The 71,835-nt window shown below is 47.6% G+C and overlaps 1 protein-coding gene across 1 annotated transcript; it reads left to right on the forward strand.

Annotated features, from left to right (window-relative positions):
- The first annotated feature begins 7,674 nt into the window (after positions 1-7,674).
- On the forward strand, positions 7,675-42,492 carry ZC4H2 (zinc finger C4H2-type containing). The gene is made up of 5 exons (XM_030209487.1): positions 7,675-7,854; positions 17,428-17,599; positions 28,441-28,613; positions 36,592-36,754; positions 41,229-42,492. Exons 1-5 carry the CDS (start codon positions 7,802-7,804, stop codon positions 41,340-41,342), a joined length of 675 nt encoding a protein of 224 aa, XP_030065347.1. The 5' UTR covers positions 7,675-7,801; the 3' UTR covers positions 41,343-42,492.
- Positions 42,493-71,835: the final 29,343 nt, after the last annotated feature.

Genomic DNA, 71,835 nt, shown 5'->3' on the forward strand with positions numbered 1-71,835 from the left:
GCTATCTCTCACTGTTACCAATAACCTACCCTTCAATTATGGGCTGCTCATGTCTTTGTCAGTGGGCAAACTTACAAAATCAGCAAGGGATCAAATACTTATTTCCCCCACTGTATATAGGTTCCATGGTGCATATGTTACTTGTATAAAATAGGTACATCATATGGAAATATGTCTTCCCTCCCTAGATGTCCTGTTATAAATGTAAGCACTGTTTCAAAGGCTGGAAGTTAACAGCTCTGTATTGTATATTGCTGCATGAACCTTTCAAGTCCAACACAGAAAATCTAGGTGTCATGGAGGGGCATTTTCGAAAGAAACGTCCGATTTGGACATCTTTGCAAAACGTCCAAATCCAGGAGTGGGGAAAACTGTATTTTTGAAAAAAAGATGGACGTCCATCTTTTGTTTCGAAAATAGAGACGTCCAAATCCTTAAATTTGGACGTCCCTAGACATGGACTTTTCTGACTTTCGGCGATTTTTGAAACCAAAGACATCCATGTCAAAAACGTCCAAATGCAAGCCACCACCTTCCCGTCTCTGGAAAAAGTTTGTTTGTAAATTAATATCTATCAAATATCTGAATGTCTCTCCTTTCCTCCAGGGTATCCATGTTCAGGTCCTCAGGTCTCTCCTCATACGTCCTGCGATGCAAACTTCGTACCATCACTTTTCTGTGAACCGCTTCAAGTCTTTTTACGTCCTAAGCCGTGCTGGAAAATGGTCAGCGGTACTTATAGTGCATGGGTTTCCCGCATGCTCCGACACTTTTTAGCATGATTTGAAAATCGCCGAATTTCAGTTTGTTCCATTAATGATCACACGCTAATTCCCGAATACACAGCCATTACTGCCAGAGCCCTTACCGCCTCCTATTTAGTAGTTGGTAAGGGCTCATGTGCTACTCGTGCGGTAATCGGGCAGCACGCGACAACGTGACCGCACTGCATGATTACTGCCGGTATTGCCTACTCCCCACCCCCAGTGCTAGAAAATAAAAATGATTTTCTAGCACGGGAAATGGCACGCGGCAAAATCAAAACAACTGTAGGGTGACTGTGTGCGGCCAACTATAGGAGCTGGCTTTGTGGGTGCTGTGGGTGCATGAGCACCCCCAGTATTGTGAGAATACCTTGTATGTATCCAGGGAGGGGTTATTTCCATTGGGCTTAGCACCCCCAATAAATCTGAAAAGTTGACTCCAGCGGTCATGCTGTTTTGCCATGTGTTACCCATGCGGTGGCCCTACTGCACCTTGGTAAAAGGGGCTTCCTAGTTTGGAACTGTGAAGGTGCACAGAGACAGAAATGACATAGACAGAGACACAAATGTCATGGACAGAGACACAAATGCCATTGACAGAGACAAAAGTGTCATAGACACAGACAAAAATGAAATAGACAGAGACAGAAATGTCACAGACAGAGACAAAAATGCCATTGACAGAGACAAAAGTGTCTTCCAGCAAAATGATCTAAATAGTAACATAGTAACATAGTAACATAGTAGATGACGGCAGAAAAAGACCTGCACGGTCCATCCAGTCTGCCCAACAAGACAAACATATGTGTAAACCTTACCTTGATTTGTACCTGCCTTATTCAGGGCACAGACCGTACAAGTCTGCCAAGCAGTATTTCCCGCCTCCCAACCACCAGTCCCGCCTCCCATCACTGGCTCTGGCACAGACCGTATAAGTCTGCCCTCCACTATCCTCGCCTCCCAACCACCAACCTCTCTTCCCCCACCTGCTCCGCCACCCAATTTCAGCTAAGCTTCTGAGGATCCATTCCTTCTGCACCGGATTCCTTTACGTTTATCCCACGCATGTTTGAATTCCGTTACCGTTTTTATCTCCACCACCTCCCGCGGGAGGGCATTCCAAGCATCCACCACCCTCTCCGTGAAAAAATACTTCCTGACATCTTTCCTGAGGCTGCCCCCCTTCAACCTCATTTCATGTCCTCTCGTTCTACCGCCTTCCCATCTCCGGAAAAGATTTGTTTGCGGATTAATACCTTTCAAATATTTGAAGGTCTGTATCATATCACCCCTGTTCCTCCTTTCCTCCAGGGTATACATGTTCAGGTCAGCAAGTCTCTCCTCATATGTCTTGGAATGCAAATCCCGTACCATTCTCGTAGCTTTTCTTTGCACCGCTTCCATTTTTTTTAACATCCTTCGCAAGGTACGGCCTCCAAAACTGAACACAATACTCCAGGTGGGGCCTGACCAACGACTTGTACAGGGGCATCAACACTTCCTTTCTTCTGCTGGTCACACCTCTCTCTATACAGCCTAGCAACCTTCTCGCTACGGCCACCGCCTTGTCACACTGTTTCGTCGCCTTCAGATCCTCGGATACTATCACCCCAAGATCCCTCTCCCCCTCAGTACCTATCAGACTCTCACCGCCTAACACATAAGTCTCTCTTGGGTTTCTACTCCCTAAGTGCATCACTTTGCATTTCTTCGCATAGAAATAGAAAAAGACTACACACCTAGACCTGCATGTTTCATTGGAACTTGGACTCTACATTGCACTTAACTGTGTCTGATATAAATCACTTCCCAACAAAAAAGCCATTTTCTATTTTTTTTTTCAGTGAACAACAGTGACTCTCTCTTGTACATAAATACATAGTCGGTAGGTACACCATACAATTAGCAGTTAGAAGATGACGCTGCCTTTCGGAACTGATGTCTTGTAGCCCCTGACTTTGCCTATAGAATTCCAAAGCAGACTTGCTGTTATAATAATAATCGAATTATTAATTGTATGAAAACCATTAACGATCCTTTCAACCGTGTGGCTGCTTCACCTTTACTACATTGACCTGATTAAGCTGCAGATCTCTTACTCGTCCCTTCCATCCGCACTCAGGTCTCACGGTTCCCATAGCAACAAGAGCTGTGTTGGGCCTGCAGAAGGTTCAGGTTTATTTTATTTGATTAACCGCTTAGAGAAATCCATCAAAGCGGTGCACAATACACAGTATAAGACACGGGACACGTATGTTTGAAACGAACTCCAATTTTATACAAGAAAGATGCCATTGAGCTGCCAAGTCTCCAAGCTCCAGCACATAAGCCTGCGTATGCCGAGCAGGCCAACCATATAATCTAACGCAGAATCCATTAAAGATCAACGTCAAAGCCTTCTTGAAAAAAAAAAAAAGTGTCTTCAGTAACTTCTTAAAACAGGGCAGGGAGGTTTCCATAGTAAAAACAAAACAAAACTGGAAGCTGGTTCCAGAGCGTAGCGCCTACCACACTAAACATGAAGTTTTGAAAAGTGACCAGCAAAACTTGGCGAAAAGATGGGACCAGCAACTGACATTGCTGAGTAGACCAAATAGTCCGCGAGGGAGTACAGGGAATCCAAAACTGAGACAGGAATGAAGGAGAACCGATCTGCAGAACTTTGTACACCAAAACCAAAATCTTAAATGTTATGTGAAGCGTAAACCAGTAACCAATGCTCGGCCCGGAATAGGGGTTCGCGTGGTCATATTTCCTTGCCCCAGAGAGGTTTCAAGGTGGTATTCTCCACTACTTGAAGCCGCTTAAGCTCCATTTGGCAGAGACCCCCTAAACAGAGAGTTACAGTAATCTGAGTGAGTACTAAGGCAAGTATAATAATTTGGAGGTCCCCTTTTTCCAATAAGCACTGAATTAAATGCATCTATCATAATTAAAAAAAACCCCATTTACTCACTACCGCTGATACACGAGAAGCTCACAGTCCTTCTAGTCCACAGATATATCTCTCAGTGACGGCGGTGTATAAATACTTAAATAAAAAATAAATAAATACATAAAAAAATTATGAAATATTTCTTCAAAGATGAACATAGGGAGCTTATAAATGAGGTACAATGGAGAGCAACTGGTCTCCAGTCTACCCAGGCTGTCTTCCTGTCAGGTTCCCCACCAGTAAGTATGTAAATCTTAGGGATGTGAGCATAAGAATAGCCATACTGGGACGGACCAATGGTCCATCTAGCCCAGTATCCTGTTTCCATCAGTGGCCAATCCAGGTCACAAGAACCTGGCAGAATCCCAAAGAGTAGCAACATTCCATGTAGAACCCCCAAACAATAGCAAGATTCCGCAATCCCCAAGAATAACAAGATTCCATGCAGAATCTCAAAGAATAGCAACTTTCCAGAATCCCAAACAGTAGCCCTCCCTCCCCAACCTGCCCACCCTTCCTCCAACTTAAAAAAACAATTCTCTGGCATCTAGTGGGCCCCTCCCTCCCTCCGCCATCAACTTAAAAATTAAATTCCCTGGTGTCTAGTGGCAGCCCCTCCCCCAGGCCCCACCAAGTCATACCTTAAGGAAAGGCAGAAGCAATGCTCACTCACTCCTGACACCAGTGCCACCATCTTGAAAAATGGCAGTGCCCGGCCCTGCATGGTGCATCCTAGGTTGTGCTGAGCAGGGTCAGTCTGCCATATAAGTAGGGTTACCATATTTGGTCCCCCTAAAAAGAGGACACATCCCCCAACCATGGCACACCCCACCCCCTGGCATGTATCGCCCCACCCCTTTCACCCCACCCACCCACACCCTCCCTAAGGGTGTCCTATCCTATCCCCTCCCCTTACTCTACTGCCCTGGTGGTCTAGTGACCTCTTTGGGGCAGGAAAGACCTTTTCTGCCCGCAGCACTGCCCTGCATTCTCTCTCTTCCCCTTGTAATGCTGACGGTCCCTCCGGGTGCTGATTCAAAATGGCCGCCGAGAGTTGAAGGGGCCTCGCGAGACTTCTGCATTTTGAATTGGCACCGGGAGGGACCGACAGAATGCAGGGCAGTGCTACGGGCAGGAAAGAGGGGCCTCTTTCCTGCCCCAAAGTAGGTCACTAGACCACCAAGGCAGTAGAGTAAGGTAAGTAACATAGTAACATAGTAGATGACGGCAGAAAAAGACCTGCACGGTCCATCCAGTCTGCCCAACAAGATAAACTCATATGTATACCTTACCTTGATTTGTACCTGCCTTTTTCAGGGCACAGACCGTACAAGTCTGCCCAGCAGTATTTCCCGCCTCCCTACTGCCTCCCATCACCGGCTCTGGCACAGACCATATAAGTCTGCCCTCCACTATCCTCGCCTCCCAACCACCAACCTCTCTTCCCCCACCTGCTCCGCCACCCAATTTTGGCTAAGCTTCTGAGGATCCATTCCTACTGCACAGGATTCCTTTATGCATATCCCACGCATGTTTGAATTCCGTTACCGTTTTAGGCTCACCCACCAGCCTGCCCGTTTGTCCTGAAATCCGAACAAACGGGCAGACTGGCAAAACCCGCCCATGTCCTCAAAAACAGGACATGTCCGGGTAAAACCAGACATATGGTAACCCTACATATAAGGGAGATAGGACCCATGCAGACTGCTGATGACTGTTTTATTTTTTAAATGTCACCCTTCCTGTCAGTGCCTGAGCCAATTGCCACTCAGGTACTGACAGGAGGAGTGACATTTCGAAATTACTTATGGATTACTGCTGCATTTTTAACCTGGCAATAATTTGCATGCTTAGTGTATAAAGCATGCCATGATATTTTGGGGTTGGAAATTTGGCAGTGCAACTGGTATGTTGAGCAGGCTCTTCCCATGTCTCTTTCCCCTTTGGCCCCCGTGAGTTTTCTTTCTGGTGTTGAGTTTTATTATTTTTGTGAAATCGTCAATAGATGAAAACCTGGATATATATTTCCTATTTCTAAGGCACTTTTTTTGGCCTGGAGGGGCTTGTGTGCTTCCTTGATTTATGTGCTGGAATTAGAGCTAACAGCCCACAGGAAGAACCTGAAATCTGCATTTGAAAAGGGCCTTGCTGTTTGCCCCTTCAGCTTTTGTAAAAGTAGTTAGGCTTTTTTTTTTTTTTTGCCACAAAGTACTCATTTTCACAGCTGGTGTTTCCTTGCCACCCACCTTGAGGAAACCTCCCTGTATGGCACTTGTGTTTGATTTACAATGCCTCTGGTGCAGCTTTCTACTGACCAGGAAATGTGGCCTGGGTTCTGTTTCTTTAATGCTCACCTTGTTGCCCTGTGTTTCCTGCAGTCTGGAGTTTCTTACTCAAGTGCAAGGGTGAAATAATGCAAAACAGACAGGAGTCATTGAAGCCCTGTACCCTTCTTGTGAGATCAAACAAGAGGCACAGACAATGTGAAATACAGCTGCAGTCTGCCCTATGGGTGCTTCCTAAAGACTACTTACTTAACATAGTAGATGATGGCAGAAAAAGACCTGCACGGTCCATCCAGTCTGCCCAACAAGATAAACTCATATGTGCTACTTTTTGTGTATACCTGACCTTGATTTGCATCTGCCATTTTCAGGGCACAGACCTTAGAAGTCTGCCCAGCACTAGCCCCGCCTCCCACCACCGGCTCTGCCACCCAATCTCCGCTAAGCTTCTGAGGATCCCTTCCTTCTGAACAGGATTCCTTTATGTTTATCCCACGCATTTTTTAATTCCATTACCGTTTTCATCTCCACCACCTCCCGCTTATCCAGGTTAGGGTTACCAAATGTCCTCTTTAATGACAGTGGGCAAAATTCCCCAGGCCTGGGCCTCCAAGGGGGGACCAGCACTGGGATCTCTCTCTCCTGCTCCTGACCAGACCTGGGTGATTGCGTCCTGACAGAAGCAGGAGAGAGAAAACTCCGGCACCGGGCCCCAGGCCCCCCCCCTTGCTTTGCCTGCCTAGCAGCTGCTGGGCCCTCAGGCTGTGCATACTCAGTTTTGAGACTGAGCATGTACGACCTGAGGAAAGCAGCCGCAGGGGCAGACAATGTTGAGCACTGGAAGGAGCCACGCTGCCTGCAGCTGGCGGGGCCAGCCAAGGTACTTTGGGCAGGCAGGTGGGTGGGTGACGGCGGTGGCAATGACGATGATTCGGAGGGGGGGCGGCGGCGGGGGCTCACTCTCTTGGTGGCTGTGCCTTTTTCACCAACACACCTATCCAAATAATGAAACCATCTCTGGTGTATTAGTCAGTCTGGACGCACGGGGGTGCTAAAGAGAGAGAAAGGCATTGCTGATCCCTTTCTCTGTTTCCCTGCTGGTTGAATCTGTCAAAAGAGTTTTATTCACGCAGCACAACTTTAAGCACCTGTAAAGTATCTCAGAAGCCAACTTTAAAGTTGCAGGGCTAGGTCTGCCTAAGATTGCTGCAGCAATGACCCGGGGAATGACAGAAATTAAAGAACCAGTACTGAACAAGTCGTCCGGAGTCACCAAAAGCTGGTCCCAATGACATCAAGGAACAAGAGGAAAGAAACACTGGGGCAGAAAACAAAAGGAAAGCACATATGGCTTCCCCTCTCTCTGCTGCTGTTAACAGGACATCGATCAATGCACAGCCAGCAGCACCCTCCCCCCCCCCCAGGGCTGTAACCTGCTCTGCCGCCCGCTCCCCTTGATTCTCAGCACTAATTGAGCAAATCAAACACGACACGGTCCCTTCCCCGTCTCGGACATAAATGAGCTGTGGCCAATTGATTCCCCCCTGCGTAACAAAGGCAGCAGCCGGCTGGCGGCGCACAGGAAGGGGCGGGTCCCGCGGCATTCTGGGAATCGTAGTTTTCCCTGGCCGCGGACGGCTATAAGAAGCAAGGCGGTTTAAAGACAGCTCCGTACTACAAGTCCCAGCAGCCCACTGCCGCCCTCCCCCTCCCCCAGCCGCTACCAGCTTTGCTATACTACATTGTATCCCTCGCATTGTTTTGCTGGTGTTGTTGTGGCCACATTTCACGGGACGTTTGATTTCGGAGTGAAAAGCATGGCTGATGAGCAGGAGATCATGTGCAAATTGGAAAGCATCAAAGAGATCAGGTAATTCCGCATAACTTAGCTCCTCGCTCTCTTCTGGGTTTGGTGGGGGAGCTGCAGCTGTGCACAGGAAAATGCTTGGTACCAACAGATCGCCTAGTTCCCGGGCGCTGATTATATGGGCTCGTTGAAAGAGTAAATTAACCTCCGCGGGGGCGTGTGTTTGGGTTCAGCCCCCCTCCCTCCTCTCTTTTTTTTTCATCCCTTCGGTGCCGAGGAGCTTCTGTAACGTTGAATGCACGGACGGGCTGCATCCGAGCGCAGCGATCTATTGATGCAGAAAGACATCGTTCACTCTTGCGTGTGCTCAGGAATTTCGACGATAGTTTTTTCTGCAAAGTGACTAGTTAGGGGCTACTACATGCAGATCTTCTGTCTGCTTTTTCTCTCGATGGATTGTGGGGCTCCTGGAAGGAGGTTTATGTCTGGATGTTGCACTGCAGTGTTAATTGAAACGGGGCCTTTCGTGCACTTGTTACCTTCGGCAGATGTGGGCTGGCAACCCTGTTGCTGATGCAGATTTTCCCCCAGCAGCTGCCTGGACTCTGCAATACACACAATAACATTTAACAGGAATACCTTTATCTTAAGTAAGCCAAGATAGGTCGCTTTTTCTTCTGTAAACCCAGTGGTCTCCTCCCCTAACAAAATATAAGTAAGGTGCGTTCATGTGTTTATTAAATAATGTGGTTCAACTACGATTGCAATTAATGTAACGACTAGTTAAGTGGCTAATAGCGTGCGACAGATTAACATCTCTTTAAAGAAGCATCGTTTTATTAACCTGACGATGTGTATTAAGTGCACTTATTTAAAACTTAGATACGTGATGAATAGTGTAAGAAACAAGGGAGATCGGCAAAAATATAGGAATGATACCAATAAAGAGGGAATCGTGTTTCAAACAGGACAACCACCCTGTATTTAAGGACTTAAGGATTTATTGCAGGCGCATAGCCAGACCTTAATTTTTTTTTTTTTTTTTTGGGGGGGGGGGGGGGGTCCTCAAGACTCGCCAGCAGAAGCCTTCCTCCAGCGATGTTCGCTCCCCCTCCCCCATTGGTACAGCCAGATGCACTAACTCCATGGAAAGAGCCCTTCCCTTACCAACCCCTTAGCGAATCGGTAAAAAACGGGCATGCATGAAGGAAATCGCATGCAAATGAGCTACTCGCTGTTAGTTCATTTGCACGCGATTTCCTTCATAAGGAAGGGGAAGCCAGTCAGCCAGCTGAGCATGCGCAGAGCAGCCAAGCATTATGCTGACTGCTCTGCGCATGCCAAAGATGGCTTCATACACGTCCTTCACTAAAAAAAAAAAAAAAAAAGGACGTCCCTGATGAGCACTTGGACGTTTTTCCCTTCAGATTTTGTGATGGGCGTCCTTCTCTTGGACGTGTTTTTCTTACGTGCCAGAAATGACCACGCTGGAGAGAATCGGAGATCGGGATGTGCGAGGACGTCCAAATCAAAACTAAACGCGCTATGAGGAACTGAGTTCGATTCCCACTTCAGGCACAGGCAGCTCCTTGTGACTCTGGGCAAGTCACTTAACCCTCCATTGCCCCATGTAAGCCGCATTGAGCCTGCCATGAGTGGGAAAGCGCGGGGTACAAACAAAATAAATCATGATTGGCTGAGAGAGACCTGGAGGGGCATAATCGAAAGGGACGTCCAAATAGTTTTGATTTGGACGTCCTTGCACGTCCCGATCCCCGATTCTCTCCGGCGTGGTCATTTACGGCACGTAAGAAAAACATGTCCAAGAGAAGGACGCCCATCACAAAATCTGAAGGGAAAAACATCCAAGTGCTCGTCAGGGACGTCCTTTTTTTTTTTTTGAGTGACGGACGTCCAAGTGTTAGGCACTTGAGAGGATGTCCCTGACGTGCACTTGGACGTTTTTTTCCTTCCGATTTTTGCGATGGGTGTCCTTCTCTGCATGGGTCCCGCGCAGCCCCAACGAGAGGTGCAGACCTCCCGTTAGGTTTTCCACAGTGCATGGGGTCGGAAAACGACTGAGCATCTGCCTTGCATGTGCATTATAATACTAATTAGCTCATTATAATAACCTGTAGATCATTTGCATTCCGTTTTCATTAGCTGCGACCGTGACGGCTCGGAGAACCCTTTTGTGTATGTCTTGTTTTACTACTTGCTCGCTAGACTGGCTAGAACGGGTTTTAAAACCACGTTGCTGGCTCCTTAAGTTTAGTGCATCTGGCCCATAGACATACGAATTTACTTAGTAACTGATGTGCTTTGAAATTGAGCCTGGTTGTGTTTACATGGCGTGAGTGCGTTAACCCAGTGATTGCCTGAAGGAATTCAGGAGGAGGTGTTGCTACTACTACTACTACTATTTAGCATTTCTATAGCGCTACAAGGCATACGCAGCGCTACACAAACATAGAAGAAATACAGTCCCTGCTCAAAGAGCTTACAATCTAATAGACAAAAAATAAATAAAGTAAGCAAATCAAATCAATTAATGTGGACGGGAAGGAAGAGAGGAGGGTAGGTGGAGGCGAGTGGTTACAAGTGGTTACGAGTCAAAAGCAATGTTAAAGAGGTGGGTTTTCAGTCTAGATTTAAAGGTGGCCAAGGATGGGGCAAGACGTAGGGGCTCAGGAAGTTTATTCCAGGCGTAGGGTGCAGCGAGACAGAAGGCGCGAAGTCTGGAGTTGGCAGTAGTGGAGAAGGGAACAGATAAGAAGGATTTATCCATGGAGCGGAGTGCACGGGAAGGGGTGTAGGGAAGGACGAGTGTGGAGAGATACTGGGGAGCAGCAGAGTGAATACATTTATAGGTTAGTAGAAGAAGTTTGAACAGGATGCGAAAACGGATAGGGAGCCAGTGAAGGGTCTTGAGGAGAGGGGTAGTATGAGTAAAGCGACCCTGGCGGTACTACTACTATTTAGCATTTCTGATATTATTGCTCTGAGAGTCAGTGGGTCTCCCTGGAGCTGGTCCTCAGAAATACAGGTACAGCCCAGGTTTTTCATTTTGTGTTTTTCTCCTGTTGTTTACTGGAACTTCCATTTTTTTCCACATCTTTTTCTTTGATTTTCATTATGGGAATGATATTATTGGTAGTGTAATGTGCCTTCTTTTGAAAGATTTCGGATACACAAAAACCTAAAGTTTCAGGTAAACTGTTTTGGACAGAAAATGACATGACTTTTCCCCACGGTATTTCTACGAAATGCACATCCCTAGTGTTAGTCCGGTAGGCATTTGTGTAAACTTGTGTGACTGAAAGTCAATAAACCAGAACAGAAAGTGCTTCTGACAAAGTTTTGGGAGTGACACTTGCTTCATGAGGTCGGAGCCAATTGGCCCTTTTGTTACACGCAAACCTTAGAGTAGGGATCCTTAAAAGATTTAAAAAAAAAAACCCTCTGAGAAAGGAATGCTACTAATCCCAAACTCTTACATCTAAGCATTTAACTATCAAATATAATCTTAACCCAACTACTGTGCTGCATTTCTTTGAAAGCAAATTTTGAATAAGACATCAACCCATGATTGTCATGGGTCCTGCTTTTTTTCTTTTTAATTAGGTGGCTGACACCTTCACTTGGTTTGGGAATGCATGCCACATGGGTTTTTTTTATTTTTGTTACATTTGTACCCCGCGCTTTCCCACTCTTGGCAGGCTCAATGCGGCTTACATGGGGCAATGGAGGGTTAAGTGACTTGCCCAGAGTCCCACTAGCAACATTCCATGTAGAAGTCGGCCCTTGTAGATCAGCAATGTGGCCGCGCAGGCTTCTGCTTCTGTGAGTCTGACGTCCTGCACGTACGTGCAGGACGTCAGACTCACAGAAACAGAAGCCTGCGCAGCCTTCTACATGGAATGTTGCTAGTGGAATAGCAACATTCCATGTAGAATCTCCAATAGTAGCAACATTCCATGTAGAATCTCCAATAGTATCTATTTTATTTTTGTTACATTTGTACCCTGCGCTTTCCCACTCATGGCAGGCTCAATGTGGCTTACATGGGGCAATGGAGGGTTAAGTGACTTGCCCAGAGTCACAAAGAGCTGCCTGTGCCGGGAATCGAACTCAGTTCTTCAGTTCCCCAGGACCAAAGTCCACCACCCTAACCACTAGGCCACTGGTTCCTTCAGTAGGAAGCCAGGAAGCAATGTCAGTAGATGGCCCAGCTTCCTTCCTCTTTACCCTGATCACTGTCTCCCTTGCACATCTCCTTGCTTGTCTGGTGAAGGGTCTGCGTTAACTGGTAAAAGAGTGGGAAAACATTTGGGTAAAGAATAAACCAATAAAATGTTCGGTCCTTCAGATGGAACTGGTGTGTCTATTTTTTTTTTTAATTCAAAGCTTATTTACGAAGTTCTCTTTACTCAAGCTTCATGTTGGTTCAGTTATTAAAGATGCTACAGGATACTATCAAGTCCTAGGGGTTCAGAGAGAAGAAGGCTAGTGAGTTTCTAATGCTGTTTGATATTATTTGAGGGTGGGGAAGGTTCAGAACAAGCCAGTGGAGTGCTGGATCCAACCTAAAAGGGAAATAAGGGAGATTGTAAGCTCTTTGAGCAGGGACTGTCTTTCTTCTATGTTTGTGCAGCGCTGCGTACGCCTTATAGCGCTATAGAAATGCTAAATAGTAGTAGTAGTAGTCTCTTGTAACCAGAGCTGATATTGTGATGTCATAATGCCTCAGCCACCAATAAGAGCCAACCTCATCAGTGATGTCACAATGGCTTGATTGTCCTATACTTGGCTCACTTTTATTACATAGCTCTTTGAGCAGGGACTGTCTTTCTTCTATGTTTGTGCAGCGCTGCGTACGCCTTGTAGCGCTATAGAAATGCTAAATAGTAGTAGTAGTAGTAGAATGGGACTTGATATACTACCTATCTGTGATTACAGTCAAAGCAGTTTACGTATTATATACTGGTATATATTTTGTACCTGGGACAACGGAGGGTTAAGTGATTTGCCCAGAGTCACAAGGAACTGCAGTAGGAATTGAACCCAGTTCCCCAGGATCAAAGTCTGCTGCACTAACCATTAGGCCACTCCTAGCTGAAAAACTTTGTGGACTTACCAACCTGTGTGGGAAGGAGAACATAAGAATGGCCATACTGGGTCAGACCATTGGTCCATCTAGCCCAATATTCTGTTTCCAATAGTGGCCAATCCAGCTCACAAGTACTTGGCAGAAACCCAGATAGTAGCAACATTCCATGCTACCAATCCCAGGGCAAGCAGTGGCTTCCCCATGTTCATCTCAATAACAGACGGTGGACTTTTCCTCCAGGAACTTGTCCAAACCTTTTTTTGAACCCAGACACGCTGACCATTCCATTCCAGCATTTGTATCCTGCCTATTTCTACTAGAGAATCAAAACGGGTCACAAAAATTATATCCCTAAAAAGACATAAAAAAATACTTGAGAAAGAAATCACAATTCCATACCGAAATATTTGTTGAACGAATATATCATCAATAATTTTCAAAATAACAGATTAGTTAAACGTTGTCCATATTGATGCTGGATTCAAATTCCACATCCTACTGGATTGATAATGAAACGAACTATCATGAAAGTGCTTGAGCAAAACATCCTTAACAGTAGGAGAATCTAAACAAGATGAAGACCTAAACCAAGGAACAGATAATAATTGAGTGTGGGAGTTTCGGCATAAACCATGGAGGGTTTATATATGTTTTTTGTTGTTACATGAAGTATGTATTTTTCTATACATATAGTACATATGTATGACACACGTTTTTTTAGAACACTGTTGTGACCCGTGAGGCAGGCATTTGGTGAAGCTGAAACACGGACCATGTCGGGCCCTTTTGTCCAAGCAGCAAATAAAAGTGTCTTTTAAGTACCATCTCCAGTGCTGGATTGTCCTTCGGTCAGCCTGTACTCTTTTTTTTTTTTTTTTTTTTTTTTTTTTTTTTTTTGATTGGGTCTTAAACTCTATTCGAGCACTGACTGGTAGCCAGTGTAAATCTTTCAACAATGGTGTATCAAATTCATTGAGTGAAAAAAATATTTCCTCCTATTTGTTTTAAAAGTATTTCTATGAAGCTACATTGTGTCCCCTAGTCTTTGTACTTCTTGAAAGAGTGAAAAACAATTCACTTTTACCCATTCTACTCATCTGAGGATTTTGTAGCCGCAATCATATCCCCACCCCCCCATCCTTCTCTGTTCCAAGCTGAAGAGCCCTAACCTCTTTATGAGAGGAGTTCCATCCCCTTTATCATTTTGGTCGCTCTTCTTTGAACCTTTTCTAATTCCGCTATATCTTTTTTCAGATACAGCGACCAGAACTGAACGCGATACTCGAGGAGACCCCCACCGCTTTTGACTGACCCACAGATGTTCAGGTGTGGGATCTTCTCTGGACCAGTCAAAAGTATATGTGTAGAAAGTAGCTCCTACCTGGCCACAATGAATTGATTTCCTGGTGGTGTGAAGACCTTCTCTTTGAGTCTTGATTTGGAATGTTTGAAACCCTCGTTTTGATGTTTATTTAAATGCATTGGTGGAGTCTTTATACAGAGGGTAGCGACATTCTAACTAGAGGTGGAGTTTCTCTAAAGTGGTTGGTGTTAGAGCCCTGCTACCAAGACAATTTGGTTGACACCAGGGGCGTATCTGCGTGGGGCCACAGGGGCCTGGGCCCCCGCAGATTTCGCCCTGGCCCCCCCTCCCCGCCGTCAACCCTCCCCCGCTGCTTACTTTTGCTGGCGCCGAGGTCCGACCCGCAATCTCCGTTTTTCGTCTTCCTCCGTGGCCATGCTTCCAGGAAGTAACGCTGCAGTGCTGATTCGTTGAATCCAGTTCGGCGTCTGACGTCAGACGTCGAACTGGGGTCAACGAATCAGCACTGCAGCGTTACTTCCTGGAAGCATGGCCACGGAGGAAGACGAAAAACGGAGACTGCGGGTCGGGACCTCGGCGCCAGCAAAAGTAAGCAGCGGGGGAGGGTTGACGGCGGGGAGGGGGTGGAGAGAGGCGGCGGCGGGGGGGGGGGGGGGGGGAGGGAGGCAAAAATGTGCCCCCCCTCTCTGGCTCTGGCCCCCCCTACCGCCGGATTCCAGATACGCCCCTGGTTGACACCTGACACAGGCACTTGCAGACACACGTTCTGACAAAACACTTTATACCACATGGCTCCTGTGGTACTTTTCTCCACCCCTTGGCTGTCTTCTTCTTCTTCACCCTTACTACTATTAAACATTTCTATAGCACTACTAGACTTACGCAGCGCTGTACAAATGAACATGAGAAGACAGTCCCTGCTCAACAGACCTTACAATCTAAATTGGACAGACGAAATAGACAGCTAGGGGTGGGGAAATTGCAGTGGTAGGGGTGATAAGTGAGGGTGTTGAGTAAGAGTCATGGTTAGGAGTCGAAAGCAGTAGCAAAGAGGTGGGCTTTAAGCCTAGACTTGGACAGCCAGAGACTGAGCCTGACGTACTTACGGCTCAGGGAGTCTATTCCAGGCATAGGGAGCAGCGAGATAGAAGGAACGGAGCCGGGAGTTAGCAGTGGGGGAGAAGGGGGACGACAGGAGACATTTACCCAGCGAACGGAGTTCACGGGGAGGAGTGTAGGGAGAGATGAGAGCGGAAAGGTACTGAGGAGCTGCGGTGATTTAACCAGAGCTGACATTGTGATGTCATAATGCCTCAGTCCACCAATGCCTAAGAGCCAACCTCATCAGTGATGTCACAATGGCTTGACTGTCCTATACTTGGCTCATATTACTACTACTAAAACATTTCTATAGCGCTACTAGACTTACGCAGCGCTGTACAAATGAACATGAAAAGACAGTCCCTGCTCAACAAAGCTTACAATCTAAATTGGACAGACGAACAGACAGCTAGGGGTGGGGAAATTGCAGTGGTAGGGGTGATAAGTGAGGGTGTTGAGTAAGAGAGTCATGGTTAGGAGTCGAAAGCAGTAGCAAAGAGGTGGGCTTTAAGCCTAGACTTGAAGACAGCCAGAGACTGAGCCTGACGTACCGGCTCAAGGAGTCTATTCCAAGCATAGGGAGCAGAGAGATAGAAGGAACGGAGCCGGGAGTTAGCAGTGGGGGAGAAGGGGGACGACAGGAGACATTTACCCAGCGAACAGAGTTCACGGGGAGGAGTGTAGGGAGAGATGAGAGCGGAAAGGTACTGAGGAGCTGGGGTGATTTAACCAGAGCTGACATTGTGATGTCATAATGCCTCAGTCCACCAATGCCTAAGAGCCAACCTCATCAGTGATGTCACAATGGCTTGACTGTCCTATACTTGGCTCATACTACTACTACTACTATTAAACATTTCTATAGCGCTACTAGACTTACGCAGCGCTGTACAAATTAACATGAAAAGACAGTCCCTGCTCAACAGAGCTTACAATCTAAATTGGACAGACGAACAGACAACTAGGGGTGGGGAAATTGCAGTGGTAGGGGTGATAACTGAGGGTGTTGAGTAAGAGAGTCATGGTTAGTAGCAAAGTTAGACATGCATACTTCAAACCGTCACAAAATGGTGGGTTTCCCTTTCTTCCACTCACAGGTTCAGAGTACCAGGGATTGTGTGGGGGTATAAGGTGCTTGTTCTGTCTGTGTATGTCTGAGTTGTACATGTGTATTTCACTGCTATAGACACACGTTTCCTATAGACCAGCTGTTCCCAAACCTGTCCTGGAGGAACCTCAGTCAGTCAGGTCCTCAGGACATCCACAATGAATATACATGAGACAGATCAGCATACCAAGGAGGCAGTGTATGCAAATCAACCTCATGAACACTCACCGTGGACACCCTGAAAACCCGACTGACGGGCTCCCCCAGGACAGGTCTGGGAATCACTGGTCTATAGGAAACACAGACGTGTATTTCTAGGGATGTCTTCCAGGTGTGTGGCACATGCATGAGATGCTGTGGAGATTTGTGTGTAGTGTATGGTGAGAGCATATGGTTTGAGAAGCAGTGTGCAGAGGGTGTCTTAAGTGTCTAGAGGCGTGGTGGTGGCCTTGGGATGTTGGGTTGTTTGTGGGTATAGAGCAGAGCTGCCATTACCCATTCCAGGAGTGAAACTTTGGCCAGTTCTGGTTTTTAAAACTTGCATCCCAAAGCAGTGTAGTATTTTCAGGGTAGAAAAGGTCCTGGCACCCAGAACCAGGTAGTTTTTCCTTTAAATTAAGTCACACCATAGGGTTTTAAGCTGTGATGCTATTTAACAAACATTACGTTTTCTAACTCATTTTGCTGATCCAATCATTTAAACGAACAGAAAAGGCCTGAATACTTTTCTTTATGGTAGGGAAGGGGCCCCCCAGTTTTTCAAACTTGCGTCAAACCAATAAAAAAATAATCTAATAATATACATGGAATATGCAATTTAGATTTTATTTTTTCTAAAGCTAGGGCTCTCGGACTAAAGAACGAAGTGATGCAATATATTTTTTTTAAATTAAGATTGGCCAGTATGGTCAGAGCGGGTGAGGACGGGGACAGACTTTGTCGTCATGTCGTTCTCTACACCGGACCTCATAGAATTGCCCTTTGTCCTTCTAGGAATAAGACTTTGCAGATGGAGAAGATCAAAGCTCGCCTTAAAGCGGAGTTTGAGTCGCTGGAGTCGGAAGAGCGACACCTGAAAGAGTACAAACAGGAGATGGACCTGCTGCTGCAGGAGAAGATGGCGCACGTAGAAGAACTCAGACTGATCCACGCCGACATCAACGTGGTATGTAATGCCGAGCCTGGAGGACAGGGGGCGACTGGGTATGTGCGCCATATCCCGGGGTGCGGGGTTTTACTCTGAAATGGAAGAATGCGGGGCTCTTTTATTAAGCTGCGTAGACGCCTATGCTGCCCAACGCACGTCAAATTTGGAGTTACTGCCTTGCTACCGTGAGGCCCGGGTGGTAATTTCATTTTTTATGCACATCCGCTACGCACGCCAGAAACAGGGTGTTACTCATCATTCTACGTGCGTAGACAATTACTGCACGGTTACTGTGTAACATAGAGGGGCATAATCGAATGCGAACGACCATCTCGGAGGACGGGTCCACGAAGGGGCGGGACAGACCGTATTTTCGAAAAAGATGGGTGTCCATCTTTTGTTTCGATAATACGGTTTGTGCCGGGCAAATGCATCACATTTGGGCAGCTTTGAGCTGGGCGGTATCGGTTTTCAGCGATAATGGAAACCGAAGGCGCCCAGCTCAAAAATGAACAAATCCAAGGCATTTGGTCATGGGAGGGGCCAGGATTCGTAGTGCACTGGCCCCCTCACATGCCAGGACACCAACCGGGCACCCTAGGGGGCACGTAACAAGTAAAAAAAAAACATTAAAATACCTCCCAAGTCCATAGCTCTCTTCCCTTGAGTGCTGAGCCCCCCAAATCCCCCCAAAACCCACTCCCCACAACTCTACACCAGTACCATAGCACTTATGGGTGAAGGGGGACACCTACATGTGGGTACAGTGGGGTTTGGGGGCGGTTTGGAGGGCTCCCATTTACCAGCACAAGTGTAACAGGTAGGGGGGATGGGCCTGGGCCTGGGTCCACCTGCCTGAAGTCCCACTAACAACTGCTCCAGGGACCTGTATACTGCTGTGATGGAGCTGGGTATGACATTTGAGGCTGGCATACAGGCTGGAAAAAAAAAAGGTTTTAAAGTTGTTTTTTTGGGTGGGAGGGGGTTAGTGACCACTGGGGGAGTCAGGGGAGGTCATCCCTGATTCCCTCGGGTGGTCATCTGGGCAGTTGGGGCACTTTTTGTGGACTTGTTTGTGAAAAAAAAAGGGTCCAAAAAAAGCAGCCCAAATTCTCGCTACTGACGCCCTTCTTTTTTCCATTGTCAGCTGAGGGCGCCCATCTCTCCTCAGCCGATAAACATGCCCCAGTCCCGCCTTCACCACACCTCCGACATGCCCCCGTCAACTTTGTTCATTCCCGCAATAGATTGCAGTTGGAGGCACCCAAAATCGGCTTCCGATTATACCGATTTGGGCGCCCACGGGAGAAAGGCACCCATCTCCCGATTTGGGTCGAAATATGGGCGTCTTTCTCTTTCGAAAATAAGCCTGATTGTAACATAGTAGATGACGGCAGAGAAAGAGACCTGTACGGTCCATCCAGTCTGCCGAACAAGATAAACTCATATGTGCTACTTTATGTGTATACCTGACCTTGATTTGCATCTGCCATTTTCAGGTCACAGATTGTAGAAGTCTGCCCAGCACTAGCCCCACCTCCCACCACCGGCTCTGCCACCCAATCTCGGCTAAGCTTCTGAGGATCCATTCCTTCTGAACAGGATTCCTTTGTTTATCCCACGCATGTTTGAGTTCCGTTACCGTTTTCTTTTCCACCACCTCCCGCGGGAGGGTCATTCCAAGCATCCACCACTCTCTCCGTGAAAAAATACTTCCTGACATTTTTCTCGAGTCTGTCCCCCTTCACTCTCATTTCATGTCCTCTAGTTCTACTGCCTTCCCATTAGGTGTGAGACCTAAGTCGGTGGCTGGCGGTAAGGTCTGAGACCCAAAATGGACGCGCGCCAATCTTTATTTTGCCCCATGTCCATTTTCAGCAAAAATTTTAAAAAAGGCCTTTTTTTTATAGGTGCGCTGAAAAATGGATCGGCGCTTGCCCAAAACATGCGCCTACACTGGCGCAGCCCATTTTTTGGCGCACCTTAGTAAAAGGACCCCTGTGTATAGGAGAAGCCTTCAGCGAGGGTTGCATTTCATTTTTAGAAAGTTTGTTCTTAATGGCTCTCTGCCCTTTAAAAAGGCCTGTGGAAATCTCTCTCTCTCTCTCTCTCTCTGGTGGATAAAACATGTCTAGTGATGAGAACAGAAATGAAGTAGCTGATGGATTAATGAGGTCACGTTGAGCAGTCTGACCTTAGGCTTTTCCCCGCTGCATTGAATCCAGTCCTAGTTTTCCAGTATAGGATTTCTTTTATAGCAATCGGGCTGATCGTGTTTTACCTTCTAATTGTACTTTATACGAAATAAATTTACAATAACGTTTAATGTTTTGATTTTTTTCAAATGAAGTTCCTAGAAAATCAGGATTCTATGGACTTCTACTGTTATCCAAAGCTCTGCAAATTTTTTTTTTTTTTTATTTGTACCCCGCGCTTTCCCACTCCTGGCAGGCTCAATGCGGCTTAGGTACTTATTTGTCCCTGGGGCAATGGAGGGTTAAGTGACTTGCCCAGAGTCACAAGGAGCTGCAGTGTAAATCGAACCCAGTTCGCCAGAATCAGAGTCCACCACTCTAACCACGAGGCCACTAGGCCACTCCTCCACTCTTGTGTATTATTTTCTGTGATTCAGTCCCCAAGAGCTATAAGATCCTGTTTTACTGGCTCCATCTGTTTTGGGGGTCGATGCAGATAGCCACTTGTTAAAGCTGATGACTGCTGGCTTCTAATGTGATCTTTCTGCAAAACATTGCCACTCAGATGTACTAATCAGTGAGTGTACAAATGACTTCGGGGTTAAAATTGTGGCTGTAGGAAAAGGGATAAGTGCGTAACTACATAAGTATTGCCATACTGAGACAGACCAAAGGTCCATCAAGCCCAGCATCCTGTTTCCAACAATGGCCAATCCAAGTCACAAATACCTGGGAAGATCCCACAACTGTACAATACATTTTATGCTGCTTATCCCAGAAAAAAGCAGTGAATTTTCCCCATTTTAATAATGGCTTATGGACTTTTCTTTTAGGAAGCTATCTAAACCTTTTTTTAAACCTTGCTAAGCTAACTGCTTTTACCACGTTATCTGGCAACAAGTTCCAGAGTTTAATTACACGTTGAGTGAAGAAATATTTTCTCCAATTCGTTTTAAGTTTACTACTTTGTAGCTTCATTGCGTGTCCCCTGGTCCTAGTATTTTTGGAAAGAGTAAACAAGCGATTCACGTCTACCCGTTCCACTCCACTCATTATTTTATAGACCTCTATCAAATCTCCCCTCAGTCATTTTTTCTCCAAGCTGGAGAGCCCAAAGCAGTTTACATATTATATACAGGTACTTATTTTGTACCTGGGACAATGGAGGGTTAAGTGACTTGCCCAGAGTCACAAGGAGCTGCAGTGGGAATTGAACTCAGTTCCCCAGGATCAAAGTCCACTGCACTAACCACTAGGCTACTCCTCCACTCATTCCACCAATAAGAGCCAACCTCATCAGTGATGTCACAATGGCTTGATTGCCCGATACTTGGCTCACTTCTGATATTGTGATGTCATAAGGGAAATGGGACTTGATATACTGCCTTTCTGAGTTTTTTTACAACTACATTCAAAGCGGTTTACATATATTCAGGTACTTATTTTGTACCAGGGGCAATGGAGGGTTCAGTGACTTACCCAGAGTCCAAGGAACTGCAGTGGGAATTTAATTAAATTCCCCTGGCAGAAATGCCCCTCTTCTTGTTTGTGTGTGATTGGCTCATGCACTGACGATGCACGATGTCTCCCCCTCCCAAATCCCTTGCAGTCTAGTGGCACTCCCAACAGACACCTCTCCCCCGGCCAGCGTATCTTGAAGAGGTAGGAGTGAAGGCCCATTTGCTCCTGCCTCAGCGTTCCCATCTTTGAAAATGGCAGCGCCTGACCTGGCACAGAGCATCCTGGCGCTAGAGGCCATTAGCACCATACTAGTGCCAGCATTTACCAGCGCAGAATGTTCAGAGGGGTCTAGCGTGGCAAAGAACAAGTGCGCCAGGTCTTGGCGCAGATAGCACGCAAATGTAGCCAGACATGTAAGTGAGGCCATTTTGTATTTCTCACCAATGCTCAGAAAAGAGCTTCCGAAACAAAACCGCCTTTTTGCTGCAAAAAAATAACGCTAGGTCAGAGCAGGCTTTAGGGGGCTGGAAGAGAGGATTTCCCATGATTCTCGTGCTCCTCTTGTGATTCTTTCTGCAAAATCTGCTGGTTTTGATTGCTTTTGGGAGCAGAAAGAAGCCTGTGTAGCAGACCCAAGTGGCGTCTCTTTCCTGCATCTAAATTTAAAGCGTTCATGCTAACAAAAGCGTCCAGAGCACACACTGGCGTCTGTTTCCTGCATCTAAATATGTGGCCAAGCTGAAAAAAAAAAAATTTAAAAATGCTTATATCAGTGGAGTCAGTGCATGCATATCTCTCTCATGAATATTTATTGTGGGTATCCCGAAAACCCAGTTTGGGAACTACTGGCTTATATTTAAGGCACCAACGTGTGCGTCATGTTCGGGATTCTCACAGCAGGGGCATAGCCAGATGTCGATGAGAGGGGGGGACCAGAGCCCAAGCTGGGGTGAGGGCACATTTTGGCCTACCGCCTCCCTGCCACCGCTCCCACCACCACTGCCAAGGTACTTTGGCTGGTGGGGGTCCCCAACCCCTGCCAGCTAAAGGGTTTGTGCTTCGCTGGTCTCACATTGCCTGGCGCCCTGTCCTGTTTTCAGTCGCTGTGCACGCTCGTTTTAATCAAACTGTTTCATTAAAGTTTCACTAAAACGAGCGTGCACAGCGACTGAAAACAGAACAGGGCGCCAGGCAATGTGAGACCAGCGTGGGACAAACGCTTTAGCATAGCGAGTGGGGGTTCGGGACCCCTGCCAGCCAAACCGGGGGCCCCCAGAGCCAATTTGGGGGGGGGCCCAGGCCTCCGGGGCCCCCCACGTAGCTACGCCACTGGCTCACAGGAGCTGAGCTTACTGCGGAACTGTTCTGCACGTGCCCCACGCACAATCTTCACACTGAACTTCCTAATGCTCAATACAATGAGCTCGCCTATATTTGCATCTCATTATTTTTCGGAGCTGTTACAGCGGCATTTTTACTGCCTATTCGGAACAGTGCTAGAGGTGTGAGCATTGGGGCCTCAGGAGGTGATGTGGCAGCGCTGTTAGAACGTGTCAAACACTGTACTTCCCTCTAATTCAGGGTTTCTCAATCCAGTTCTTGAGACGCACACCAAGCCAGTCTGGTTTTCAAGACATCTTCAAATGAATATGCATGAGATAAATTTGCATGCACTGCCTCCATTGTATTCTAACCATTTCATGCATATTCATTGCGGGTATCCTGAAACCCAGTTCCGAGGGCTGGGTTCACAATCCCCCGTTTTATCTCCATCCCTGCAGTTCATGGGTCCCTGGCCTCTCTCCCCTCCCCCATGGTGTGGAGGCTGTGCAGGTGGTACTTAGCCCACTGCCTGGAATTTTCATCTGGTCTGGGTGTGAACAAGTTCGCTGTCCTTTAATGAGGACCTCATCCTCCTGGAGAGATGCCCTTGGCTTACGTAGTACTGGACACATTCCTTTTTTTTTTTTTTTTTTTAATTTCAAAGTGTTTCTTTATTGAAAACACTAAAACAGCAAACAACAATTATACATCACAACAATAAGCAGCATTACAAAAACAGTTCACACTAGTATGGCATCCATTAAACAGCAAACGAATGGAGCAGATTAACTCATCGCTGTATCGATAAATCCTGGACACATTCTGAACGAAGCCTGCTGGTCTTGCTCATTTTTTATACCCCCGTTTTCTGCCGTTCTCCACGGACAGGTGAAATGTGACTGTAAATTGCCTCAGGCTTCCAAGATCCAGGCTGGAAATTAGATCAGAGAGCAAGCGACAGCCATAAAGAGGCTTTACACCGCCTGACACCTGCAAGTGTTATTATCATTCATTCACAACATGACTTTTTCTTTGTCCGGCGGTGGCTTTGGCAATTCATTTCAAGAATAAAGCATTTAAGTCCAAGGAGTTTTCTTACCCCCTGCTCTATCCAGTCAGCAGGAACGACTTTGTCTTTTCTGCTTTTCTCATGTTAATGCATAAATATTTGGCACTGATTTAACTGGGGGCAGGAATATGACAGTATATTGATTTCCATACTCACTATTGTTAAGATCAGTAATAATTTAGATTTCCCCTGAGTGGGGGTAATAGAATGATCTTTACTTAGCTTTCTGTGGGGCCCTTTTACTAAGCCGTGTAAGTGTCTACGCGTTCCCAATGTGCGCCAAAATGGAGTTACCGCCCGGCTACTTAGTGGCTCTATGTGATAGTTTCATTTTTGACACTCGTCCGATATGCGTTGCTGAAAAATAATTTTTCTTTTTGGACGCGCGCAGGTTATTAGCGCCCGGGGATGAGGGTACATCTAGAATAATATAAAGCTCCTTGAGCTTAATGTTTTAGTCTTGAAAATCAATTCTCAAAGCCACCGTCGGACAATGGACAAGTCATGTTGTGAATGAATGACATTAACATCTGCAGGTATCGGGTGACGTAAAATCTCTTTTTTTGACTTTCACTTGATCTCTGAACTAATTTCCATTCCGCGCCTTTCGCCCTCAGAGGGAACCTACAAACCAAGAGATTCCAGGATCCAAGTTAGGCTTTGGAACAGTGATAGAGAATTTCAGGATTTCACTAGTGAAACATTTTTTCCTTTTTGCCAGTGTGTTAATTATTCCAAGGTGTGAAACCTGCATCTACATAAATGGGGGATTTTATAAAGGTTTACTGTGTAAAGCCAGTTTTACACACAAACAAGGCCTTTGGTAAAACAGTGCAGCTAGGGTTACCATATGTCCGGATTTACCTGGACATGCCCTCTTTTTGAGGACATGTCCAGGCAACCGGTCGGGTTTTGCCAATCTGTTCATTTTTGCCCGGGTTTTGCCAATCTAGCCTCCCTTCCCCTTACTTACTACTGCCCTGGTGGTCTAGTGACCTTTTCCGCCTTCGGGGCAGGAAAGAGCCCCCTCTTTCCTGCCCGGAGCGCTGCCCTGCATGCATTCTTCCTGTTCGTGATCTCGGCGCCGATTCAAAATGGCCGCCGAGAGTTGAAGTCTCGCAAGGTCACTTCAACTCTCGGCGGCCATTTTGAACCGGCGCCGAGATCACGAACAGGAAGGACGCATGCAGGGCAGCGCTCCGGGCAGGAAAAAGGGGGCTCTTTCCTGTCCCGAAGAGGTCACTAGACCACCAGGGCAGTAGTAAGGTAAGGGGAGGGGGGTGAGGGGGAGTGACGGGGTGTGTGACAGGGGGGAGGGGAAATGTGACAGGGGGCGGAGCGAGGGCATCAAAGGGGGCGGGTGTGAAAGGGGCGGGGCATGTCCTCCTTTTTGGGGGACAAAATATGGTAACCCTAAGTGCAGTGCCATACTGCATGGAAATGCATTCATGACAAGATGGTGCGTGTGTAAACGTGTGCTGTGCGTCATTCCATGGGTGGAGCTGTGATTACATGTATGTCTTTTGTAAAATATGTGAGTAGGTCACATGTATATAAATGTGCATGTCAGCATTTCCACATTATCGAGGCTGAATCGGAAGCCTTTTTTTAATGAAGGTATTTAGGGGCCTTTTGGACATTCCGCATCGTTGCCTGTTATCCAGTCAGGCCCATTAGATGTCACATGTCCCAGAAAATATATGGAAACAAAATATTTGAACTATGGAGCAGTGACATAGGCAGAAAGTTTTAACAAGGGGTTGCGCCCCCTCCCTGGGTCCTTTAAAATTACTTGCTGTTCTCCAGCCTTTGCCTTGGGAATGGCGACGGCACCCACAGGATGCAACTGGTGCTTTCTCTGTGAACTGTCCTGCCGAAACAGGAAGTTGCATCAGAAGGGGCGGGACGGTTCACAGAGAAAGTCCTGGTGCAGGCCGCAGGCAGCCTATGAGTGCCGCTGTCTTGAGTGAAGACTGGAGGGAGATGATTTTAAGGCACAGGTGTGGGGGCGGCCTGACGGGGGGGAGGGGGGTGCATACATAACACACACGCCTGGAATAAATATGCCATTGCTGTGGAGGATTATAGATCTCTAACTTTTGTTATTTATTAGTTTAGCCTCTCACTGCTTTAGGGCTGTCAACCTAGGGTTACCATGTGTCCGGGTTTCCCTGGAGATGTCCTCTTTTTGAGGGCGCCGTCGGGAGTCCGGGCGGGTTTCTGAATTTCCCGGATTTGTCCGGGTTTCTTCAGTTCGGGTCATCACATGACCTGTCCTGACTCCTCCTGACCTATAGTATGCACGCACGCGGCGTGGGCCGACGCAGGCAGGCTGCAGCGTCTGTGCGTGTGCCAGCCAGCCTGGCTGCTGCTAAGCTGATGGTGATCCTCCTGCACGCAGGCGCAGCGCTTTTCAATGCTACTGCCTGCCGCCTTCCGCCTGCAGCCGCCGCCATAACCCCGATGATGAGACTGCAGCGTCTGTGCGTGAGTGCCAGCGGCCAGCGCCGCCAGCCAGCTTTAGCGGTAACTGTCTATGTCTCATATCGCGAAGCCAAAGTGCTAAACTATATTTTAGGGATCAGCTGTGAAAACAGCGGTGTCTCAAATTATAACGATATAACAGTTCAAGCGGCAGCCTCGCGAGACTTCCATTGAAGTCTTGCACAGGGGGGCGGGGAAGGGTGTGACAGGGGGGCAGGGTATGTGTCCTATTTTGTTCTTAGGGCAAATATGGTAAACCTTCCCTGGAGATGGGTCCTACCCTGCTCATTGTAGTACAGACGCTGAGACCTGAGGCAGAGATGCCATGTACCTTCATTCATGGCTGCCTGAGGTTTTGTGCTTATCCCACCATCCCCTGCCAAGGGGCACATCAAGCGTCTTTTTCTGCAGCCTGGTAAAAGTACACCCTATTGTAGAAATCAATCTTTTTAATCTCCTATAATGCAGCTCCGGTCTGACCTGTGCAGTTTAAAAAAAGAAAAATCCTTTGATATAGAAGAGCTACACCAAGGGTCCGGAAAAAGCCAAAGCTGGTGTTGAGGACTGAGCAACACTGATAACTTTCTCAAGTTCCAATCTTGGCTAACCTCAAGCAGCTCTTTGAAAAGTCCCCTTTTGTGTCCTGCTGGACCATTTCTCTTGGTGTCATCTGAAGTTCAAATAGCACAGCTCCACTGTGACAGCTCATGGAGGGTCTGTTTCCCCAATCTGGAGGGAGCCAGAATGATCAAACATCTGGAAATGCTGGGGGGGGGGGGGGGGGGGCGGCAGGGGAGAAAGACTGATAAAAGGAACAGCTGTACTAAATCGAGACATTGCTGAAGACTGATCTCTTTGTCAGACGAGCTCCTGCAGGGAGGTGTGTGTGCGTAAGACATGAAAAGTAAAAGGAGTGATGTGAAGATGATGGGGGGGGGGGGGGGGGGGGGGGGGGGGGGGGGGGGGGGGGGGGGGGAGGGAGAGGGGGGGACAGAGGTTTATATATATACATGCACTCTCTCCCTCGTCCTATAGATGGCGCCCAAAGATAGGTGTGCAGTTGGCGTACATGGTTTTAGAATAAGGTGATTTATGCATACAGATTAATTGGCTTAATTGACAATAGCACTCAAGGCCACTTATTGATAGTTATTTGGTACTAATTAGGAGTTAAGTTTATAACTGATTTACACCCCTATTCTATAAATAACACGTCTAATTTCTCTGCCTTTTTTTTTAAACCCAGATATGCTAACCGCTGCTACCACATCCTCTGGTAGTGAGTTCCAGAACTTTACTATTCGTAGAATGAAAAAAATACTTCTCTTGGTTAAAAGTATTTCCATGTAATTTCATTGAGTGTCCCCGGTCTTTGTACTTTTTGAAAGACTGAAAAATTGATTCACTTCTATCCCTTTTTACACCACTCAGAATTTTGTAGACCGCTATCATATCCCCCCTCAGCCATCTCTTTTTCCAAGCTGAAGAGCCCTGACCTCTTTAAGTCTTTCCTCATATGGGAGGTGTTCCACCCCCCTTCATCGTTTTGGTCACTCTTCTTTAAACCTTTTCTAATTCCGCTATCTGTTTTTTGCGATATGGCGACCAGAATTGAATGCAGTACTCAAGGTAAAGTGAAAGTGATGTCATGGTGCATGCATAGGTGCTGTTTGTGTTCGCATATAGATGTATATGTGTGCACCTGGACAATGTGACTTCATTTGATTTCCTTTGTAGCCATTGTTAAGGGCTGTGGCCACTCACACATTATGGACAGGTGCTTTCTGTGTCCCTAGAGGGTTCACAATTGATGTTTTCATCCCTTAGGCAATGGAGGTTTATGTGATTTCCCCCAAGGTCAAACCCAGGATGCTAAGTTCCAACCATTGGGCCACTCCCCCACTGACAGTAAAGGTGTGTGAGGGTAGGCATGTGCTCCATGTTATGACCCGGGTGGGGTACTGCCTTCCTCTGCTTCCCCTGCCTCGCTTGCCCTAGACCCCTGCCCCAGTCTTGTTACATCGCCCCAGCAGCCCATTCCTTCAGGCTAATGTAGTCACCCTTGGGAACTTTCAGCTATAAACACCTCTGCAGAACCAGTCCCTTGCCCCTACGATCCTGAGGTAGCCACATTCGCCCCTCAGCCCAGTGTTCCTCCCTCCCCCATTCCCAGTTACGTGCAATGACCAGGATTGCACCCAACTACTGCCATCAAATCCAGCAAGAGATTATTGGGAGTTTAAAAATGTGTTGCCTTCTTTTAAGCCCGTGACGGAAGTGTTGCTCTTGCATCCGCCTGCTTTATCGACCCTTCTTGTCTGCTTCAGATGGAGAACACAATCAAGCAGTCTGAAAACGACTTAAACAAACTGTTGGAGTCAACTCGACGACTGCATGAAGAGTACAAGCCTCTGAAGGAGCACGTGGATGCCTTGAGGATGACGTTGGGGCTGCAGAGGTTGCCGGACTTGTGCGAGGAAGAGGAAAAACTGTCACTTGAGTAAGTTGTGCAGTATGTTGTGTGTTGTGTTTCTCCTGCAACCAGGTACCACATCACTAAGCCCTATGTAAGAAATACGGCCTCCCATTGCCATTGAGGTTAACGGAGCTCTTCAGGAGAGGGGGAGGAGGGGAAGGGTGCCACGTGTTCAGCTGTGAAGGAGAGATAGAATAGCTGAGAGTGCCTGAATATTCAAAACAAGAAGTTTGCTTCGAGCTACTTGAATATGTAGAAATGTTTGATTAAATATACATATTTTGGACACCAAATCGTTACTGGTATCAAAATGCAAATATATTTTAATTGGTTAAAGTATTTTTCACTTCTCTCCCTAGGAAAAAAAACCCCACACACACACCAGCAAGATCCCATCCCCCAAGCCCCCCCCCCCAAAAAAAAACAAGCACTGGCCTTTCATTAGAATGATTTCCTTCCCCGCCCCCGAGTAGCAAAGGAATTTATAGGTGGCTGTTGAGTTGGTCATCACTTCAAGAAGCTAATGATCTCTAAGCCTATTTAGAGGGGCATAATCGAACGGGGCGCCCAAGTTTTCCTGAGGGCGTCCTCGCAGGACTTCCCTGCGAAGGGGCGAGGAAACCCGCATTATTGAAACAAATGGGTGGCCATCTTTCGTTTCAATAATACGGTCGGGGACGCCCAAATCTCCACATTTAGGTCGTCCCTAGAGATGGTCGTCCCCGATTTTCGGCGATAATGGAAACCGAGGACGCTCATCGCAGAAACGACCAAATCCAAGCCATTTGGTTGTGGGAGGAGCCAGCATTCGTAGTGCACTGGTCCCCCTCACATGCCAAGACACCAACCGGGCACCCTAGGGGGCACTGCAGTGGACTTCAGAAATTGCTCCCAGGTGCATAGTTCCCTTACCTTGTATGCTGAGCCCCCCAACCTCCCCCTTAAAAAAAAACCCACTCCCCACAACTGTACACCACTACCATAGCCCTTAGGGATGAAGGGGGGCACCTAGATGGGGTACAGTGGGTTTCTGGTGGGTTTTGAAGGGCTCACATTTACCACCACAAGTGTAACAGGTGGGGGGGGGGGGGGGGGGGGATGGGTTTGGGTCTGCCTGCCTGAAGTGCTCTGCAGTACCCACTAACTGCTCCAGGGACCTGCATACTGCTGTCATGGAGCTGGGTATGATATTTGAGGCTGGCATAGAGGCTGGAAAAAATATAAAAACATTTTTTTTTTTTTGAGGGTGGGAGGGGGTTAGTGACTACTAGGGGAGTAGGAGGAGGTCATCCCTGATTCCCTCTGGTGGTCATCTGTTCATTTAGGGCACATTTTTGTGGCTTGGCCGTAAAAAATAAAAAGGTCCAAGTAAAGTCGGCCAAGTGTTTGTTAGGGACGCCCTTTTTTTTTCCATTATTGGCCGAGGACGCCCATGTGTTAAGCACGCCCCAGTCCCGCCTTCGTTACGCTTGCGACGCCCCCAGGAACTTTGGTCATCCCCGCAACGGAAAGCAGTTGAGGGTGCCCAATATCGGCTTTCGATTATGCCAATTTGGGCGACCCTGGGAGAAGGACGCCCATCTCCCGATTTGTGTCGAAAGATGGGTGCCCTTTTTGGTTTATAAGCTTGTTGGGATCATTCTGATCTGGGTGCTGCAGCCATGACTGATACTTGTAGAAAAGTGTCTTTTTCAAAGACCTTGTTGCTTGCCGTGTGTTTTATGAAAGTACTAGCCGTTGAGCCCGTAGGAAAGGGGGGGTTGAAAGGCCCCCCCCCTGATAGGTGTGACGTAACGTCGGCGAGGGCGGGACACAGGCAGGTAAGGAAGGCCAACGGCAGCTCAGATGAGCTGTGTGCTTCGTTCCGGCGGTTTGAATAGTGAAGCCAGGTACCCGGGTGGAGGGTGGGTGGGGGAAGCGGTGGCGACGACGGTTCCCTCACTCGCAGGTGCGCAGGTTCCCTCTCTGTCACGCCCCATCATCACGTATTGACGCGGGGGCGGGACAGAGAGGGTCTCTACTGCGCATTTGCGAGTGAGTACGCCTCTTGCCATTTATATGTTTGATGGATAAGAGAGTGGAGGGATCCTCTTGATCCTTACAGACCGTCTCTTGCTAGATAGAGAGAGCTGTTTCGGAGCCTGTAACCTGAGGATGCACGGTCAACTCATCCTTTTCAGGTAGACAGGAGGATGATGATGGGGTCTCTAACAGGCAGGGGTGGACTGATGGTGGTCTGGGCCCCCCGCCTGCAGCTGCTGCCCCCGCTGCCCCGATCCTGAGGGGTCCTGGTGGTCTCTGTGGGTTTCCTGCCCATTGTGCTGCCACTATTCCCCTGCCTGCCGGCGCTGCCGTGTTTTTCAGAATGGCAGCTGAGACTTCCCGCAGTAGTCTCGCGGGTCTGGACAGTCTCAGCTGCTATTTTCAAAATATGGTGGTGCCGGGGGGGGGGGGGGGGTATTGCGGCAGCCCCCCTGCAGAGGCCAGTAGATCACCAGCGGCGTGCTTGCCATCTGGGCAGAGCCTCTGGGCTCCCTAGAGCCTCTGGGCCCTCGGGCACTGCCCGAATGGTCAGTCCGCCCCTGCTAACAGATTAGAGATGTAGACCAGCATGGTCCTTCTAGTCTGCTCAGTGAGGTCGCTAGAGCCCTGCCTGCCACTCCGTGCAGAACATGCAGGTTACCTCCTCTGTGTCTTTCTTTAGGATTGTTTGTGTCTTTCCATGCAGGCTAACTCCACCCCCCCCCTTTGTCATTTGTTTTCCTTTGAGGCTTTGATCCTGGGGAACTGGGTTCGACTCCTACTGCAGCTCCTTGTGACCCTGGGCAAAATCACTTAACCCTCCATTGCCCCAGGTACAAAAACTTAGTACCTGCATATAATAAAAATAAACTGCTTTGTTTGTACCAGAGAAAGGCTGGATATTTATTTATTTATTTATTGCATTTGTACTCCACATTATCCCACCTTTTTGCAGGCTCAATGTGGCTTACAGAGTGTTGTTATGATGCAGACATTACATGATCTTAAATACAGTCGATAATAGGCTGAAGGTAGGTGTTGTGAGAGGTGTTTTTGATGCACCTGAGTAGTTTGAGGACTGATTTATTAAGGATGTAAAATCAAATCCAAGTCCCTTGACCCATCTCTGTCTCTCAAATGTTTTGTCTCTACTTTCATCGTATTATCTTGTGATCACAACCTTTTAACTTGACTCTAATTTGTCACGGACTACAAAGCTCAATCGTTTTTTTTTTTTTTTTTTTGCACGATGCAAAAAGTACCTTCATCTCTCCTCCCTCAGGTCCATGGCCTCTGCCTTGATCCATGGAGAGCACTGAACAGGGAAGTTAAAAGGAGCTGGGAGAGAGATTTAAACAAACCAGTGACTTTTTCCAGACACCCAGCAGAAGCAATTGTAAAACCAGATTTAAAAAAAAAGAAAACCATATTTTACGATGTAAAGTTTGATCAGTGGTTCATGTCTTAGCCAGCTGGGGTTACCCCGCTGTGGTGGTGATAAAATTTTTCTTGCTGTAGGGGAAAGCTACTGCGTTATATATTATTCATTGAATGCATATTGATTCTGCTGCAGGGAGACAGTAACGGGCCAGAAATATTGCACCCATGGGAAAAAGCTTTTATAAATCAGACCCTTGGAGATTAGAAGCTGGAAACACTGACATAAGCAACTGTTTGGAAGTCATCAGTGCTAAATGCTTTACAAAGAATTTGTCCCAGGGGGCTTAAGCTGGAATTCTGCCCTTCTAGTGCAGTTGCCAAAATGTGGGACTTTATCTATTGAGAACAGATCATCTGGTCCTGTTCCGTAGTAATTCACTGCATTAGGCAAAACCCAGGCAATCATCTCATGCAGATTCAATCGAATTTGCTTTTCCTCCCCAGTTCTGATTCATTCCACCAGGCCACTCACTGGGCACAACCAGGGGCGTAGCCAGACCTTGATGGGAGGGGGGGGGGGCTCAGAGCCCAAAGTGGGGGAGGGGACACATTTTGGCCCGCCTCCCTGCCGCCCGATGGTACCTTGGCTGGCGGGGGTCCCCAACCCCCCTGCCAGCTGAAGCGTTTCTCCTGCGCTGGTCTCACATTGCCTGCCCTGCTCTGTTCTGAGTCGTGCCGTGCACGCTCATTTTTAATGAAACTGAGCGTCCACGAAATGTCGCACATGCTCAGTTTCACTAAAATGAGCGTGCACGGCGCAACTGGGGGAAGAGCAGGGTAGGCAATGCAGTGATACCGGCGCGGGACAAACGCTTCAGCTAGCGGGGGTTGGGGACCACCCGCCAGCCAAACCAGGGGCCCCAGAGCCAATTTGGGGGGAGGGGGGGCCCAGGCCACTGGGCACATTTCATGTAATGTAACTATCTGTCCAGTTTTCAAAGCTATTTCAATTGCTTGTTCGTGGCGTGCCGCTGAATATTCACAGTTGGTGCCTGAGCCAAAACTGGCTAACTTGTGGGCATTTATGTGGCTAAGTGTAATATTCATCCCTTCACCGTATAAATTGGGCCTCATAAATAGCCGTCCTATCTTTATGTGGTTCAGCTTATGCGGTTAAGGGATATGCTTTAGCGGCCAACCTAGAACCAGATAGTAAATGCCGGTGCCTGGACACGGGAATACAGCCAGCGGCGGACATAAAAACGCTGACTGCCGCCTACATGCACCCCTTTGGCAATAGATACATAGGATGCTGGCAGGTATGGACCACTGGATCTACCTGTTGGTCCCTCCAATAATGTGCTATCAGAGACCCTGCTTGATCTTAGGTGCCCCCCCCCATTCCCCAACTTATCAGTGTTTATAGACTTTGAAAATTCCTTTTTACTTATCCTCTGACTGGCTTCATCAGCACTGCACTGATACATATTGATAAACGGTAGCAGGTTTGAGGGAAAGTAGGGTGGCATTTTATATCAAAGGGAAAGAGGATGGTACTTAATAATACTGCCTTTCTGTGATTACAATCACTTATTTTGTACCTGGAGCAAATTAAGCGACTTGCCAAGAGTCACAAGGAGCTGAAGTGGGAATCAAACCCGGTACCCCTGGTTCTCAGGCCACTGCACGAACCATTAGGCTACTCCTCCGCTCCCATAGGTGCCTATAAATCTTTATATAATAACATAACATAACTGCTTTATATACCACTACAACCTGTAATAACAATTAACAACCCTCTTGCCTCTAAAGGGAAGCTAACCAAAACAGAAGGCTGAAAGAAAGCCCTTGTGGCAAAGGAAACACTCTTGAGATTAGTTTTTCTCTTTTATAATAATGCTAAAATTTATTAGAGTAAATAAATGGTTGCAATAAAAATTCTTTTATCCCAGTGTTACAGAAAATTGAATTCTTATTTATATCAGTCCAAATTTCAGTATAAGGAAAATAAAATCTCTCTCTCTCTTTCCTTCGGAAGCTTAACAAAACCTGACTACCACAAAATGTGCTTGTTAGATTACTGAAGCCCAATTTTGTCCAATCACTTAATGCCTTATATTTTCTATCTTACTTATCTGGTATTCTTCAACTCTGACCTCTAAGGTCACCTTCACATAATTCTATTTCTTTGGTATTTTTCTCAAATATTCATCATTTGCCCTTTGTAACCTCCTTCCCTCGAACACTTATCAATCGTACTTGTCCTTCACTGAAAATGTATCTGTGTTAATTCAGTCTGTTTGAAACAAACAAACAGGCACTTGTTAAAGCTAAGCAGGCCTGTCTATGGTCTGTGAGAAGATCAAGAAGACACAAGCTAGCTAATTGCCCTACTAGATCATAAATAAGGGAATGTTATATATACGAAGCTGGTTGATCTGAAAAACCAGACAGCTCTATACTAAACAAACCTCACAGTTCTGAGCCGTTAACAAATTAAAGAAACCAAAACATAATTCCAGGAATACACAATAAGTTACATTAAATCATCTAAAACATATTTCTGAAAGAGCAGAATTTGAACATTATAATTGCCATAAAAAGTTGGCGATCTCCTTCCCAATTTTAGCTGCTTGAAAAGCCAATAACATCTCGCCGATTTAAGATAGAAAGGAAAAAAGGATTATTGGTACACTTTCTCCTCGGCCTACACGAATCAACAAAAATAAAGTGTTCATACATAAACAGTGGTAACTCACCATATAGAATAAAACCCTCACTTCTGTGGGCAGCCAATGTAATTTCTTAAACTAATGTGAGATCCTGTCGAATTTACGTAAAGAGAAGATGGGTTGAAATGCTGTGTTCTGTGTTTGCAATTTCTTTATCAAAAAGTTAGAACAACCCATATCTACTATAATGAAACTCACCCTCAACGTTCTGAGGACACTGACGTCAGTGAAGCCAAGCCCTGACTTCCTTCAAAAAGGTTCGAAGGTTCGTGGTGGTGAAGCCACCAAAATCGCTCCGGGACCCGCCCTCGAGGGCGGAGCAATGGCTGAACAACGAAGGGGTTGGCAGGGAGGGAGGCAGGGAGGCGGAGGGGGTGGGAAATCGCTCCGGGCCCCGCCCTCGAGGGCGGAGCAATGGCAGAACAACAAAGGGGTTGGCCGGGGAGGGGAGGGGGGGGTGTTGGCGACGAAAACCTTGCTAGCGCCCGTTTCATTTGCTCTGAAACGGGCTTCTTTTACTAGTAACTAATATTACAGTAGTCCAACTAGCAGGGGAAAGGGAATGGGACTTAATATAACACCTTTCTGTGGTTACAATCAAAGCAGTTTGCATATTATACACAGATACCTATTTTGTACCTGGGGCAATAGAGGGTTAATCCTATATCCATTTCCGAAAACTTTTGAAAACCTTCTTCTTTACAAGCTATGTAGAACAGAACTTAGCATAAGAAATAAGGTCAGAAAAAAAAAGGGTAGCTTAACTGTATATTAGATTTGTAATTTGTATTGATTTTATTGTGCAGTTTATTCTGATTTGCTGTGCTTTCCTGTCATGAATGGAGTTCCTATGTTCGTTTGTATACATTAGTTGTTTTTATACATATGTAAACCGTTCTGTTTTGCAATTGCAATAAGATACGGTATATAAATTAACATAAATAAAAAAAATAAATAAGTGATTTGCCCAGGGTCACAAGGAGCTGCAGTGGGAATCGAACTCAGTTCCCCAGAATCAGAGTCCGCTGCACTAACCACTAGGCTACTCCTCCACTCATTCCACCAATAAGAGCCAACCTCATCAGTGATGTCACAATGGCTTGATTGCCCGATATAGTTCCCCAGGATCAAAGTCCGCTGCACTAACCACTAGGCTACTCCTCCACTCCAGGGGTAAACGTCTGCATCTAGAATATTCAAAAATGTGTGTAAATTTCCATATGTGACTCCACCCATGCCTCGCCCAAAGGCCTCCCCTGTCAAAGTGTGCATCTTTATACCCGTCACTATTTTATTGAACCCATCCCCCCCCCCAACATTTTCACCATATTTTATTTATATTACAATGTGACCATCTCTGGGGAAAACATGAATAAAGTCCCAGATAAGTAGTAGTAGTAGATCCATTATAACATTCAATTTGATCAAAAATGATTTATTTAAGCAGTCACATGTTTCAACTGTTATTTTTTTCACATAAAAGGATGGACTGTCAAATCAGCAGACCTTGGGGGGCTTAGAACCCAATTTAGGGGGTCCAGGCCCCCTTTTGGCTAGGCCACTGCTCTTTGGCATGAAAGAAGTGACCTGGGACTAAGTCCCAAATTGGCAGCAATAAATCAGGTTACCTGACAAGTAGTATCTAAGGAATGGGTTAGTACTGCTTATTTAATGAGATACTACTGGTTAGTAGTTGGAATATCTTGACTTCTCTTTCAACCCTCATAAGTACATAAGTAGTGCCACACTGGGAAAAGACCAAAGGTCCATCGAGCCCAGCATCCTGTCCCCAACAGCGGCCAATCCAGGTCAAGGGCACCTGGCGAGCTTCCCAAATGTACAAACCCCATTTCTTCTTTTTTCCCTAGTTACTTTGAGAAACAGAAGGCAGAATGGCAGACAGAGCCCCAGGATCCCCCTATCCCAGAATCCCTTGCAGCGGCTGCAGCCGCTGCACAACAGCTGCAGGTGGCCAGGAAGCAGGATACACGGCAAACAGCAACCTTCAGACAGCAGCCGCCTCCAATGAAGGTAACACCGGGGCATGTGGGGCTTTTGGGCAAAAGTATTTATACTTAAGAGGATGTATCCGAAATGTTTATTCAAAAAAAAGGCGGAAAAGGACTTCAGAAGCTCAGCAATGACGAACTTTCAGCTGAGCAGGCTTCCTCATTAGTCTTTAAAAACCCTCCTTGTAGTATACTTTTATTTAAATTTTTCAGATTTTTTTTCAAAAACTTATTGTCAGTATTTCCAAAGGTAAAACAATGAACTTGGGTAGGGTTACCATGAGGCTCATTTTCAAAGCACTTAGCCTCCCAAAGTTCCATAGAAACCTATGGAACTTAGCCTCCCAAAGTGCTTTGAAAATATGCCTCCATATGTCTGGATTTACCCGGACATGTCCTCTTTTTGAGGGCATGTCTGGGCAACTGGGCGGGTTTTGCCAATCTGCCCTTTTGTCTGGATTTCTGGACAAATGGGCAGGCTGGTGGGCGGACGGCCGGCCAGCCTGCCCATTTGTCCAGAAATCCGGACAAATGGGCAGATTGCTAGCCTCCCCTTCCCTTATTTACTAGTGCCGTGGTGGTCTAGTGACCTCTTCCGCCTTCGGGGCAGGAATGAGCCCCCTCTTTCCTGTCCGGAGCGCTTCCCTGCATGCATCCTTCCTGTTGGTGAGCCTCAGCGCCGATTCAAAATGGCCACCGAGAGTTGAAGTGACCTCGCGAGACTTCAACTCTCGGCGGCCATTTTGAATCGGCGCCGAGATCAGGAACAGGAAGGATGCATGCAGGGCAGTGCTCCAGGCAGGAAAGAGGGGGCTCTTTCCTGCCCCGAAGAGGTCACTAGACCACCAGGGCAGTAGTAAGGGGAGGGGGGTGACGGGGAAGGGGGGTGACGGGGTATGTGACAGGGGGCGGAGCGAGGGTGTGAAAGGGGGCAGGCATGTGCCCTCCTTTTTGGGCGACAAAATGTGGTAACCCTAAAGTTGGGACACTTATCTGAAAACTGAGGACTGTAACTAGTTACAAGAGAGAAAGCTGCAATGAGTTGGACACGTTTTTGGTATCAGCATTGGTTTTGCTCCTGAGGAAGCTTTAAGTGAAACAGTGGTGCTCTGTTGAGCGAACCAGTGTGAATCCTCACTTTTCAGATAAGTGTACCAACTTCATTGTTTTATCTTTGGAGGTATTGACATTAATTAATCTCACAAATAAGTTTTTGAAAAAAAAATGAACAATTTAAATAAAAGTATGAATATAAATAATTACAAGGAGGGTTTTTAAAGACTCGTGCTTAGTGAAATATAGAGCAGCTTGTGTTTGATTAAACGTTGGAATATCCCTAAAAGCAAGTTCAATGCCGGTATATATTATTAATCATAGATGTATCCAGTGTGTGTTTTCTAGCAAAAAAGGTGCTAGTACTCAAATGCCAGAACACCCTTCAGGGGTGGGGTGATCACTGAGGGACCCATCCCACAATAGCCAGGCCCCCTGCAACCAGTCACAGAATCTATGACAAGGCAGAATTGGTGTGTAGAGCCTGAGCTCTTTCATTAAAATATGAGGACCGTGGGTCAGTTTTAGTAGGCAATGGAAAAGGTTCCGGTACTCAGTACCCCCAAGTACCCCTCAAAAAAAAAGCCCTGGATGTATCTTAAATAAAATCTCTCTCAGGGTCAGCTTTAGTGCTGACATCACCCTATGTCACTATGTGACCACAGGGAACAGCCCCCGCTGTGGCTCAGGGGGTGGGAGAGGGGGGACGCTTAGGTTGCAGTTCTTTCCAAGTTACAGAGGCACACCCTAATGTCAGCCCTTCTCTATCTGACCCCTGTTAAGCTGGAAACCCAGGGATCCCTCACTGCGGCTTCAAGCTGCTTCTTGTGTACACATGGAAATCGTCTCCCTCCTCCCGTCTGTGCTTCTCACAGGGACTTGCCATTACAGTCTGCAGGGTACATACTCGTGGTTTTGTGTTTTCTTTGCATCTCTGTACTGAGAAGGCCTCCTATTGTCCTCCAGCCAACCCTTCCACCCAGATGCCATTCTGTGTATTTCATTTATGAAGATTCGAGGGATTCCTGCTTTTCCTCTACCATCCCGGAAACCAGAGCACCAAATGTAACTGGCTGATACTGAGCCCCTCCATCTGCAGCTCTTTCCATCACTATTACACTTCTAGAAATGGGAGAATTTGTTGTTATTTTTAATAGACTTCTGCTCCTACTTTGTCACAGGGGCATAGCTACGGGGGCCTGGGCCCCCTCAAATTATGCCCGGGCCCCTGGTTTGGCCCCCGCCAGCCGAAGCCTTCGCCGGAGACGGCGCTGAAGGAAGACTTCGGCTGGTGGGGGTTGGGGAACCCCGCCAGCAAAGGTATTTGCAAGGGGGGGGTGCGAGAAGGCATGAGGCGGAGGCGGAGAGGGGGAGGTAAGGCGAAGCGAGGCGTGACAGCACTCAAAATGTGCCCCCAACTTCGGACTCTGGCCCCCTCCCACCGTAAGGTCTGACTATGCCCCTGCTTTGTCATGCTCCTTCCAGCGGTTGCCTTGGCCGGGTAGGGTTCCCTGGCTCAGCCACATGTTAGAAGAGAAATAGCCATTTTTCCCTGTGTAGTGGGTGATCTTCTGTAGTCGTGCAAACACGTGTGCAATAAATCTGTACCCAGCCAGTCCCAAAGGACGGGAACGCGCACCAATTTGGAACTACCGTGTGGCCCAGGCAGCATAGCAGCCAAGAGGGGGGGCAGGGGGGACAAAATTCCCTGGGCCTGGGCCTCCAAGGGGGGCCCGGCGCCGCAGTCCCACCCACTGTCCATCATCGACCATCTGCCACCAGGCCGGGCCCCCTGCATTGAAATCACAGTGCATCTCACCTCCGAAAGCGCTGCAGGTAGCAGGGCAGCAGATCGCCTCCCTTTGGGCCTCCTTCCCTCCCTGTGTCCCGCCCTTGTCTGAAGTAACTTCCGTGAGGGTGAGATACAAGGAGGGAAGGAGGCCCGGGGGGAGCGACGGCGACGACCTGGGGGGGGGGGGGGGGGTGGCCTTGCCCCGGGCCTGGCCCAGGCCCAGTCTCTCGGCGGCCCTGCCAGGTGGTAATTTCATTTTGTACGTGTGTCCAGTAGGCGCGCCAAAAACTTTCCAGTGCACGGTGCTAACCGGGCAGTAATCGGCATTGTACGTGTGCTGACAATTACCACCTGGTTAACGCATGAGACCTTACCACTAAGTCAGTGGGTGGCGGTAAGGTCTCAGGCCCAAAATGGACGTGAGCCAATTTCATTTTGCCGCATGTCCATTTTCGGCCAAAAAAAAGGTCTTTTTTGCAGGTGCACAGGCCACATTTTATCGCACCTTAGTAAAAGGACCCCCCACAGTGTGTTCAGGGTAGAGTTAGAACGTCCTGGTCAGGATATTCACGGTTCCCCTGGTACTTTACAAAAGGCTCTGCCAAATGTGGAGCCTTTTGTAAAATATGTTGTAGGATTCTGGTCAATTCTGCCATGTCCAGCAGGAGGAGCCATTTCACACAATTATATGCAGCATCTTGTTTGTATAGCTACCAGCAATTACACATAGAGGATTCGACTCTGTAAATGGTACCAAATTTTGGCGCTGAAAACAAATTAGCGTTCTATAAATGACGCCCTGAGTCGGGCGCCGTTTGTAGCATAGCGCTTAGGATCCGCACCCAATATTGCTTGTGAGGAGTTACACCAACTGAAACGTGATGTAACTCATCACGCCAAGATGAGGCGCGGATCTACCCTATGCTATAACACTGTTCAAATTCTAGAATGCCCATGCCCTTCTCCCTCCCATGCCCATGGCCCCTTTTGCAGAAAATTTACGCATGCATCTGTCTAAGATTCCGACTAGGAAGATGCGCAAAATTTCTAATTTGTTGCCAGTTAGTATCAATAATTGATAGTGCCCAATTGGCAGTAATTGGCTTGGTCAATTAGATTGGACACAATTAATTGCACGTAATTTTGAGCCCCGTATATAGAATTTTGGGGATATCTGCTGATTCCAGAACCTGTTCATGTAATCACCTGTAATTACAGATATAGGCGTAATATTCGTAAAGAAGGCTCTCGTGTATCTGCTTATCACTGATTAAGGAGCGAAGCCCCAAAGGGCTGTTATTTCATTTTAAATGCAGAACAGTTGCGTTCTCAGTGAATCCTGACCGCTCTTGGCTGACAGAGGCGTGAAAGGTGATGTCCTTTTTTCAAAAAATCAATGTGTGTGTTCCGATTTTAAAATGGGGAAAACCCATATAAATGTTTGCCCTTCCCCAACACAATCTTTTTTTATTCTATGCATATTGGTGGCCCGAAATCACCGTTTGCTTGATATCTGTGCTTTAGACCTGAGTAAAATGCACTTCTTAGTATATCATGTCCCTGAGGTCTTGCTGCCTCTGGGATCTGGGCTGCATAGGAAGGGTACTAGAAGGTGATGCCTTTGACTTGACTGTGTCTTGTGATTTTACAGGCGTGCTTATCCTGTCACCAGCAAATCCACCGCAACGCCCCCATCTGCCCACTCTGCAAAGCCAAGAGCCGGTCCCGTAACCCCAAAAAACCTAAGAGGAAGCAGGATGAATAGAGGAAAAAGACCTAATGGGTTCAAACACACACCCCAACCAACCTCTTGCTAGTAGAACTGTAAGCGTGGCCTGAACGATCATGGTACTGTTATCCCGTGTTCTCTGTTTCATGTAACATAAGCACAATAGTGGTTTGGTGCTTCCCTCTCTCCTCCCTCAGTCCCCCCCCGTTTGCTTTTCAGATGGACAGTGTCTTATGGTGCTGTTAGTCTACCGTCTTGTCATTGAGCTCTTCTGGATCAGAGAGGAGCTGGAGGCCTGTAAACTCGTCAGCAGGAGCTCTCGTGTGCTGTAGTAGATGTGTACTAACCAGAGAACCCAACGGACGTCACTTTCTCCAAGGAAGAAAGAGATCCCTTGTCTTTGCACATCCCAGGACCGCGTGGAGTTGAGGCTGAGAACCAAGGAAACCCAGTTCGAATCCTACCATGGCTCTTTCTGATCTTGGGCAAGTCACTTAACCCTCCATTACTTCAGGTGAACCTTCCGGAACCTTCCGAAGGACAAGGCTGCACCTCCTGTACCTGAATGCAACTTACCTTGAGCTACAGCTGTAAAAGGCACAACCTAAATTTGCGTTCCAGAGAGCAAAAATGTGCAGAAATGCAAATAATTTTGCCCAATTGGCTCATGGAATTTTGTGAGTTGCTTAATTCAGTAGATAGTTGTGAGTGATGCTGGGTAGATACAGTTCTGTTGAGCTGGGCCCCGAGGCCAATTATCCAACGCTTGGGTTTGGTAACACGTGCCGATAACCAGTGGCAAACCAGTCTAACTTTGGATTCCACAGCCACAATTTGAGCTCTGGTACCTGCAGCTGGGAACATCTTGGGTTGGGTGATAGGAGGGGGTAAAAATGAGCAGAATGCACATTTCTGCAATTGACCAAACATTCGTGCAAGTGGGATTAGTGATGTTCAGTTTACTTTGCATTTTATAACTCCAAGAATTGCCAAAATTAACCTGGTGGGTTTCAGCACCTTCCTTTGTTTTTGTCTTCACCGTGATTTTTTTTTGCCAAAAACAGTTGCTAGCCTGAGATTGTCAGAAATGTGAATTGTTATGAAATGTTAGTGAAGTGCATATATATACATATATATATATATTAATTTTTATCAATTTACTGTGTTTGTATTATATTTTTTCTTTCTCCTAAATAAAACCTCCGGCAGGCTTTGTGTCTTCGCTGGCTGTATGTCTACTGTCCGGGTAAAGGGTTGTAGGCCTCAGAAGCATAGCTAGGGGGGGTCGCCAGGGGAGCAACCGCACCCCCCCCCCCCCCCCAAACAGGCTTCCGATGGCACTGGTGCCTATTTTTCACATGATCTAAAGAACACGAAAAGGGTCTCCCGTGGGATTGAACTGTCTGGAAAAGGGTTCCACAGATGACTTTTTGTTGTCCTATGTCATTTCATACCTGTTCCCAAGCTCCCATGAAAACAAGAACATCATTTAACCCATTCCTTCCATCGATCAGAGCATCAAATGCCACAATAATTCAGTGTCGGGCTGCCCGACTGAGCTGGTGCAAACTCCGCTCTGCTTTCTGCTCATGAAACTATTTGTGTGACGGCCATATTAATTATAATAAATGCGTAGAAACGACTGCGTACGTTTTTGTGAAGAGCTTTCAGGCGCTAGAGCGGATTAATCACGATAAACTGAGCCAGAGTTGGTAATGCATTGCTCTTTCTTCACTGGCCATAACATTATCCTGCTCTTTGACAGATGTGTGTATTTTGGGGAATCTTACCTCAGAAGATCAACATGTTCGTTCTTGGGTAGCAGGGATCAGGAAGGAGAATCAGATGTAAGGAAGGTTTCAGGTTGTACAGATTTTGGTACTGTCATTTTACAGAAGTGCATCTGAAGATTATGCTAAGGGCAGGGATGGGGCAACCTTTATACACAGAGGGCCACATGAATGTCAGCACTAATCCCTGCCACATAAGTGCATAAGCATTGCCTTGCCTTACTGAGAAAGACCAAAGGTCCATCAAGCCCAGCATCCTGTTTCCAACAGTGGCCAATCCAGGTCACAAATACCTGGCAAGATCCCCAAAAAAGTACAAAACATTTTATACTGCTTATCCCAGAAATAGTGGATTTTCCCCAAGTCCAATTTAATAACGGTCTATGGACTTTTCCTTTAGGAAGCCGTCCAAACCCTTTTTAAACTCTGCTAAGCTAACCACCTTTACCACATTCTCCGGCAACGAATGCCAGCCTCAGCATTACATAATGTTGGAACCAGAAATGCACAGAGCTCCATAGACCTATGATAGATAGTTAAATTTTTATTTTTATTTATTGAAAAATGATGGAAACGTGTTGCTAGGGTGGCTATTCTGAAAATATCTTACCACATGGCCATTTTTATTTTTTAGGGGCTTTTTACCTGCTGCGGGAAAAACAGCCCCCATTGCTACCTCAGGGCCATTTTTCCCGCAGCATAGTAAAAAGGACCCCTTAACAGGATTAGCGCGTGAACCCTTACTGCCTACAACATGGTTGCTGGTAAGTGCTCAGGAGCTCATTTCAATTAATGGCCATGAACTAAAGTCCAAACAAAAAAAACAGCACCACGGGCCTTTAAAAATGGAACACAGTTCTTTAATGAATGAGCCTTGACAAAAAGACCCGACACGGGCCGTGTTTCGGTGACTAGCACCTGCGTCAGGGGTCCCCACGTCTCATGTATCCATTTGGATACAGAAAGTGAAAGTGCCTTGGTGCTTTGTAGCTTTTACTATATGAGACGTGGGGTAAGGAATAATATATTGTAGAGGAATATATTCGAGTTATTCCCCAGGTTTTCCATGTCATCACTGTGACCCCTGACGCAGGTGCTAGTCACCGAAACACGGCCCGTGTCGGGTCTTTTTGTCAAGGCTCATTCATTAAAGAACTGTGTTCCATTTTTAAAGGCCCGTGGTGCTGTTTTTTTTGTTTGGACTTTAGTTTGTACTTCGTTCCCTCTCTTTTGTTATATCCATGAACTAATAGCAACATGAGCGCTTGGCCATTTTACTGCTGTGGGAAAAGTGGCCTTAGCATGCAGGAAAGACCCCTGTGAGGGTACGCTATGGTCACTTTTTCCCCCAGCTTAGTAAAAGGACCCCTTTATGTGCCAAGCTAACCAGGCAGCAGCCTGAATATTGGCTGGAGCCTGGTTAATTCCCATGTGACCAAACACACACACCTGGATCTTCAAAGCCAGAGTCTGGACATGGACCTGGCATCAAATAGCCAGAGTTAATACGTCCTGTGGCTTAATACCTTTAAATAAAGCTTTAATAGCCAAGAAGTATAACCTCGGCACACAGCTGAAGCCTCTTTATTTTCAGAAATTTACTTTGTTGAATAAATGTAGCCAATTTACTCCCGGTTAGCAAATCTTCAGAAGTTCATGCCGAGGCAAGAGACTTCATAGTTCTGAGAGCGGTATCGGAGGGTGGAGATGGAAATTTGAAGAGAAGGCGCTTTTATGCAATATCTTGAGAGAACCAACGTACCACCTATGACATTGTACCCAACCTTGTTTCAATTATGGTGTAAACCTTCCTGAACCCTGAATAGGGGATATTAGCGGTATGTGAGATCTGAATTGAATTGAAAACCTGCTGACTGATCTGGGCCAAATATTTATTTATTTGTTGCATTTGTATCCCAGATTTTCCCACCTATTTGCAGGCTCAATGTGGCTTACAATGGCGATCGCCAATTCCGGATCAAGAAATACAGAGTGGTATTGTAGTAAAGTTCGTACATGACAAAGTAAATTAAGCAGTCAAGTGTTACAGATGCTTTCCTGGAATTAAGAAATCAAGTGGTATTGCGTTAAAGTTCAGTAATTGACAGAGTAGGTGAAGTAGTCAAGTATTGAAAGTTCATTTTGTCTATTTCTAGTATCGGTTTCCTTGTCTGGTATTTTGGATGGATCAATTGTGGTATGCCTTTTTGAACAGGTTGGTTTTTAGTAATTTTCGGAAGTTCGTTAGGTCGTGCATTGTTTTTATGGTGTTTGGTAGTGCGTTCCACAGTTGCGTGCTTATGTATGAGAAGCTGGATGAATATGTTGATTTATATTTTAGTCCTTTGCAACTAGGGTAGTGGAGGTTCAGGAATGTTCGTGATGACCTTTTTGTGTTCCTGGTTGGTAAGTCTATGAGGTCTGTCATGTAGATTGGAGCTTCGCCGTGAATAATTTTGTGTACCAGGGTGCAGATTTTGAACGCAATACATTCTTTAATTGGGAGCCAGTGTAATTTTTCTCTTAGGGGTTTGGCGCTTTTGTATTTTGTTTTACCAAAAATGAGTCTGGCTGCTGTGTTTTGTGCAGTTTGGAGTTTCTTAAGGATTTGTTCTTGCATCCGGCATAGATGGCATTGCAGTAATCTAGGTGGCTTAGCACCATTGATTGTACCAGGCTGCAGAATGTTTCCCTTGGGAAGAAAGGCTTTACTCTTTTGAGCTTCCACATTGAATGGAACATTTTCTTTGTTGTGTTTTTCGCTTGGATTTCTAGAGTGAGAATATCTACCCTTTAGAACACATTACATAATTTGTAACGCCAGATCAGTCATCGCACCAGAACAAACAGCACTGCCCTTATGTGCCCTAATTGTAAACACACCAGGAGTCCTCACTCCGATTACTTGTAGAAACCCGAATATTTGTTTGCTGATAATACATCAACAACAAGAACTACAAATAGATGCTAATTACTCGGGTCTCTAAATTTTTTTCTATTCTCTCTATTGCTATGAAGCCAGGACATTTGACGTGAGACGCAAAACATTTGGACCCCCTTTTTACTAAGGCACGCTTATGTTTTTAACGCGCGCTAAATGTTAGAGATGCCAATGCATTCCTATGGGCATCTCTAACGTTTAGTGTGTGCCCAATTTTAGCGCACGCTAAAAACGTGAGCGTGTCTTAGTAAAAGATCCCCTCGGTTTCTAGCTTATTCAGAGCTGGAAGACAAAGTACAGTACAGTCTCAATTATCCGACATAAACAGGACGGAGCTGTTCTCAGATAAGTGAAAAGTCAGATAATACAGAAAACAATAGTAACCCTTTAAAAAAAATGCTCGGAAAACATACTTTAAGCATAAAGAACAGGCCTATAGGGGTAGCTGTAGTTAAAATATTGCTTATTAACACTAACCACTAACAACTGCAAAGGTATTAAATACAAGACCTCCTAGGCATCCAGTTTCTCCTTTTTGGGCAGCCAGCTTTGGAACACTCTGCCAAGATCCATCTGAACAATTAACGGCCATTCAGAAAAATATTGAAGACCCATCTCTTCAAGAAAGCTTACCCTAATGACCCAACGTAACTTTTTAAGCCCATCCACATGATCCCTGCCCCGACAATTATTATACCTTTGACCATGTCTCACAATCTACTACTTACTACTACTACTAATCACTTCTATAGCGCTACTAGACGTATGCAGCGCTGTACACTGGAACATGAAGAGACAGTCCCTGCTCCACAGAGTTTCCAATCTAATTAGGACAGACAAACAGGACAAATAAGAGATAAGGGGATATTAAAGTGAGGATGATAAAATAAGGGTTCTTAACAAGTGAATAAGGGTTAGGAGTTAAAAGCAGCATCAAAAAGGTGAGCTTTTCGCTTAGATTTGAAGTCGGCCAGAGATGGAGCTTGACGTACCGGCTCAGGAAGTTTATTCCAGGCATAAGGTGCAGCAAGATAAAAGGAACGGAGTCTAGAGTTAGCGGTGGAGGAGAAGGGTGCAGATAAGAGAGATTTACCCAGTGAACGGAGTTCCCGGGGAGGAATGTAGGGAGAGATGAGAGTGGAGAGGTACTGAGGAGCTGCAGAGTGAATGCACTTATAGGTCAATAAGAGGAGTTTGAACTGTATGCGGAAATGGATAGGAAGCCAGTGAAGTGACTTGAGGAGAGGGCCAATATGAGCATAATGACACTGGCGGAATATTAGTCGTGCAGCAGAATTTTGAACAGATTGAAGGGGAGAAAGATGGCTTAGTTAGAGACCTGTAAGAAGCAAGTTACAATAGTCTAAGCGAGGGGTGATAAGAGCGTGGATGAGGGTTCTGGTAGTGTGCTCAGAAAGGAAAGGGCGAATTTTGCTGATATTATAGAGAAAGAAACGACAGGTTTTAGCAGTCTCTCCATCCTTCCTACTCCTTACCCCTCCCAATCTCTTCTCCTTTTGCTCATCCTATCTTTGTTTACCTCTCCATGCTCAATTTACATATCCTCAAAACCCCACTACTACTATGTTTACTACAACTTGTAACATTCTCCTTCAAGACTTTGTAATTCTATTTACGCTGCATTGAACCTGCTATGTGTGGGAAAGCGCGGGGTACAAATGTAATTAATAATAATAATAGATCAAACACGACTTCCTTGTAGCCTGTGAAGCAGGAAAACAGGACGAGAACCTGCGCACTTCTTAACAGCAGCACGACGACATCACAGCGATGGGGGGGGGGGGGGGGAAACTCTGTCGGATATGCTGGATGGTCAGATTAGTGAAGGTTGGAGAATAGAAACTATCGTATTACCACAAATAAAGAAGATCCTTGAAAGATGTAATTCTTTAAAGCCTGATGTGGGTACGTTTCACCCTCAGGCTGCATCAGGGGTACAAAGATCAGAAGCGTAGCTAGGTGGGTTGCCAGGGGAGTGGCCGCCCCGCCAAATGGACTTCCAATGATGCTGGAGCCTATTTTTCACGAGATCTGTCATGTTTAAAATACCGCTCTCCGTTCCCCCCCCCCCCCCCCCCCGCGCCCTCAACCTGGCTTTGCTTCTGACAAAGGTACAGCAAATCCCACGATTATTTCAGTGACAGAATAAACAGCTCCCAAGGTGTTTCCCGCACAGCATTACAGCATCAGTCTGTTTTATTGCTGTTTATTCTGTTATTGAAATAATACTGTTCTTGACACCAGGATTGCCGTGTCATTGTACCCGTGATGCAGCCCGAGGGCTTTAGTTATCTGTGGTATTGCTGTTCTTTATCTTCTGGAAATTCTATGTTATTAAGCCCCTGCGGTTTTCTTCTTATTCAGAGCTGGGCCCTGTAGGTTCCTTTGCCCTGACTCTGAAACCTGTTCACGCACCTGAAAACCTCTGTTCCGTAGACAGGGGCAGAGGGTACACAAAAGCTGGATTTTGTTTGATCTTGCTGCAAATCAGGTGGTTCCTTGGTAAGTCTGATCAGTCCCTGGAGCTGCTAGGGAAGAAACATGACAGCGGAAACCAAAACAGACCATACAAATAAGATATTTGTACTAAAAGGAGGACGTAACGGTGATCACGGTGAAGCTGTATCTGTCTTTCTCTAAACACACATGAGCCAGGAGATGGCTCTTGTCCCTTTATCCTTCTGTAAGCCCAAGTACACTATAAACGATATTTTACTGTTTCTTTCCTTTTATCAGGCAGTTAAATCTTGGAATTCTCTTCCTCTGATTGTACGGCAAGAATTTTCTTCCGTAAGATTTGGAGGCTGTTAAACGCCTACTTGTTGGTGAAAGTTTTCAGTGTTTGGTTTATGTCATGATTATTTTTTCCTAATGTATATTTAGTTATTATCAGCGATGTGTGTTCTCGTTAATTGGATGTATATTGTTATCCGCACTAAGCCTCAAGGTAAGTTGCAGAATAAAAGTTCCAAATATTGTATTGTTATGTTGAAATTATTTTTATGGTTATTGATATGACTCACTTGATCGGAATGTAGTGTTGTAACACAGTTCTTTTCATTGTTTGCTTTTCCTTTTAAAGGTCTTGGCTCTCAATTTATTGAACCATGCTGAGCCTGTGCAGATCTCATTTACCTGGAGATGGGGGCAGTCTTATCTGATTCTCTTTACTGTACAATTCCACCCCCTCCTCACTCTGAGTTACATAATACAGGGAGGAATAGCCTAATGGTTAGTGCAGTGGGCTTTGATCCTGGCAACCTGGGTTCAATTCCCACTGTAGCTCCCTGGTGATCTCGGGCAAGCCATTGAACCCTCCGTTGCCCTAGGTACAAAAACTTAGATTATGAGTTCTCTAGAGACAGAGAAAGTACCTGCATATAATGTGTACAGTACCAAAATTGGGTGGTGTCAGGAATTACACTTGTCTTTGAGTGCCCATTATAGAAATGCATTGAGTGGCCCACTGAATACACGGTGAATTTTCTATGAATGTTAAATGTGTATCAATCCGTATGTCTTTTATACCAGGGGTTCTCAACCCTAGATATCCACAGTGAAGATGCGTGAGATAAATTTGCGTGCACTACCTCCGTTCTATGCAAAATCTGTCTCATGCATATTCATTGTGGATATCCTGTAAACCTGATTGGCTGGGTGTGTCCTGAGGACTGAGTTGAGAACCCCTGATTGTGACACAAAAGTAATTCATTTAAAGGTAGGACAGCTATTTCTTTTGGTGTTGTAACAAATTTGTATTTAATTTTTCTGTATTAAAAGAATACATCAACCATTATTAACATCCAGAGACGTGAAAAATACCAAAGAGAGACGCACAGAACAACAGCAGCAGATCATTGTCAAAACGTCTACACAAACATTAAAATCCTGAAAAGTTCTTGGACTTATTGATAACAGTGACGATCCTAGGTCGGCTGCCACCCAGGACGGATCGCCGATGTGCACCCCTCCCCCCGGGTGCAGCATGACCCCCCCCCCCCCCTCCGGGTGCATTCTTGGCTACTGGGAGCAGCTGTGCGGCTCTGGGCTCCCTGCTTCCTCTGCCCCAGAACAGGAACCTTCATCTTGTCTTCCTCTCTTCAATAGTCCCTTTTCCCCGTGTGTCCTATCTGTCTGTCCTACCCTTATCCTTATTGGTTCTGTCTGTCTGTCCTGATTTAGATTGTAAGCTCTTTTGAGCAGGGACTGTCTTTTCTTCATGTTCAACTGTGAAGCGCTGCGTACGACTGGTAGCGCTATAGAAATGATTTGTAGTAGTAGCAGTAGGACATAACCTGTTCCGGGGCGGAGGGAGCAGGGAACCAGCGGAGCCGACAGGTGCACGGTTGCTCTCTGCACCCCTCCAGCGGCGTGTACCTGGGGCAGCCCACCCCCACCACCCCACCCTTGGTACACTGCTGATTGATAACCATCTAAATTTTCATCAGCATATCTCAATGGTTGATCAAAAATGTTTCTTTGAATTCAAAAACTTATGCTCGATTAAATCCTGTTTTTATAAAAAACACCTTTCACATTCTCCTCCACTCATTAGACCTTGGGCATTTGGATTATTGCAATACCCTCTTTCAAGGACTTCATTTAGTTGATCTTAAGACTTCAGTTAGTTCAGAGTGACTGCTGTAAAGTTAATTTCAGGGGCAAACTGTAGGGATCATGTTACTCCGCTATTTAAATCACAACACTGGTTACCTGTGTCAGCTGGGATCCATTATCACGGATTTATTCTTGTGTATAAGATGCTAGTATTAATATGCTGGGTTATGCTAGTTGTTCAGTTTGCCGACATCAGCAAATCAATATTTAAGTGTCTTTGGACCGACACTTTGGAATAACTTAGCACAGTACTTAAGATTTGGGACATCCTATCACAGGTTTAAGATTGGGCTCAAAATATAGTTTTTTGAGAAAACATTTCCTGATCTGGTAGTGGTGGGTGACCTGGGGCATTACACTCAGCAGAACTACATAAGTACATAAGCAATGCCACACTGGGAAAAGACCAAAGGTCCATCGAGCCCAGCATCCTGTCCCCGACAGCGGCCAATCCAGGCCAAGGGCACCTGGCAAGCTTCCCAAACGTACAAACATTCTATACAATCAAGCCATTGTGACATCACTAATGAGGTTGGCTCTTATTGGTGGAATGAGCCACTATGACATCACAATAGGTTAAATCACTGCTCTATGTAATAAAAGTGAGCCAAGTAGAGGACATAAGTACATAAGTAATGCCACACTGGGAAAAGACCAATGGTCCATCGAGCCCAGCATCCTGTTTTCTGTTTCTTTTACTTTGAATAATGGAGTTCCTCTTTTATTTATTTACATATTGTTTTTGTAAACTACATTGATGTCCAACAATATGTGATATAGATCAAGTTTAAATAAACTTGGCAACTTGCAATCCTGGCTGTCTCGGATTAGGGGCATGTCCTCCAGCTCTGCTCTCCTTCCCCCTGCAAAACTCTACTTGCCTATTCTCCATCCCTACAGTCCCTGCCCCACCCACCAAGACAGCTATCTCTGTGCCCAGACTTAAAACTGCCCTGGCCCCTCCAGCTGTATATTGACTTAGCCAAAAGTTATCGGTTCGCCAGCAGCTTTTTGCCATCCCTTCAGGTCTGGCCACAACCTTGAGGCACTATATTACTCCCTTTAAATCACTAAATTAAGTTGTCCCAAGGTCTAGTTCCTGCTTTATGGACATCAGAATATCATCTCCCAGGGTGCTGCTGTTTCCTAAAGCATAACTGCATATTTTGCAACTGAAATCCAGCTACTGGGTATCTCTTTTTAAGCATGCCTACTCTGTTGCAGATCTAAGTATATCTGCAAAAAAAACCCCATCCTTTTCCACCCAGCCCCTTCTGAAATATCTTTCGTAAAGGGTACAGAGGTGGCCATTGGCTTAATCCCTGAGACACTCCACTCATCTTCAAAGAGACCTCCATTTATCTCCCTACGAGCATAAGGCGAAAAGAGATCAGGATCAAGGCAGGAGTGGGCTTTGATGGAACCTCCAGTAGTTGGGAAGTAGGATCGGTTCCTGACAGACTTCTATGGTCTGTGCCCCAAAATTGACAAGGAAAGACAGAGATTAAGGTGCTCATTTTCAAGGCTCATAGATTTACAAAGGTGACCATGCAACTTTGTAAGTCTAAGTGCTTTGAAAATACACCTCTATGTATACCAGTGTTTATTCACGAAGGAGCGGAACCTGTGCAGAGGGCCAGATTGAACTGTGACCACCTTGTTGGGAAGACTGGATGGACCACACAGGTCTTTATCTGCCACCGAGGTGGAGGAACCAAAGAGAACCTTACGAAGTCTGTAGACACCGGCAAACAGGTCAAAAGACGAATCTTCCAACACTTGGGAAATTCAAAAACTGTGGTTTTATTGAAGAAACAAAGGACCCGACGCAGGACCATGTTTCAGCTTATAAACGCCTGCCTTGGGGGTCTTTTGTACATGAGATCTAAGAAAATGTACTTCCCAAGTGAACAAACTACAGTGCAAATTGGTGAGACCACGAACTGCGTATATGGGAACAAAACTGTCATTAGTAAAAGCAAGGGACAGCGTCAGTTCCTTTGTTTCTTCATAAAACCACAGTGTTAGAAGAGTCATCTTTTGACCTTACTGTTTGCTGGGGGTCTTTATCTGCCAGTATTTATTATGTTACCAGACTATCCTTCCACCAGTTTCTAATTCACTCTTACATAGTAACATAGTAGATGACGGCAGAGAGAGACCTGCACGGTCCATCCAGTCTGCTGAGGAGGAAGGAGGTGTTTTAGTGAGCTCTGCTGACTTCCAGTGGAAAGGGAGTGAGACCTAGCTCCCTCCCCAAAGATGAGGAGGGTCCCTGGGGAGAAGGCCTCAGGAAAGTCCCAGGCTATGGGGCCTCCTGGGGCCCGGGACCAGAAGGCCGAAAGGAGTGGCTCTCTCCCTGGTTTGACTACCGGGAGAAGGGAAAGGAGTCCAGTGGACCGAAGGGAGAAGCAGCCCAGTGGAGGCCACCAGAGCATTTCCCCCTCCATGGCCCAGCTTGCGGAAGGTAAGCGAGAAGACAGTGGAGGGGGGAGGAAGATAGTACAGGCCCCAGAAGGGCGCTTCCAAGGAAGGGAGAAGGAAGAGGCGATGGAAGTTTGCCAGAAGCCTTTGCTGGAGGCAGCTGAGAGTGAGAGTGAGGAGAATGGATCGTCAGATGAGGAGTTCCTTGAAGTGAGCTATGACCCTGATGATCCAGCAAGTAGTGTGGTAAATATTGTAAGACGAATTAAGCTGGTGGAAAAAGAAGTAGTGGAGCTAGGAAAACGTCTGAAAATGGCAAGAACTATGTGTAAATTTGCCCCAGCGGAGCACAGACAAATGTATGTTAAAGAGGAAGCCCGGATATCAAAGTTGTTGGGGAAAAAAGAACACTTGTTGAACTGTTTAAAAAAGGGCTCTGTGAATCCTTTGAGGGAGCTCTCTGTTAACCGAGAAAGGATGGCTTCAATACCTCAGTCTGGGGGTTCAGGAACACTACAGTTGCAGCAAGCTTCAGTGTCTTCAGCAGCATTAGACTCAAAAGAGTTGTCTGGGTTCAGAGGTGACCCCACTTTAAAATACATGAGACAGTTGGCAACACAGTCTAGAGCACTTACCCAGCAGCCAGAGGATAAGGAGGCAGCGGCAGGACATGGCTCTGAGGTGGGGGCTGGAGTAGAGATCCTACCTGTGGAGGGGAGGACAGAACTCAGTAACTTTTCAAAACTCCAGATAATGGAGGCAGCAGAGGGAGACGCAGGTAGCAGCCTGTTTTCTACAGAGGTGGTGGTCGAAGTCTCAGAGGGCTTACCTGCAGTTGTGCAAACAGCAGAGACAGTTGCCGTGAAGGAGGCCCTGTTGGAAAAGGGTCAGCAGAGGCAGACTCCGGTATTTTTGGCCGGGTCTGCAATGACTGAAGTGGAAACCGAAGCAGCATGGCATCTGGAGAAGCCCCGCCCACGAAGTCCGGGAGCAGGGGAGGTCTTCCCTGAGCATGGAGTAGCTGGCGGTTTACAGGAGAGGGGTCGGAGAGAGAGGAATAGGAGCGGGCAGCAGCTGGGAGCTCATTTGACCAGCTGTCCATTACAAGAGGTGAAATCGGGGGGTGCTAACAGCCAGCCTGTGGCGGAATCAGGAACAGACAAGCCATGCCCCCGGGAAGCGCCAGCCATTGGGAGAACGCAGGAGGGACTGCACCAGAAGCAAGGGGGAAGTAACCCGATTGTTGAGAGACTTTCGTTGACTACAGAAGTGGACATGGCAAGTCTAACAGATGTGCAGCGGGTGGTGGAGCAGACCTGCCAGCAGGACGGCTGGGAGCGAGGAGCCAAGGGGAGCGGCGGAGTTCCGGAGGCTTCGCCCCTGGTGCCGGAGGTTGGAGGGAGTTCGGGGGCAGAGCGAGCAGGGAGTCTGGTATCGCCAGCTGCAGACCTGACTGGGCAGGTGCCAGAGTATCGCCAGGAGACAGAGGAGAGGAGGCGATTAGCCCAGAGGCTGGAGCCTGCAGTGGCAGGGACGAGCAGGGACGTTCCAGGAAGTGGTGATGGGCAGGACAATCAGTTGGAGGCAGCCCAAGCCGCAGAACTGACTATGGACGTTGCTGGATGTTTGTCTGAGAGGGAAGGGGACGGGGGACAACGGGAGGGGGAGGGGGCGGTGGATATTGAGGAAGGGAGAGGGATGAGGGGAGGGGCAGAGGGACAGAAGGGGGGGGAGGCAGAGGGAAGGGCTGGAACAAGTGTGGAGGGGGGGCGGTGGGGGCTGGGGTCCAAGTCCTTTGCGGCAGTAGTCCAGGGAGGGGGAAGGAGGGAGGGGGGGAGATCGGGTGGTTTTGAGGGCCCAGGGAGGGGTTGGGGGGAGCGGGGACAGGGGGTGGACAGCTGCCTAAGCGGCGAAATGTGGTACAGCTGAAATGGATAGGGGAGGGGCAATGCCCTCCAGGGATCGGGTCTTGAGGCTGGTGATGGGGATGGGTTTATACCCGAGGACTTTTACGCGTGTATACACCCCATCAACATCCCAGAATATGACTTGAGCTTCATGACCCAGAGGGGGATGGAAATATTCTGGGAAAGGTACGAGGGGGTGAGGGGAAAGGGGGAGTGGCGGGACCTCAGGGCCATTCCAGTCAGCAAGCCGGACCTGGTGCAGATCACCCTGCTCGTGAGAAATGAGTCTATCTCTGGGGCAGATTTAGCCTACTGGCTACAGAGGTACGCGGAGCTGAGATCCCCACTTGCAAAGTTACCGGATCCAAGCAGGGTTTGGGCAGGAGGTTGGGGAGCCCTGGTCAAATTGAGACAGGAGAGCCATGTGGTCCAGCACATTCCTTCGGCTGCCTTTATCGGTCGTGACAGGATACTGTGCTTTTACAAGGGGCAGCCGCGGCAGTGCTTCAGATGTGGTTCGTTTAGGCACTTCAGCATGTCATGCCCAGTGGTAAAGTGTGGAAGATGCGGGGATCAGCATGCCACAGAGGACTGCACCGCGATCAGGTGCAACCTCTGCGGCGGGTTAGGCCATGCATATCGGAACTGCCCTAGGGCGGCCCATAACGAGTGGGATATGTGGGGGAAGGGACGTGGAGGGGGGGTAATGGAGGAGGCGATAGGGCAGGGGGTGATAGGCAGGGAGGGGCAAGGGGGGGGAGAAGGAGGGGATGCAGGAGGGGGGGGCGGCAGGGGGCTGGGTCAGGAGTGGAGCAGGGGGGAGAGGGGGAGTGGGTACAAGTGCCACAGAGGAAAGGGAAGTTTCGGAGGGGGGGGAAAGTAGGGGTGGGCAGGGAGGGGTCGCTGCAGGGGAAGAGGGGGGGGAACAGATTTCAGGTGTTGGAGGAGGAGGAGGAGGATAGGGAGGTTGGGAGGGAGGAGGAAGAACAGGGGGAAGGAGAAGAGGTGGAGTTAATGGAGGAAGAGGGGGCGGCAGGGGGATTGGGGAGGGCAAACGGAAATATGAGGAAGCACTGGAGGAGGGTACTGGTGGTAGGAAGAAGGGCGGGAAGGCTCTGGGGGGAGGGGGAGGGGTGAGGGAGGAGGAAGAGGGAAGGGAGGGAGGGAGGGGAAAGGGGAGTAGAGGAAAGCTGAGGGGGCCGGGCAGGTGGTGAGGCCCAAGTGCAGGCTTGGGGGGACAGAGTGGAGCTAGAGGAGGATCTGGAGGACTTGGAGGACTTGGGGGAGGTGGAGGACTCGGAGGAGGAGGTAGGGGGCGGGGGTGAAGAGGGGAGAGGGAGGGATCAGGGGGTGGGTCCGGATAGAGCAAAGAAGAAAGGAAGGAAGAAAGGGGGAGGGGGGGGGTAAGGTGCAGACAGGACGGCTGCGGGGGGGGGAGGGGGATCTGGCAGGGGATGATGTAGACCGCATAGCAGAGGACCTGCTTCAGGGTAAGAAGGGGGTATCCCAGGAGATAAGGAAAGAAGTTGGGAGTGAGCAGACCCGTGACTCGCAATGAGGATGGCAGGCTTAGTGTTGACATTTGCCACGCTGAATGTGGCCAGCATCGCCTCTCCGAAGAAGCAGGGTTTAGCGTATGACTGGTTCGCGAGGGTCCAAGCAGATTGCTTCCTGCTCCAGGAGACTCGGCTGCGGTCCATTGAGGTGATCAGGCGGGCAAGGCGGGCCTGGAAGTGGGGTCCCTCGGTGTGGGGGTTGGCGGGGGAGAGGTATGGTGGGGTGGGGATCTTATTTAAGTCCCACCGGGTGAATATTCAGCGAGTGGTGGAGCTGGGGGTGGGGAGATGTCTTGTTGTGGATGCGATTTGGGAGGATAGAGCACTGAGGGTGGTGAATGTGTACGGGCCCCAAAGCAAAAAGGAAAGGGTGCTCCTCTTTGGGAAGATCAAGCCCTACCTATACACTTCGCGCCAAGTAGTCTGGGGGGGAGATTTTAACACCATATTGCGGAAAAAGGATAGTGGGGGACGATCGGTACAGGTGGGCTATGACGGGGTGAGGCTGGCAGGGATCATGCGGGAGGCGGAGCTGGTAGACCGCGCATGTGGCCTTCTGTGAGGAACAGGAGGGGTTCACGTTCTTTCGAGGGCAGTGTAAAAGTAGAATCGATAGATTCCTGGTAAAGAAGGGGGTTTGTCTGGGGGGTCCACGAACCGTGGACGTGGACTTTTCAGACCACCACATGGTCCTCCTTCAGGTGGGGGGGGGGCGGCAGCGCAGAGGCCAGGGAGGGGGTTATGGCGACTAAATTTAAAGTGGTTAGGTAGCGAGCAGGTGCGGGAGGAGTACCGCCGGTTTTTGGAAGATCAGGTGTCAGTGCAGGGGGCATTTCAGTCATTGGGGGAGTGGTGGATACAGTGAAAAGACGAACGCGGGGATTCTTTCTCAGACAGGCGAGAAGGGAGGGGAGGGAAAGGACAAAGTTGGGCATGGCAATAAAGAAAAAGAGGGACACATTGATTTCACAAGGGGGGAGGGAGGAAGAAATACATGATCTCCAAGCACTCCTGGAGCAGGTACAGTACAACCGCTACACCTCCTTGGTGTATGAGCGGGACTTCGGGAAAATGTGTAGCCCGGACCCCTTCGCATGCTGCCGGGAGCGGAGGGCGCGCAGGGTGATGGAGGGGGTGCGGGATGCACAGGGGGTCCTGCAGGACACCAAGGAGGGGATTCTGGGGGCAGTGAGGGACCACTTTGCGGCGTTCCTTTCAGCCCAGCAGATTGATATGGAGCAGATGGAGTGTTATGTGGAAGGAACCCCGGGGATAGGTCACGGGGGACCCCAGCTTCAGGCCCTCTTGAACCCGTGGACAGAACAGGAGGTGGAGGAAGCCATCGGGGCGCTCCACAGGAAGACCTCGCCGGGGCCGGATGGGCTAACAACTGAGTTCTACCAGGCCTTTAAGGAGCAGCTGGTGCCGATCCTGGTGAGGGTATGGGGGGCAGCCCAGTTGGAGGGTTCCTTGCCTAGTTCCTTGACAGAGGCGGCTCTTATCCTACTAAGTAAGGGGAAGGACCCGGCGATGCTGGCCAACTGGCGGCCTATAGCACTGCTTAATACGGATCGAAAAATCTTTGCGCGAATGCTATTCCAGAGAATGAGGCAGGTGTCTGGGGATTTGCTAGCAGCCTCGCAAGCATGTGGGGTTAAAGGGAGAGGGGTCTTGGAAGCTGCAGCGTGGGTGCGGGAGGGGGTAGAACGCAGTAGAGTGGGAGGGCATGGTAGGCTGTTGGTAACACTCGACCAGGAAAAAGCGTTTGATAGAGTGCAGTGGGGTGTCCTATGGAGCATTCTGGAGCGCTATGGGTTTCCGAAGGGTTGGATAGAGCAATTACAGCTACTCTATCGGCATGTGGGGTGTTTTCCCCTGGTTAACGGGTGGAGAGGGCAGGGGTTTGAGGTAGGGGCAGGGGTCCGACAGGGGTGCCCACTCAGCCCGCTGTTGTATGCATACGCCATCGACCCTTTTATAAGACGGCTGGAGAAGGGGGGGGCGGAGGGGCTGGAAGGGGTGGAGGTGGGGGACAATAACCAGTTAAGGGTCGTGGCGTATGCAGATGACGTTACAGTGTGGGTAGCGGACCAGAGGGAGGGAGGTAGATTGCAGAACCTGATCCAGGAATACTCGCAGGCAACAGCGTCGCAGGTCAATTTTCAAAAGTCCAATAGCCTGTGGGTTGGGGATCAGGGGCTGCAATTTGAGTTGGGAGATAGGTTTCCTACAGCTGTGGAACGTATACGGGTCTTGGGAATATACTTCGAGAAGGGGGATTATAGGCTCTACAACTGGGATAGGTGTCTCCAAGAAGTGAAGGGGAGGGTGGATAGATGGAAGGGGTGGAAAATGACCATGGGGGAGCGGGTACAGCTCATCAAGGCACACTTAGTTCCTTTGTTTCTGTTCGTCAGTTACATCTGCCTGCTGCCGGAGAGCCGGTACACGGCCTTGTATGGGGTGTTCTTCCGGCTGCTCTGGGGCAACAGGACGAATCCGGTAAAACGGAATGTTACCTATCTGCCTAGGAGGGAGGGGGGGGGTGGGCATGATAAACCCAGTCCTGTTTTTCAGCGCTTTGTTCCTGCAGTTCAATCTGGGGAGGGCGGTAGGGCGGGAGCCACCGGGGTGGGCTAGGAGTGTCCTGCAGTGGTGGCCGAGATATTGGGACCTATGGCGGGAGGGGGGGAGGGTAGTGGCACTGCGAAGGGGGGCTCCGGGGGGGGTGAGTTATTGCAAGACCCTAGTGAAATTGGTGAGGGTGTGGGGGCTGACGGTGGGGGAGGTGAAGGCAGGACAACGGGGGGTCTGGATGGACAGAGTACGGGCGCAGGTGTTCTCAGCTCCTCTGGCGCTGAGGGACGCGCCGGCCCCACGGATGCAGCAGGGGTTACGGTTGATTGCTTCGAACCGCATCCCGGTGAAGTATAAAGACCTGGCGTGGCTGTCCTTTCACGGTAGACTGTACGTCCGAGGAAATTTGAAATATCGCAATGTGCGGGATAGAGGGTGCCCACGGGAGGAATGTGCTGGAACTGAAGAGACGATGGAGCATTTCCTGGTGAGGTGCCCATTTACAGTCCAGGTCTCTGACCGGGTTTCCTCGTTGCTGCAGATCCCCAGTTTCCGCAACTACAGCTATGCGGACTGGGTGTATGGCCCAGAGGGTGGAGAGGGACGCGGGGATCCGGTAACACGCTTTCTGATTTCGGTGATATTGCGGTACTGCCTCTGGATGGCGCGCTGCAGGGTGTCCCTGTACCAGGAGGTCCGGCCGGCGGAGGTAGTCAGCTGGGATGTGGTAAGGGCGGTGCAGGAAGCGGCGAAGTGGGAAAGGGTAGAAAAAGGGGTGGGGGTGGCTTCGAGGTGGTGGAGACACGTGAGGCTTAAGCCGCCATGAGGGGACATGCTTCCCAGGGGATTGTGTGCCAGTTGTCTGAAGGGGTTGTGGGGGGTCGGGGGGGGGGGGTTGATCCATTGTATTATTGAGGAGGGGGTGTACATAGATAGGCAGACCATGTCTAGCTAGGAGCCTGGGGTTTGATTTGCATGTCCGGTTTTTTTCTTTGGTCTTTCTAATAAACAGTTTCCACTGTACTATTGAGGAGGGGGAGGGGGTGTACATAGATAGGAGGACCGTGTATAGCTAGGGGCTTGTTTTTGATTTGTATGTTATTTGTTTTTAGTTTTTTCCAATAAAAAGAGTTTTCCAGTCTGCCCAACAAGATAAACTCATATTTGCTACTTTATGTGTATACCTTACCTTGATTTGTATCTGTCATTTTCAGGGCACAGACTGTAGAAGTCTGCCCAGCACTAGCCCCGCCTCCCTAACCACTAGCCCCGCCTCCCACCACCGGCTCTGCCACCCAATCTCGGTTAAGCTTCTGAGGATCCCTTCCTTCTGAACAGGATTCCTTTATGCTTATCCCATGCATTTTTGAATTCCGTTACTGTTTTCATCTCCACCACCTCCCGCGGGAGGGCATTCCAAGTTAGTTGCTGTTGAGACTTGGAAGGAGGAGGAAGTGCTGCCAGAGGCTCTGCAGGCTTCCAGGGGGAAGGGAGTGAGGCCTAGCTCCTTCCCCAGAAATGAGGAAGGTCCCTGGGGAGCAGTCCTCAGGAAAGCCCCAGGCCAGGGGGTCTCCTGGGGCCAGGGACCAGAAGGCCAGGAGAAGTAGTTCCCTCTCTGGCAGGACTCCAGAGAGGAGGGAAAGGAGCCCTGTGGATCGAAGAGTGCAGGCTTCCATGGGAGGAACCCAGACCGGTACCCCCCTCACAGTGGCACGCCATCTAGCAGGTGAGGGGGGGAGAGAGCTGGGGGAGGCCCCAGAGAACAGCAGATCGGAGGAGAGAGAGGAGAGAGCAGAGGTAATGGAGATCTGCCGGGAGGCCCTACCGGTGTCAGAGGAGGAGGACAGTGACTCCTCAGAGGAGGAAGATTTCACAGACTATAGTCAGGATCCAGAGGACCCGACCAGTGGCCTGATTCAAATGGTGAGAAAAATAAAAAGCACAGAAAAAGAGGTGGTAGTGTTGCAGGAATGGATGCATGAATTTGTGATGCTTCAGGAGTCAGACAGCACACACCAGAATGAGAGAGTAATCTTCTTTATTTGCCAGCAAACAAAGCAAGACATCAGTTCTAGCTCTCTTCTCTTTCTCTCAGCTCTCTGGGTCTTTCTCTCAGCTGCTTCTCTTCTTATGCTGTCTTCTCCTTCTTCTGTCTGTTCCTTCTGTCCTTCTCTTTCTTCTGAGCTCCTTCTGACGTAAACTGCTTCTGCTCCCACTTAAATAGGGTCCTAAGCCCTCCTCCTAGCCTAGCCCCCTTTACTCCCAATTGGTTAAGAAACTGATTGGCTACCTTGCCTCAACCAATCATTACTTTTGAAATATCAGTTACATAGGTTCCAGACATCCTAAACTGACCTGTGACCTGGGGCCCCTCAAGCCAGACATTTGGTCTCCAGTCTCTTACATTCCTCATTATGATTGATGTCTCATCTATAGCTTAGACTGGATTCCCTTAGAGACCAAGAGGCCCCATCTAACATTGGTTATTCTCATATCCCTAGTCTGGTTCATACTAACTGCTAACTAAACTCTGGCATTCATTAAAGAGGTCAAAAGTCAGTCTTACTTAATAGCATACATATCAGGCTATTGCTTCCAAGACCATTTCTGCATTTTACCTATAATTAATCAAGGAGAAGAGAGCTGACTAGTTCTGACCTTTTTCACCTCTCAGCTCCATACACAGAACTAGCTAAGACCACAGAAAACTCAAAACACATGTTGATCTCCTCACTGCAGCCTTAAACAGCAGACAAAGGATCATTTTAAAAGTAACACAGAGTTGAACAAACATCCTACACAGAATTATTAATTTACACAGAATACAACATATTCTAAAATAAGCATAATCAGATATATCTTATAAGATATATCTATATCTAAGCTATCTACATATTAAGCACTTCTAAATAGTATTTCAGCCTATTCTTAAACTACAATATGTCATATGTCTGGCTCGTGCCTGCTTACAAAACTATTCAGTAAGCCTAATAATTTACAGATGTGCCAGCTAGCATTGGCAATTCACAAGGGACAGAGTTGCATTTCTCACTGACCTTTCCTAACCTTAGCTCGGCAGCTAGACATTGAAATAATATGAAACATCTGGCATACCTTCACTTCAGTTGCAAAGTAAAAAGCTGATTTTGAAATAGGAATTCAAACACCACTTTTAAACCCCAGATTTTAACAGTTAATATCACTTCTTATATATATAATTTCTTTGTCCACTGCCTCATTCCCCCCTTTGAGACTAAAATCAGCTTATGCAGAGATAAGTCTCACATCTCAAACTCTGGAGACTATAGTGATCCTAACTAGGAATAGACTTGTGAATTACCATTACCCTACTTGTTAAGGTCCGACGGCATACTGCCGAAGCACATGAGGCCAAGAAACAAAACAAAAACCCTGCTAAAACTAAGACTATTAGGGAAATGAACAAGGGACGTATCCAGGAGGTCAATGACCACCACCAGGAGGTAAGGTCTAATCCTCCTCGGTAATCCTCCACATTAAGACTGGCCAACTGTAGGACTTTATCCATGGCATGCCTAACTACATGCGTCCTATTTATGACAATAGTACAGCACTCTGAAGAATTTAGCACTGTGCAGAGGCCACCCTGGGCTGCAAAGAGATAATCAAGGCCCATACGATTATACCTAGAAACTATACTTAATTCATTAATTTGATCCTGCAATGCATTGACTACCACGTTCAGCTCATGAACTAAAACATGGAGTAGAGATTGAAGTCTCCGGGTAGCCATACCTAGTTCAGTAATACCCGCTACCGGGCCTCCAATTGGAATCCAGGCTGTGGCAGAAAGGGCTACAAGTCTCTTTTTAGTCAGAGGATAAGTAGAATTAATATACTGGAGGGCTAATTCAATCGCCTCATCCTCTGTGGCAACGGAGGAGGGTAAGGACAAAGCCTCTCGCTTAGAGCGGTGCGGGGATAGCGGCTTAAGAGGAATAACTTTAGGAAAATAATTCAAGGTTACCAATACACAAAAATCATATGTGGAGGGAAGAATCATGTGGAGGACATTATCACAAAGCCAGTAATGACCAAGGAGAGGGTGAGGAAAGTTCCCAATAAATGTTGGCTCAGGCTGGACAGGGTACTTAGGGTGCCCATAATGCGAGCCCCTATCCCAGGGGGAACGAAGACGAAATGGAGACTTTGCACACCATAGGCGCCAATCCCCAATTGTGACAGACCGCTCATATGATGCAACCCCTTCATCCCCCGGGGACTTATGAAAGTAGAAAATAGGATGGGACACTATAGTCTTCTCAGTAGTATAGTTAGGAGCCAGATAATCATCTTGGTCATAATCTACAGGTATGGTAGTAGGGCACATAGGAGTACCTGGAGAAACTACCCACACAGGTTCCTCCTTCTCTAGGAGAACATTAGTATAGTTACAGGGAATGGGAAGAACAGTTGAGATGCTTCTTGTTAAACAAAACACTCCAGAAGCTGGATAGGGAGACGTAAAAACTGGCCTTAGAGAAGAGTCAGAGGGGGAAGTAGCATTATAAAAGGACCACCAAGTATAATCCTGGCTCCAAGGGCCTGAACTCGAAAAGTAGGGAGGTATAAGAGCTGGGAGTTGCACAGGGACAGGAACAGCTGGGACATCTGTAGTATAAGGAGAAAATCGGGAACACACAATACAAGGGGAAGTAATCTTTGCTTGGCTAATTAGTTCCTGGACTGAGTGTAACCAAAGGTTGGAGCGAGTTGGGGTATTAGGAACAAGGAGGCAAGGAGTAGAAAACAACAAAAGCATCCAAACTACTAACATTTTCTTTCTTCCTAATCTAAAACAAATACAGCAAACTAATTAAGCAATAATATTTCAACAGTCTGTGCTAATCACAGATTACTCTAATATAGTGTTCTCAGTCTTTGAGTTCTTATACCAGTTGGGATAGACCCTCAACTGACAAGGATCAAGCTTTCAAATTCCAAGAAAGCCAGAATCAGGCAAGAAAGAGTCTCAGTGTGAAGCCGAAGTTCAGCCGCTCCTGCAGTATGCAGTTGACCCTTCTTTTCAGCTAGTAGATTCTTTGGTTCGGGTCAGGCGCAACTTCAATGGCTCCGCTGGATCTCTTTCTGCTCTCCACTGTCTAGGCTCCGTCTGATCCGTGCTGGGCTCAGTCTGGTCAGCAGACTTAATTCGAGACCAATGGACCCATGGAGTTATCCCTGCGACCTTCACAGCTGCAGGGGTAGAAAGCAAAACAGTAAAAGGTCCTTTCCATCGGGGCCCCAAAGGCTGGAGCCTCCAGTCTTTCACCCAAACTCTATCCCCTGGCAGGAAGGAATGTACCTGAGCCTGGAAGGGGACAGGGTTTATTTCTCTCACATAAGACTGAAGCTCAGAAATTATCTTCCCCAAGAGGGCTACCTGCTCCTGCACCTGGGCAGACCCTAAAATCCCTATGTCTCCCTTAATTCCCTGTAAAATGGCTGGGGGCTTCCCATACACAATTTCAAAGGGAGAGAGGGCTGTTCCTTTAGTTGGGGTGCATCGGAGGCGGAAGAGGGCTAGTGGCAGTGCCTGTGGCCATTTCAGTTGGGTTTCCTGACAAATCTTTGCTAGGCTATTTTTCAAGGTTCTGTTTGCTCGCTCAACCTGCCCTGAACTCTGGGGACGATAGGCACAATGCAATTTCCAGGTAATGCGCAATGCGCGGGACAGGGCCTGAAGTGTAGCTTCAACAAAGGCGGGACCATTATCTGAACCTATGGCAAGGGGCAGTCCATACCTGGGGATGACATCCCTAAGGAGAGCTCGAGCTACTTCTGTGGCTTTCTCAGTGACTGTAGGATATGCTTCCACCCACCCAGAAAAGGTACAGACCATGACTAAGAGGTATCGGAACCTACCACTCCTGGGCATTTCTGTGAAGTCTATAACTAGGGACTCAAAGGGTGTTAGACCTCTAGACTGAACTCCTGGTGGAATACGGGGTCCCTGACGAGCATTATTCTGGGCACAGAGAGTACATCGGGCAGAGGCAGTGGCAACCAGACTATCCAATCCTTCCAGCACCACTACTCGACTGAGTAGACGGGCTAGTGCTGTTTTCCCTAAGTGTGATAGGTCATGAGCTTGAGACACTACAGGCCAAGCTAGGTGGCGTGGCACCAGAACTCTGGTATCAGGGAGATGTAACCAGCCATCAGGTCTCCTTACTGCACCTTCTTCTTGAGCCCATTTCTCTTCCACTTGGGTATACATAGGTGTCCATTCTTGCAATCGGATTTGGAACAGGGGGGTCACAATACTTGCTGGGGGTCCTCGAGCAGCTTCCTTGGCCACCCGATCAGCATGGCGATTCCCTCGGGCCACTGGAGTATCTATTCTTTGGTGTCCCCTGCAATGAATGACAGCTACCTTCTTAGGGGCCCACACAGCCTCTAGCAGCTGAAGTATTTCGGGTCCATACTTAACAGGTTGGCCTGCAGCATTTATGAGTCCCTTTTCCTTATACAAAGCTCCATGAGCATGTAGGGTTGTGAAAGCATACTTAGAATCAGTATAAATGTTGGTCACCAGTCCTGCTGCTAGCTCCAGAGCTCGTATGAGGGCCACAAGTTCTGCTTTCTGGGCTGAAGTTCCTTGGGGCAGGGCTCTTGCTTCTATCACCTTGTCCTCTGTCACCACAGCATAGCCTGCCAATCACTTGGAGTTCTCCACATAACTGCTTCCATCTGTGAAATAAATTACATCTGGGTCCCTCCACGGAACATCTTTAAGATCTGGTCGACTGGAGTACACTTCATCCATAGTTTGGATACAGTCATGATCTGGTGGTCCCTCAGATGCTGGCAAAAGAGTGGCGGGATTAAATGTAGCCACTGTTTCCAGGTGTATCCGTGGATTCTCACACAAGCTAGCTTGGTATTTAACCATGCGGTTATTTGTAAACCAGTGGTTGCCCTTATACTCCATGAGGGTAAGAACTGCGTGGGGGACTTTAACAACCAGTTCTTGCCCCAAGGTCAACTTATCAGCTTCCTGGACCAGTAAGGCTGTTGCTGCAATGGCCCTCATGCAGGCTGGCCATCCTTTAGCCACTCCATCCAGCTGTTTAGACAGGTATGCAACAGGCCTCTGCCAGGATCCCATCATCTGGGTCAGCACACCCAGAGCAACCCCCTGTCGCTCGTGGACATACAATGAGAAAGGTTTCTCCACATCAGGAAGGCCTAACGCAGGGGCTTGGAGTAGGGCTTTCTTTATGGCAATGAAGGATTGTTGAGCAGTAGGTCCCCATTCAAATGGTTCCTTTTCACCCCCCTTTGTGGCTTGGTAAAGGGGTTTCGCCATCAATGCAAAATTTGGAATCCAAATTCTGCAAAATCCAGCTGCTCCCAGAAATTCCCTAACTTCTCTTCTGGACTTGGGTTGGGGGATTGCAGCTACCGCTTGCTTCCTACTAGCATCCAGTCTCCGACTTCCCTGGGAAATGCAAAAACCCAGATACTTCACTTCTGACTGACAGAGTTGGGCCTTTGAGCGTGAGACCTTATAGCCTGCATCCAAGAGTAGCTCCAGCAATTCTCTAGTAGCCTCAAAACACTCTTCCTGAGTCACTGCTGCAATCAGGAGGTCATCTACATACTGGAGTAAAACTCGCCTGGAAGGCTCAGATTTAAAAGTCTTAAGGTCTTGCCCTAGGGCTGTCCCAAAAATAGTGGGGGAATTCTTGAACCCCTGTGGCAGGCGAGTCCATGTATACTGAAGCTTCCTTCCTGTTACTGGGTTTTCCCATTGAAAGGCAAAAAGCAATTGACTGGCGGGGGCCACCCGAATACAAAAGAAGGCATCTTTTAGGTCTAGTGTTGTGAAATGGGTAGCTCCAGAAGGTATCAATCCTAACAGGACATATGGATTAGGCACTACAGGATGTAATGAGATAGTGGATTTGTTGACCACTCGTAAGTCTTGGACTGGCCGGTAGTCCTCAGTCCCTGGCTTCTGAACTGGCAATAGTGGCGTATTCCATGGAGACTGGCAAGGTCGAATAATTCCATGGGATAACAGACGATTCAAATGTGCTTGAATCCCTTCCAGAGCCTTTCTGGGAATTGGGTATTGGCGAAGATGGATTGGCCGGGCACTTGGAAGTAAGTCTACATGTACAGGAGGAATATTTCGGGCCAACCCTGGGGGATTATCTTCTGCCCATACCCCACTGACCTGAAAGCTGTCTGCCAGGGGTAGGTCAACTTGGCCCTGCGACTGATGCAGCCGCCATTCTTCTTCAAGAGGGCAGCAGAAACTCAGTATACCCTTAGGGCTGGATGTTGGGGGCCGAAAGGAGACTGAAGTCTGGCCATCAGAGTCAAAGGAAATTTGGGCCCTAAGCTTGGACAGCAGGTCTCGACCTAACAAAGGGATTGGACAGTCTGGCATATACAAGAATTCATGAGTGACTATGTGTGAGCCTAATTGGCATCTACGGGTTGTCAGGAAAGGCCTCCGGTTCTGCACCCCCGTGGCTCCCACCACTCGGACAGTTTTTCCAGACACAGGCGCTAATCGCTCTGTCACAACAGAATGTTCAGCTCCTGTATCAATCATGAATGGAATTGAGCGGCTCCCTATAGTTAGCTTGACCATAGGTTCCTGGGAGCCCAGTTTGTAGGAACCCGGTCTGTCCTATTCGTCCCATTCTGCCATCTCGGCTATCCCGATGATGTCAGATTCAGGAGGCTCATATCTTCCCTCTCGAACTCGGCCTCGGCTTCCTCGATCTCCTGGTCCCCTTCTCAGTCCCTGGCGCCTCTGGGGGCATTCATCTTTCCAGTGCCCTCTTTCCTTACAATAGGCACACTGATCCCTCTCCAATCTTGGTCTGGGATTCTCCCCCCTTGGCCGGGATTGATTGAAGGAATCTCGGGCCCTGGCTGGTGGTCCGGGGTCCCACTTTGGCTTCCCATTAGCTAGAAGTCGACCTCGGTTAAGGGTGGAATTAGTAATGGCTGCCGCTAAAAGGTCGGCCTTCTTCTGCATCTTCCGGTCAGCCTCTCGGCGCACCTCCTGATCTCTATTAATGAAAACCTTGGTTGCGATCTCAATTAGCTGGGTGGTATTCATCCCTGCGAATCCCTCCTGACGCTGCAACTTCTTCCGGATATCTGGCATACTCTGGGCCACCAATGCGCTATTCACCATTCTCTGGTTTTCTTGGGCTTCAGGGTCAAATGGGGTGTATGTTCTGTAGGCTTCAATTAGTCGCTCTAGAAAGGCCCCAGGGGATTCAGTTGCCCCTTGGAGAATTTCAGAGACCTTTGCCAAATTAATGGGCCTCTTTATGCCTTTCCTCATACCTTCCAGTAAGTCCCGGCAATAGCCAGACAACAGTTCATAGTGCTGCCCATCATTTGGATCCCAAGCTGGAGCTGCGCGAGGAAACCGAGCTCTAACCCACCCCTCTAGGTCCGGTGTCCTCTCGGGAGCACGCTCTCGCGTGATGGCCTCAGCATTTTGCAAAATCTTCCGCCTCTCCTCAGTTGTGAAGAGGGTCAGGAGAAGTTGTTGACAATCAGTCCAGGTTGGGTTATGGGTGGCCATAATGCTAGTCACTAGGTCCACCACTGCCTGAGGCTTTTCAGTATAAGAGGGGTAATGCGTCTTCCAATTCAGGAGATCGGTGGTTGTGAAGGGTACATACTGGTAGGCCTGTGCCTGTATAACCTGACCCTGATTATTAGGATCCGGTCGAGTGGTAGTTACCTGACGAAGTGGCAGAACTCTCGAGGAGGTGGGAATGGAATCTGAGGTAGAGCTAGGAGCTACCCTCCTATCATGCTCAAAGGTAATTGCAGCGGGTCTAACCCATTCAATGGAGGTGTGTTGAACCCCTGAGGGATGGGGAGGGGTACTCATAGACTGAGAGGTGGTCACAGGTGATTCAGTCCATTGAAAGGGATGCCGGGCCCCTAATGAGTGGGTAGGGGTACTAGAGGGAGAGGCTGGGCTGTCAGGAGTTGAGGAGTCAGGGAGTGGAACCCAAAACGGGTCTTCAGAGGTTAACAGGAGAGGATTTGGCACAGAAGGGTAGAGGCCAGGTGAAAAGTCCAACCTAGGGTGTGGCAGGTTTGGCACAGGAGGGGAAGAACTATCCGGAGAAGCCTGTGCTGGAGAGGCTTGGGCTGGGCGGCGTGGATCTCTAGGGGTGGCACGGAACCCCAACAATGGGCCATAAGGTGGTGGCTCAAGGTCTGAGGGGTCATCAGAGAGTATGGGTTTCTCAGACAGGGTAGGGGCGGAAGCCACCGATTGGGTGGTAAGCTTCCTGGGGCTCTTTCCCTCTTCTAGTTTAGATTTTCTAATCTTTCTTTGAACACGGCCTAACATGAATTTTACTGGGGATCCCATATAAGTTTTCAACCAGGAGGGAGGGTCAGTCACAAGGCTGTCCCAGGAATCTATATAAGGGAGTTGTTCAGAATATTCTGGTTCTCCTACAACTATGCTGTAGACCTTCCGGATTACTTCAATATCTAAGCTGCCACTAGGGGGCCACCCCACTCCCATAGATGGCCACTCAACTTCACACAAGGTTCTTAAAGTACTTGAGCTTAAAGTCTGTCCATAGTCATTAATTAAAAAGCCTTTCTTGAAATTTCTAAGCATACAATCTAGGGGGGTAACAATTTGTCTAGATGATGTCCCACCCATAATGCTTACAGTTACAACACACAAAAAGGGAGGGAATTTTTGAGAATGCAGTAAGGGGTCTGCACTCTCGAGACACTAGGTAGACAGACAACAATCGCTTCCTTCCGTTGCTGACCAATTGAACTCGCGTTAATTGGAAATGCAGCTATAAGAAGTCCGCACTCAGTTAATCATTCACGCATCACACATTCCATACAGAAAATCCCACCCAACAATTTCAGATTTCTCAAATACAGATAAGCTCAAGCGTTTTCGCTTCTAGTCCCCGCGACTAGAAGGTACTAGGGCCTTTGCTGAGAATTGATCAGATTCTCCTTCCTCAATTTTCTTGAGGGGCTGGTTTACAATTTCCTAGCTAGGATTACAATACAGAATACAGAATACAAAATACATACCCGGCGAATGTTCTCCAGTCAGTTGGGTGCTGGGATTAATGCAGGATTCAGGATCCCACCGCTGCCACCAAGAATTGTTGCAGGAATGGATGCATGAATTTGTGATGCTTCAGGAGTCAGACAGCACACACCAGAATGAGAGAGTAATCTTCTTTATTTGCCAGCAAACAAAGCAAGACATCAGTTCTAGCTCTCTTCTCTTTCTCTCAGCTCTCTGGGTCTTTCTCTCAGCTGCTTCTCTTCTTATGCTGTCTTCTCCTTCTTCTGTCTGTTCCTTCTGTCCTTCTCTTTCTTCTGAGCTCCTTCTGACGTAAACTGCTTCTGCTCCCACTTAAATAGGGTCCTAAGCCCTCCTCCTAGCCTAGCCCCCTTTACTCCCAATTGGTTAAGAAACTGATTGGCTACCTTGCCTCAACCAATCATTACTTTTGAAATATCAGTTACATAGGTTCCAGACATCCTAAACTGACCTGTGACCTGGGGCCCCTCAAGCCAGACATTTGGTCTCCAGTCTCTTACATTCCTCATTATGATTGATGTCTCATCTATAGCTTAGACTGGATTCCCTTAGAGACCAAGAGGCCCCATCTAACATTGGTTATTCTCATATCCCTAGTCTGGTTCATACTAACTGCTAACTAAACTCTGGCATTCATTAAAGAGGTCAAAAGTCAGTCTTACTTAATAGCATACATATCAGGCTATTGCTTCCAAGACCATTTCTGCATTTTACCTATAATTAATCAAGGAGAAGAGAGCTGACTAGTTCTGACCTTTTTCACCTCTCAGCTCCATACACAGAACTAGCTAAGACCACAGAAAACTCAAAACACATGTTGATCTCCTCACTGCAGCCTTAAACAGCAGACAAAGGATCATTTTAAAAGTAACACAGAGTTGAACAAACATCCTACACAGAATTATTAATTTACACAGAATACAACATATTCTAAAATAAGCATAATCAGATATATCTTATAAGATATATCTATATCTAAGCTATCTACATATTAAGCACTTCTAAATAGTATTTCAGCCTATTCTTAAACTACAATATGTCATATGTCTGGCTCGTGCCTGCTTACAAAACTATTCAGTAAGCCTAATAATTTACAGATGTGCCAGCTAGCATTGGCAATTCACAAGGGACAGAGTTGCATTTCTCACTGACCTTTCCTAACCTTAGCTCGGCAGCTAGACATTGAAATAATATGAAACATCTGGCATACCTTCACTTCAGTTGCAAAGTAAAAAGCTGATTTTGAAATAGGAATTCAAACACCACTTTTAAACCCCAGATTTTAACAGTTAATATCACTTCTTATATATATAATTTCTTTGTCCACTGCCTCAGTAGAGTTGGGGAAACGGGTTAAAATGGCAAAAGCCCTGTGCAAACTAGCCCCAGTGGAGCACCGCAAGACTTATACAAAGGAGGTAACCCGTTTACTCAAGCTTCTTCAAAAGAAAGAACATTTGCTGGGGGCATTGAAAAAGGGCCCTGGGAACCCTCTGAGAGAAGTTTACATCAACAGAGAAAGAATGGCCTTGGGGGGAAAAGCCCTGACAACCTTCAAACAGTCACAACAG

This window comes from Microcaecilia unicolor, chromosome 7 (genome assembly GCF_901765095.1).
Source record: "Microcaecilia unicolor chromosome 7, aMicUni1.1, whole genome shotgun sequence".
NCBI classification, from domain to species: Eukaryota; Metazoa; Chordata; class Amphibia; order Gymnophiona; family Siphonopidae; genus Microcaecilia; species Microcaecilia unicolor.

Excerpts from the sequence above, each read along its gene's own strand:
- ZC4H2 (XM_030209487.1), top strand. The coding sequence starts at position 7,802 with ATGGCTGATGAGCAGGAGATCATGTGCAAATTGGAAAGCATCAAAGAG. Across the intron at positions 28,614-36,591 it reads GAGGAAAAACTGTCACTTGA|TTACTTTGAGAAACAGAAGG; the intron begins GTAAGTTGTGCA and ends TTTTTTCCCTAG. Across the intron at positions 36,755-41,228 it reads AGCAGCCGCCTCCAATGAAG|GCGTGCTTATCCTGTCACCA; the intron begins GTAACACCGGGG and ends GTGATTTTACAG.